This window comes from Parasteatoda tepidariorum, chromosome 4 (assembly GCF_982258835.1).
Source record: "Parasteatoda tepidariorum strain Cologne lab strain chromosome 4, Ptep-v5.0, whole genome shotgun sequence".
NCBI classification, from domain to species: Eukaryota; Metazoa; Arthropoda; class Arachnida; order Araneae; family Theridiidae; genus Parasteatoda; species Parasteatoda tepidariorum.
The window spans coordinates 46,345,699-46,417,787 of NC_141758.1; the positions used below are offsets into that span (position 1 = coordinate 46,345,699).

Consider the following 72,089-nt stretch of genomic DNA (forward strand, 5'->3'; position numbering starts at 1 on the left):
TGAATGACTCAGTTATATTTCAAAAGAAAAAAAAATTCATGGTAAGTTTTCAACTCAATTTAAATGTAAATTTAACTTTGCAATTATGTAGTGTGTTTTTTTAAATTTACAATTTCAGAATGTAAATAATAAGTTAAAACTGTGAAATTACAAATGGCTTAAATTACACATTTTATAAAATATGTTTTACAAACTAACAAATTCAATTGAGATTTTGATAAAATATGCTCATTTCTAAAAAAAATTATGAATACATTTTAAAAAGACTTGAAAGTTATTAATGATATAAAACTTGACAGAAAACACATTGTATGAAGAAAGGAAAAAAAATATAAATAAAATTTGTGTTAAAGTATTATTTCTTAAATAAATTTGAAATATTAAAAAAAAAAGTCAGCTAAACATGAGATATACTTTGAAGTAAGATGGAGAAAAATGGATGGTAGCAGAGTTCGCAAAATAATTTTATTTAGTATTTCTGTATTGCTAAGTAAATAATGCATGGAATCTCAAAAAACTATTGTTCAATGTTTTACTGTCTAACAGTAATACAAAAAAGTAATTAAAATTATCTTGTCCAATTATTCTACTACCATCGAAATCTTCATCTTGCTTACTCCAAAAATAAAAAGCAACGCAAGATAATATCGGAAAATTTATAATCTAATATTACATATCATCCAAACTAATGCAAAATAATATTAATCATATTAAAAAATATTAAAACTAATGCAAACGCAAGATAATATTAGTTTGCACAGAATCTAATATTTAATAATGCAGAGCAAACAGCGACCTCTTGTATCTTTCTAATATTAGAAGTTGTGCAAGATACTGTTAGATTTTACTGATTTTCTGACGTTATCTAATATTTGGTGCTACTTGGGATGCTACATATGTATATTTTCCACTGAATGAAAAAGCTAAGTTTTATATATTAAAATTATTGCCGCATTTATTTTAAAAGTAATTCTAAGCTGGTGGACTAAGGTTTCCACATCCCTTCATTTTTACGTACGAAAGGGACCCCTTCGGTTTGGTGCCTGTAGGGGTGACGCGTCAGTAATTAAGTGAGAGGTTGAAGTGATGAGTCTTACTTGCTGATATAAATATTCTTGAATGTATTTTCGTCAAAACTAACTGGATTCGTATAAGCGTATACTAATGCAAGGGAGACGTTGTGAAGAGAAGCGATCAAATTTTAAACATATCAATGATAACTTACAATTTTGACTTTAAATTTACTACATTTTACAAATTAGTTGGGTCAACATACTTTCATTTAAATACGGCCGAAAATAGCCTGCAATTTCTTCCCTCTGAAAGAGGAGGCAGTGTCTTAATTTTCAGAAATAATTTGTAAAAGAATTAATAAAGACAATAAATCGGTATGAAATCAAAGCGTACTGATTGTAACTCATGTGTATATATTAGAAATGAATTATTTTATTCCATGTCTGGAAACCATGACCTAGAGGAAAAAAGGGTATTTACAAGAACTCTTGTGGAAAAATCTAAGGAAAAAGCAATTAAAAAATATTTGATAAAAATTTGTCAGTTGTCTTTGATATAGATTTTTATTACATGCTAGCTGTACCCTGCATGCGTTGCAACGCTTTCAGTTTGAATTTTTAATTTTGTATTTAAGTGTTTAAATGAAATCTGCGATTATGATTTGAAATGAGAATTTTATTTAATGGTGAAGAAACCAGTGCTAGTCTCAACAGTTAATTCTCTAGGATATCGTTAGTGCATTTTCAAACAGACATGTATGGTGATGCACACGGACCGTGAAGCATATTTTGGATGATGATCTGAAAAATGTCTGGGTCAATAGCGACATCAGGTATTTCTGCTGATATGAGCTGATCAATTTGTCATGGTGTGATTTTTTCAATAAGCCAAATGGTGAAGAAATTCTCTTTTTTCGCCGTTCAATAGAATGCATCAAACACCATGTCTCTCCAAAAACATGACGCTTCGCAATAAAACCAAGTATAAAGCTTAATATTTGTTTTAACTCATGTGCGGTAATGCATCATAAAGATCCGATGCTGTTTGCCTAGGTTACAAAAGCTCCATAATTTAAGCTCAAGCAGGATTGCATGTGAATGTAGTAAATAACTCTGGCTGCCCATATGCGCACCGATACTTCTAGTACCGAATGATGTCATTTGGAAACACTAATATACCGACATATATTCAGCAAGAAAAGTTTCTATTGATTTGCTTGACCCGATAACAACGCTGATAATGTGTCGGCTGGTGACGTTAAATCTGGTAGTTTCACTTTGCCTCCAGAACAGCGAATTCCAGCTGTTTCCTTCTTAAATTTGAGAGCACTACAAAACATACATAATTGATCCCTTTTTCCGATGATGACGCTTTAGTGGAGACTATAGTTGGCTGTCGGATCATAGTGAAATGTACTGAGATTCAAATAAGAGTATTGGCAGCGTCTGAATAGCGAATTTTGTTCTTGATTGATTTTCATTCTTGCTTCCCGTAGCTCAGATGTTTCCGACGAACGGACTTAAGTAGTGCGTAGTTGATTCGTTAACAGTCTTCTTTTCAGTGGCTCAGACGTTTCTAAGGAACGGGATAAAGCATGGTGTTCTCGATTAGTTTCAAGTCTTTTTTCCCGTTGCGCCGATGTTTCTGAAACACGGATAGTTCTCTTTTTTCGTGCTTAAGATGTCGAGCTACTAAGAGCGATTCGTTTAGGCTGCATATTGTTGCAAATATTCTCTCTGAAACAAAAAGAAATGTAAAAGTTGACAGTGGTCGCAAATTCGCTAAATCGAAAATTCACATATTTATTTTAAATAATAAAAAAGCAATAAAAATGAAATAAATTAAATTAGAAATATAGTAATGATAAAATTTAAAGCTAAAATTTATTTTTTAAATGAAAGAAATAAAATGAATGTGAATTCGAAAACTTTGTAATAATAAACAATCTAATAGTTTTCAAATGACAACTGGCAGCAATGAAATCTTCAAAAACTAAATTTAATTGTGCTAATCTGAAATTGCATACTAAATATGAATATTTATTGAAAACGTGCAATTTGAATGAAATTTGCTTTTGCCTTTATTTTTATTAAAAAGTTCTCACAATACTAAGTCCGTGATACGGCCTATAATTACGAAATCTATTCTCGTTGATTTTACTTGCTTGTGCTCACCTGACATAAAGAACCGAATTACAATTAAATATTAAAGTATATGTAATTTACTTTTCTAAAAGAATAGAGATATAAGATAGAAAATATCACTGTTGCTATCTTCAAGATATTTGATAACTGATTCGTTTAAAGCAAAATTTAAAACAATGGCTAACTTTTAACCAATCAGAAAATTCCATTTCGATTTTTGCTGATACCGCTGGAACGGTTTGTCGCAGAATATTCTAATGTCGACAGAAACCTTCCTCGTGCTTTGAACTATCTGTATGCCAAGTTTCATAGCTTTCTGTCGGTTGGTTTAGGAGTCTATAGAGGACAAACAAACAAACACACATTCACTTTTATATATATAGATATATCAATTTATTTAGACACATCTATACATCTATACATCTATACATAATAATAAACGCGGCTGTGTGTGTGTGTGTGTGTGTGTCTGTAATCACAATATATCGCCCCAGAAGCCTCGCCCGGGCACGAAACTCGCCCCATAATTGTGTTTTGACATAATGAAGAAGTATTTTTTTTCTTTTTCAAAAATTTTGATTAGTTATTTAGTTATCAGTCATTTTGTAAGTCTATGCTTTTCGTCTGCTTTTTCGTCTTCAAAGAGCCATATTCAAAAAACTATTAAAAAATGCATATACTTTTCCCCACTCTTATAAATGTATGCTAATGCGAACCTCACAATTGAAATATTAATTTTCGACAACTTAAACCAATAATATACGAAGGAATTAATAATTTAATTGTAAAGTTCGCATTAGTTTACATTTATTAAAGTGGAGAAAAGTTTAACTTTTGTATTAAAAATGTGGCAACATATTCGATACGTAAATAGAACGCTTCGCTTTGATATATTTGTCACTGTTCATAATTGTTATAATAAGTTTTTCTTCTTCTTTCCACGCTCTATTTTTTTTTTCTTAAGCGAAGACGATAATTTTTATAGCGATATTGTAGTACTTTGTACAACTAAAAATTCTTTTCACAACACTTTAAAAATATTTACTTTATTTTCTTTATATATACAGAGAACAGTCGGCAAAGAATTCGATTAGGTTGAAAAACATTTCGCTAAAAAGGAACGAATTCCAAAAGAAAAAATAAACAACTTAAAGAATAAAAATGCTGATGCCAGCCAATTTTTTTGGAAGTTAACTTAGAAATAACAAACCAAACGATGTTAAATAACAAACCAAACGATGTTAACAAAATGACGTAGAAAGCGCAACTAGATCAAAATTATACAAGCACAACTAGATCAAATTATAATACCTGAGTGCTTGACGTAACAGATATAGAAATAGAATTTGATACCATAAAAAATTATATAGAAATAGAAATTGATACCATAAAAAATTTATTCGTTTTCGTGTTCTTTTCATGTATTTAGCATTTTAGTTTTTTTTTCTTAAGCGTTGTAGCTATATAATTTCAAACATCCTCAAGAGCTATAACACATCTGCAGCAGAACTGGATATGAAGACAAAATTGCTGGACAGGAACACTTTAATTGTCCACTAATCTTCAGATTTCCTGCTATGTTTTAAAAAACTTTATTTGTGAAAACCTTCAGCGTGGCGGACAGCTGGCCGCCTTAGGTGGCTAGTAATAAAATAAAAAAAAAAATAGTGTGTGTGTCTGCAACTGAATTGCTGGTACGCCTTTTGTTCTAAAAATATAACATTTAACATGAAGTGAAATTAGAACAATTTTAAAAAAATTTCTATTAAAATCCGATTAAAAAAATCCGATTTACGATTTTTTGATTATATTTTCAGTTCAGAGAAATTTAAAAAATGAAATTTTCTCAATGGTTCAGAGAAAGTCATTATTTTAAAGTAAAGTATAAACCATTCAGCTTTGTTAATTATTATTGCTACCAATTATTAATTGAAGTAAAATAATAAGATTTGTACAGAATGCAAAATTGATACAGATATTGCACTAATTCGTTTCAGAGTGCGTAACAAATCAACAATAGTACCTATACATCAATGCATCAATATTGTATATTCTGATAGGTGCTGGGAAATTAGGTTTTTATGGCTTCTCGAAGATATAAGTAGAGGAAAATTTTTAAGATATTCAAATCGGACTTTACTTTTAAGTTGTCAACCACGATTCACTACAAATTTGAGATAAAAAATTTTCTTAATTTTTTCCGCACATGCGCAGTATAAAACAACTACTTTAATTACTCTTATCTGGCTCAGTTTTTAATTTCTTTTTTAATTTTTAAAGTAATAATTTCGTAATCCGTTTAAAATTGATTCAAACGTTTCGTATAATTTTATTGAACATTTGTAAGTTATAGCAAAAACACAAGAGAAAAAATTAGTTTTTTATAAAAATGTTTGTGTATCTCTATAAATATTTAAGCAAGGTTTGCGAAGTTTCGTGCAATTATCGCATATAATATCCAAAATAATAGTTATAAGTTACAAATTTATTATAATAAAATAAAATTTCTTTCAAGCATTGCTTGAACCTTGGCCAAAGAATACCTAAGAAGGCCTTTCCATTTCCCTTCTAACCTTTAGTAAGAGTTCGTCCCGAATAGGGACGAAATATATAGCACCTCCAAAACCCGTTCCACTGTCTCCCCTACATATTTGGTGGGGGTGCGTATATTTTCTGGGGTGTTAAGTAATCCGAAACTAATCGACTAACCACTGTCACAGAAAAGGGGGAATAGCTTTCAAAAGATATCAGAAGAGACTCACTCTACATTATGCTTTTTCTCCTTCTAAGAAAGACTTAAAAAATATTTTTTTTAAACTCTAAAACGGCTTTATTTATTTTCAAAATGGTTTTATCATTTTATTTAACCTGCACTTTTTCTAATTACACATTGAATTGTTTATTATTTTGATTTAATTATTTAGAGAACTAATAATAACCAGAGTATTTAAATTTATAAAATTTTACTATGTAGTCATATGAAAGTAATTCATATAAAGTAACTACATTAAAAATAAATTTATATTTTCTCTACAAATCAAATAAAGTTTGTTAGATTTTTTTAAAAATTGATTTGCTAATTTGAAAAACTTCTTATGTTAAAGTAACACCTTGAGTTCAAGATTTTATTTTTTATTACTTTTTAAATTTTTTCTTTGAATTAACATTCAAATACAAATATTTTTCACAACCTTTTTTTTAATTTTAATTAATTTTTTTCAATTTTTTTTTAAAGACTGTTACACCGTTTTGAAACTAATTGAATTCTACCACTTTAAAAAACTATGTTGCCATTAAATCCATTGTTTAAGCTAATATGGTTACTTACTGTGTAAATTCGAGTTAGTTTTCGAGTTAGTAGTAGTTCGAGTTAGCTACTGTGTAAATTCGAGTTAGCTGTGTTAGTTGTCTTATATTTTAATTAACTATAACTACACTAATTAAAGTTTGCAGTGCAGAAATTCTTACTCTCCATGAATAGCAAAGGAGGGTCAGGGAAGAGAAATTAAAATATTACATTGATTACATACTTCTTTCCATCAATATAAAAGAGCGAAAAATTGTGAATAAAAATTACACTACACACTTTTAATATGAATTTGAAAAATTTCTCGTTATTAAATGCATAAGGTATTGCATAATTACTACTCTGAATATATATTTTTAGAATATTGCGAAAAAAAGTTTTAAAAAGTGTATTAATTAGGAATTACAGATTAATGTTAAAGCAATAAAAAAAGACTAATAGTTTCAAAATCTAGTGAATCAACTAAGGAATCGGGTCTGAAAACATCAAAACCAGTTTGACTGTCTAAAGTAACAAAGAGAAGCTTAACACTAAGTACTACAACTTATTTTTATTTTTTAATTTATCGTGATGAAATTTCGTGGTGTTTATAATAATCACATTTCTCATTCTTTCTATTTTATTTGGCAATCAAACTGGTTTCAATATTTTCAGTATTGCGTTCCTAAGCAGCGATTAATTATATTTTGATACCGTTTGTATTTTTCTCTCATGAATATCAATTATGTCCACTAATGTTCTTCTACTTCCTTTTTTTTTTAAAGAATTTTACAATACATGCGTATATTTTCATATTTTGCTTCATTTACTGTTTTAAATAAAAGTTTCATAATACTTTGTTCTTGTGTATTTACATTAAAGCCCTAAAAACAGGGATAAGGGCTTGTTCATGTTTGGATGACGTGTGGTCTTGTGTACTAGCTATTTTTTTCCCCTTACCATGGAAAAACAAACTATCCCAGCTATTGGAGTAATTAAAACTATTTATGGAATGGAAAAACTGCAACCTTTTAAATTTTTTTAATGTAAATGTTTTCTTAAATCTACAAATGAGTGCACGATGTATTTTTTTAAAAAAAAAAGGAAAACTGCAGTTTTGTGATGCCTTATAGTATATTGGAAGATCTTTACGTCATTGTCACGATTTTAATTAATCTCACTTTATTCAGAAGATAAATTTTTTAATTTTGAAATATCTTTAAAAAACTAGGAAAAAGGTTTAAAAAAAGGGGAGTAATGTATTTAAAAAACAAATTGCACTCTCAAAATAAATAAAAACAAGAAAATTATTACTACTAAATAAATAAAATGTATATAAAATGATCGAATTTTTAGTAAGCTATCGGTTTTTAAAACGCCCCCATATCAGTTCTTCAAAAGGACAGAGAAAGAAAAAGATTTTCAAAAAGAGTTGAACAGGGAGAAAGCAAGACGAATACGGAGAAGATTAGACCCCAATCGTCTCTTGGGGGTGGAAGTTGCCTTCCTCCCTTAAGGTAGAAAGTGACTTGAGTTTCAAAGGCAATATTACAAAAAGTAATAAAGATAAAAAAAAAATGACCTACATTTTCGTGGATAGGAAAGATTGAAAAAATTATTAGTATTTTTTTTTTTTTAAATTGATTACTCCGATTCTTAAACAAGAAAATTCGATTCAAAGTATGACAAGCCCGCCATAGACTTTACTTGTTAAAAGCAGAATTGAGGAGTCTGCTTGGTTCAACACTTTTCTCCCGGCAACCACGATCGGGGACCCGACTTTCTGATCATTTGAGCTCGCCCCGTGCTCTTTGTTCGCCAAGGCGCACTTCAGACGTCATCGAAGAAGGTTCTCTCGGAAACCTCTTTCCAGCTGGTGTCTACTGGCCCGGTAATCTCATTCTTGGATGGAATGGTGAATTTTTGAGAACTAAATACGATATTTCGCCGATGAATGTCTTAATTATTTTCTATTTCATAAGAGAAGATTTCGAAATTTCTAAAAGATAAACGTGCCCGAGCCATTTTCAAGACGATAATTAAGAAATGTTTTGTTTCATTAGTATGTGTGAACGAAAAGATACTTTCAGAGTTAACTAAGAAATTACGGCAAACTAAATATAATTATGCTCTCATTATATGATAATTGTTACTATTTCTATGTTATATTACCTGGGATATATTACTTGACCAATACCTTTTTTTGAAGTTCCAATCATATCTTTTTTTAATTTTCTTTCGATGAACTTTTATTTAACTTTATTCCGAACGATGGTTCCTTATACTATACAGATAGCAGCAAATTTAAAAGAATTTGTTACAGGCATGATGTATTATAAAGAATGATGGGAAAAGTAAATAGAATAAAAATGCTTCGAAATATATTTATGAAATATGTACTTGTTTTTTCTTTTACTCATTTTAACATTTTTTATTCTTATTCTTTCATTAAAATATATACTATAAAAGCTGTGCAAGTAGTTCCTTGAACTATAATTTTTAAGTATTTCAAACGTGAAAGGATTTTACAAATCACGAAGAAAAATTTTACGCAAATCTATAAAATAATTTCTTGTGAACATATTTATTTAACTATCAGTAAAAACAGTCACTTTAATAATGTAACAAATAAACCAAAGTAATAAGCAAGTATTCAACGTTCATCAATTAATTAAAAAAGATGATCATTCAACTATTAAGGAAATAAAATTTTTAATGAAAAGGCAGAAAATCAATACTTTGAATAATATACAATTACATACACTTTTAATATAAATTTTGATTTGTCGCATTCTTGAAATGAGCGCGCCTTTTCTCTTGTGTTGCCTTCTGCAAGAAGGACAGGGAGGAGGCGTTATTCATTATGATTATTATACTGCGCATGCTTGAAAACATACTTTGAAGGGTCATCCAGTTTCCTGAGGAATCACAGACATCCTGAAGCTATTATGCACTACAGTTTTATTGCACATGCCGTGAAATTAATCATTATACCGTGTTATTAACCATGGCTAATTTAAAAATTGCTCCACAGAACTTAAATTCTGTTCAGCCTTACTTAAAAATTGCTGAAGAACATGAAACTAGGGATCCTTCAATAACTTATTGGTGTAAGAGATAATTTTAATGTTGTAACGCCTTCCATCTTTTAATTATTTTAAACGAATTGGGGAAAAATTAAATTATAACTTATTAAATTTTTTTTTTACCAAGTACAAGTAGTTATATTTTTTTTGTGTGATGTATTTTATTATGTTAAAAAGTAAATGGATTATTTATGTTGACATAGCAACGTTCTTGGTAGCTAACACCTCTTATTAGAAGTTATAACTTTGTCTTGTTTTAATCACTGATTGTTCCAATCTTTGCATTAAACTATTATAGGTGCTTAAAAAATGTACGCATTTTCAAGTTATTTATTTTCATTTGAAAATCTTAGATAATAAACATTTCTTTTTTTTTCTTTTATCTTTCTACTTTGTATTATATTTTCTCTCTTTGCATTGGCATAGAGCTTGAATTGTCCGTAATCAACCTGATTGCTTGACAGCAAGTTTCCTGAAATCTTTTTATTTTTAATGTGTGTTAAAATGAACAGCTTTCAGTCGTAAATGGACAAAATATTTGAGCTAAATCTTTTTATTGCAAATAATATTTTGTAAGAATAAATGATTATGCTTTAAAATCAATATATATGGAAGAAGATATACATGGCATAACCTGCTAAGTTGATGGGGATTGTTCCACAATCTCTTGGAGCTTGCTTAATTTGATTTTCTGATGTTTTAATTTCTATTTTAATTCAGGTGATCAATGCGTAATTGTCTTGAAAACTGAACAAATATTTTCACGTAGATATGAAAACAGAAATCTTCTCAGTTAACAACATTAACAATTTATTCTTTTCTATAATTTGACCTCTATTGTCAAGCCCCAAATTGGCAATAATAATTGCATCTTCAAATTTATGAAACTGAATACAAGTGATAAATTATTGAAAGTTTTACTGTGATGATGTTTTATGATTCATCTTTTTATTTGATACAAAAAGAGGCAATTTATTTATTATTGAAAGAGATATTTCCATAATTGTACTTGTACGTGTCAACTGAAATTGCCGGCTCTCTGACATGGAATCAAATAAAAAGAATTAAAGTAGCTTGCCTTGGATTACAAGTTTTGATACTTGTCTCATCCAGTGATATTTTTTTACTTGGGACTGTGTCCTCTACATATTAAAGTCTTATTTGTTCTAAAAATATTTGCTTCATTAAAGTATAAATCAGAAAATTTACATTAGAGAAAAAAAGAATTTCAGATTCAAACCTTATATCAATGTTCAAACTAAGCATTTTTAGAGGGTCTACCGCGCCTGACCTTTGATCCCTTTAAATATGCCGTCTTTGCTCTTTTTGTAAAAATAAGCCATCACCCTTAAAAACACTGCCATTCTATTTTATTTTTTCAAAAAAATGGTGTTTTCTTAGTATCTGATTTTAATGAAAAGTCCATTTTTGATTTATCTAGTTATTGTTAATTATTTAATTCATAAATTTCATTACTTCATTTTAGTAAGATTTTTCTTATATTGTCTAGTTATGTACTTAAAATTTGCTTGATATTTGGCCCTAGAGATATTCATGTCTTTTATGTGGGGTATATAAGAATTTGGGGCATATTGATGGAGGGAGTATATAAATGAGTTTTTTTAGATATTTAAAATTTTACCATTATTCTTTTGAATAAATACTTTTTATTGAAAAATGCGCATTTAAATGTTTATTTTATCATAACTTTCAGTTTAAAATATAAAAAAAAAGCTTTCAAGTTGTTTATCAATTGATCTTTTTTTTTTGTTTACTTTTTTTTGAAGAAAATTTATATAAGAAGATTGCTTTTTAGATTGCCAAAAATCCGTTTTTGCAAAATAACGATTAAAGAATGATTTTAGCATGTTTTGATATTGGAATGACTCGGTCCTTGTAGATTTGATTTTAAAAAGTGGGTAATTTTATTATCAGTTATTTTATAAGGGACAGTTACTGTAATTATTTTCATGAAGGTACTAATATGAAAAACTACCCTTATTGATACATACGGATCAAAAAACAAATAGTCTATATATTATTTCCGTGGTGTTAGTCTTTTGCTTATTTGGCTGTTTTACTGTTAGTAAAAAAGAATTATTTTAGTTGATATTTCAATCTAGGTCGCTTTTATGCTGTTCAATGTAGCCTCAAGTTAAATGACATATCACCAGAAAATACTGCCTTTTTCTTGGACCTGATGGATTGGTTAGAAAAGGTTTATATTCTGTTATTTTATTCTTCTCATGAAATGGTAACATGTCTAGTGATCTGACCAATGATTTTATAATTATGAAAAGTTCAGTTTCTGAGCACGTAATCAATATGTAGGCCAGCTCTATGCATAGACTCATAACATCATTAGGATTTTTGACAGGCGATAAATTTAATAAATCACTCAAATGAGCGTTGATTGACATGTTTTTGTTCCCAAATCTATCCTTTAATAAATCTAGGGCTTTATCGTAATTCTCATCCGAAATTGCAAATCCGTTAATGCATGCAAGGGCATTTCCACATAAATACGATTTCAAAGAATTAAATTTATAAACTTTGCTTATGCATTATTATGAATACAACTTTCAAATAAATTGTAAAAATCTAACCGTCCTGCATAACTTCCCGCATATTTATTTATATTTAATTTAGGTAGATGCATTCGGAATTATTTTAATCATTTGTTTCAGAGGTACTTGAAACTGTATCAGCTGGAATAGAATTCATTTTCTTTATTTTTAAAGAAAATTCTGTTTTCCAAAAAATTTTATCAACTTCAGACAAAATATTCAGATGAAGTATAATTGTATATTCAGATGAAGATCTACAATTTCATCATTCATAAAACTCAATTTGCTTTCTTTTTCATTCAATTGTGCTAAAAAAGCTTCAAATTGTTCCAGTAATTCTGTTTCGTTATTAATCGATTCTTCAATTTTGTCAATGTTGTTCGTACAGCGGTAAGCTTCCTTTTTAATTTTGAAATATTTTCTGCCACATTTATTTCTATCCAGGTAATTCAGTTTCAATGTAAATAACAAAATTCTTACCTGGATATTTAATTCGCCGATAATGTCAAATCAATCAAATCAGTTTAAATTCAATTCAGTTTCCTTTGGCCGATTGAACCAAAAAATGGTACATGTGTTCAAGGAAAATCAGCATACAATGAAAAATATTTAAAAAATTATGCTCTTTAAGAGTGAAAGGCGATAATTTTTCGTTATATATTTTTTAATGAGCTCTCTAGTACGGTTTATATTTTATCTCTGTACAGTTGATTGCACACAATAATATTAATTTTCCTTTTTAACACTTTGCAATTTTATGATCTTTTTGAAAAGTACTTAATTCTTACAATTCTTAAAATTTTGGTATAATTTTCCTGACCGATTCTTGTTATATAAATGTTTAACAAAAAGTACAAATGTTTTTTATTTTTTATTTTAGGAAAAATACTTTAACTCTATGCCAAAGCTTATTAAATTTAAATAGTTTCATAAGAAATTATTAATTTTAAAATTTTCTGGTTACTGTGGGGACGTTTACTGTATAAATTTATTTTATGTAGTATTATTTATTGAAATACACCAGGGATGCAAAACCTATTGCTCACAGGTCTCAAAGCGCTTTAACAGCACCAGAATTGGTTTAAACATTAATTAAAACATGAAAGAGAAAAAAAATTCAGCTATGTTCTGATATAATAAGTTATTAACTAATTCCCCCATACTCAGATTATTAAACAGTAATCAATTATAATCGCTGTCATCTGATACTATGTTAGTAACAAATTTCGTTCCTTGATAAAATTTAACAACTGGGGTAAAGGAAAATTTCTAATTTCCTTTTGTATTTATTATCAGTCTAGATTTATTTACTTTAAATAGTTTTTCACTTATTAATTATAATTTTCTTTAATTGCGTTTCAGCAAAAATAATTGGCTATACATTATTTTATTTCATAATGTGTTCATATTGAATTCAAATGCACTCTTCATTTTTACAATTAATCATATTAATATTAGTCCTCAACACAGCACTATCTCGTTTTTGTTGCTTACCATTTAAAACTAGCTATGCATCTTTGCATTAGAAGAAGAAAATATTTTTGTCAACTTAATGTAGAGATCTGTGCTTATGAAGTTACCCAGGTTAGAATCTCAGCGGTGATTGATTGAAATGAATTCTGCTCCCAGCTCACATTGTCCACAGAGCTAATGTATAATATCCTCAGTTAGAATTCCTATGCCGTCCGGATAACTGTGGGAAGTTTTCTTCTCCATGTAACACAAATGAGAGTTATTTTCATCAAGAAGTAGTCCTCCTAGTTTTTATAGCCGTCGTTGAACAGCCGACCCCATTTTTGGGTTTATGACTACTAATGTTCAACTCCGTAGCCTTGTAATTTTGAATCCAGAAGACAAGGATAAAATCATGGATCGAGTAGTTGGTGAAATTTGCCTTCGTGGAGGACTTTTGATGGAATTAACCCGCACTTGCGTTCCATGCAGAGGAAGACCACGAAACTCTCACATTGTTAGCCTGACGGCAAGGGGACTCTAAACCATGATCCATGTACTACTGAGGATCAGCACTGTGGTCGGTGCAAGCCGGATGCGATATTCGTATCGACCAGCCATCTGCTGGGATTGAATCCTGGTTCACCTCATTGGAAAGCGAACGCTCTACCCCCTGAGCCATCGCGGCTAACGAAGCCCGGTTTGTCCCAATGATCTGAAAGGCCGGGATAGCCTGGTCGGTAGGGCGCAGGGCCCATATCCAAGAGGTCGTGGGTTCGATCCTCGCCGGCCGAAGACTCCCCGTGTAGTAAATGGTGACTGATGCATGTTAAATCTGTCGAGTCTCAAAGTCCTCCATGTTCACACAACAAATCAACACCTCTGGGGGTACTGATCCAGGAGTTTCCTTGTCTTCTGGATTGGTTCAAAATTACAAGGCTACGGAGTTGAACGTTAGTAGTCGTAAACCCATGAAATTGGGTTGGCTGTTCAACGACGGTTATAAAATATAAAATAAAATAAATAAATAAAATGCTTGATCTGAGGGCCGGAATAGCCTGGTTGATAGGACACTGGGCCCTTGTCCAAGAGCGCGTGGTTTCGATCCCTACCAGCCAGAGACTCCCCGTGTAGTAAGTGGTGACTGATGCACGTTAAAGCTGTCGAGTAACCAAGTCCCCCATTTCCTCTGGTGGGTACTGATCCAGGATTTTCCTTGTCTTCTGGATTGGTTCAAAATTACAAAGCTACGGAGTTGAGCATTTGTAGGCGTAAGCCAAAAAACTGGGTCGGCTGTTCGACGACGGTTATAAAATAAAATACTTGATCTGAGAGTTCCCTTGACTTCAGAGTTGGGTTAAAAATTACAAGGCTACGGAGTTGAACAATGATAGTCGTAAGCCCAGAATTAAGTTCAATGCCAGTTATTATATAAAAATTTCAAATTCTTTTTTTTAAAAATTGAATATAAACTTCTAGTTAGAAAAAAAGTACAATAAAAAACACAGAGATTCAATTGTCACAAACACATTACAGCCTTTATTACAAGAATTTGCAGATAATTATTATTATACAAACCAACGAAGTTAGTCTATCATCTGCATACAAATGTATGGAATGCCTTAACGCAAATTAACTTTGCATAACACAGATCAATTCACAAATTTTCCCAGATCAATAGATCAGCGTCATTCGAAAATAAAACAATTATGTTAAAATACTTTATAATTGAAAATAGACAACATACATGTTAAAATCAAATAATTGAAGGGTTTATCCCCCTTTTTATCACAACAAACATAAAAAACATATACTTGATCAGGAATACAACTTAAAATGTTATAAAACATGATTGGCATTGGGGGAATAATAATAATATTTTTTACATGAATATAGAGTCAAACTTCATTATATTGAACTTTACAGTAAACTTTAATTTTGACATTATTACTTCCGGACAATTTCAAATAAACGATTACTTTGAGAAATAATTTTGAGTTAATTGAAATTTTTATGAAAGAAACCGATCTTAATTTTTGTATGGATAACGTTTTCTGAAGCAGGGAATTAAATGGATAGCATATGCTTAGGCTCCTGTTTGTGCTGAAAACACTGTATATGAGCTATTATTTAATTTTCTATTAAAGCTTTCATAAACACCCAATAAACTAGAACTGTTAAAACAGATTTTACATAGAAAAATTGTTTTAAGATGTGTGTCATTGATAGTTTAAAAACTTTAAGGATATAATTTTTTGGTTTAAAAGAACAGCATAAAATGAATGGATAATAGTGGAATGTTTTTAAACTAAAGAATTGATATTTTTCAAACTTTACACATCGTTTCAAAATTGTTTTCTTAATACTAACAAAAACAATGACTCAGTAAATATTAATTTGTTTTCATGAATATATTCTAGCACAGTATCTTAAAAATTTTGATGCATATATTTTTAAGATTGGGTGGAATTAGCTTTCAGTCCAAAACTACAATGCTAGACAGTAAACAATACTCACAATAGGAATATACAATATTCATACTGTACAATATATACAGATCAATTCATTTCAGTGCTATTAAAATCATATAACTCTATAGAGATATTTCCTAGACAAGGGTTTCAAACAAGTGCAATTAAAAAAAAGAACAATATTTACACAAGTGATTACTACAATGATAATGAGGAATTAAGAAGAAATAATACCAGTTTTCAATGAAAATATGAAAAACACTGAAACAGCACTCAATGATTGACAATAAAATTTAACCTCAAAGATAAAAAAGCAGAATACATAGCTAAAATTTATGTTAAATAATTAAAAATAAAATTGAGTTAATAAATTAACTCTTTTTAACTGGGATAAATTTAATTTTATCCTAAACAAAGCAAAAGAGTTAAAAAATCCTTCACTTGAATATATGGGTTTAAAAACAAATGGAAATTAAGTCCAAGAATTACAATGATGACCATACATGATAACAGTGATGACCATTAAAAAAGGAATTTTCATTAGATTTAAATGTTTAAAATCAAATGTTTAAAATGTTTAAAATCATTAAAATTCAATCAATACATTCATAAAAATATTACTTATACATTTTTACAGTATATCACATAAACATTTTTACAGTATAAATTGATGCTTTCGAAACGGGAATATTTTGATAACCGTTTTCATGAAATTTTTTTCATTTCTGTTAAAGGATAATTTAGAACAGTCAATTTGTTCAGAGTCTGTTAATTCAGAATGAATTTTATTATTAAGTTTAGAGAATATGTCTGTAATAGTTTCAGTCAAGTCTCCTGAAAAGTTTGAATCTTTAAGCATGTCTTGTTTTTCTTTAAAAAAAATTATCCATCTATCGGCTTTTGCAATTTTCGTTTTGTGTTGAGGAATTTTCTTATCTATTTCGTCAAAAAATCTTCTTAAATTCAATTGGTTTAGGATCTTAGAATGTTCTTTAATTATTTCCTAGAAAAGAAATTAAAGAATTCATTAGAAATTTTTTTAATAATTTAATAAACTATTTTTTTCGCTTTTAATAAACTAATTTTAAATAATTTTTTCTAAGGAATTAATAAAAAAAATTAATTAAAACTAGTTTATTAAAAGTAAAGAACAAGAAAAATAATAATCATAATAAAATCAAATAACTAAAACAAAAACAGAAAAATAATCAAAATTACATCGCTGAATTATTCTACTACCATCCAAATCTTCCTCTTACTTACTCCAAAAAAAAGCAACTCGATATAGAATCAGAAAATACAAAATCTAATGTTATATAACGTTAAAACTAATGCAAACTAATATTACGGCGAACGCTAGATAATATTAGTTTGCATAGAATCTAATATATATATCTATGGTTCATAGTATATATATATATATATATATATATATATATATATATATATATATATATATATATATATATATATATATATATATATATATATATATATATATATATATATATATATATATATATATATATATATGTGTGTGTGTGTGTGTCTGTCTGTTTGTTCTTTATAGACTCCTGAACCATCCAGGTTTAACAATTTCTTTTAATAATGGGTAATATAATGAAGTATAGAGCTTTGCCTTTAGAAATTATCAAATTTAATTGTTCTAATGCTAAGCCTAATATTATGATATTTCAAAATATCTTATTGAGTATATAGTGCACCTTGGGACACTAGGTATCCATAATTAATCTTTATTAAAAATAGATTTTTAAGAAAAAGATATTTTGTGTGCAAAGTATTTTTTTAATTAATACAATCTGTGTTTATTAATAGTTATTATTTCTTATTTTAGGAGCTCATTAGACTTAGCTAATCACAAGAATTTGAAGCAAAAAGTATAAAAATAATGCAGCAATTTAAGCTAACAATGTTTAAAATAAGCTGCAAATTTTATCAGGGGAAATAACTTGTAAGAAAGCTGCTGAGTTCTACAATATTAGTAAGACTACCATGAACCAAAATTTTATTCCCCCCCCCCAAAAAAAAAGAGAGAGAGAGAGCAGCCAAATTCTAACTTTAAATATATTTTAAATATACAGAGTCGCAAAATATTCACTGATGAGGAAGAAACAAATTTGGTACACTATAAGTTACAATCATCATTAGAGCCCGGAAGTTTAGGAGAAATGCTATAAATGCCCTTTTCTCCCTTTTTTAAATGTTTTCTTCTGAAAATGCCTTTTTCTTTCCTTTTGTTCATAAATGCCTATTTCTGTCTAATTTAAAATTTTTCTGCAAAGCTTTTTGTGCTTTTGACCGAGCATAAACGCAAAATGAAGAAATTTTGAAATACAAAAATGGTTGACTGTCATCCGACGTATTGTAATGCATTTATAGAGATTAGGACTTTATTCTTTTCGGGACAACTCCCTGCCGCTGAGGCAGTGATCACCCCTCGTACAGTACAATGGCTATACATCTGAGCTGATAGGGTACTCGTGCTTGAGTGAGCAAGGCAGGTGAAAGACATTTTTCTATCCATGAGATTGACAGTGTTGATTGAATAGAGAATAGAATACAGAAATGAAGCTTTGCCTTTTTCAAAGATGGCCACAAGATAGGAGATTGTCACGTGCTTGCATGGCACCTTGCAATTCATTTTTTTTTTCGCCCAAAGGATAGTTTGGAAGACAAAGAGCTTGATGAGAACTCGTTCGCTCGGCAACTAGCGGGAGTGCGTGGGGAATGTAGGGAAAAAGAATATTTCCTTTCCGTCTCTTCGTGGCGTCACCTTCGCCCGATGCGCTTTGCAAGGAGAGAGAGAAAAGGAGAGAAAAGATTGGAGTTATTTTTACTAACAGTCAATAGGAGTTATTTTTACTTACAACCAATAGAATTTATTCTTACTTACGGCCCATATGGCCCCATATTACCTACACCATCGAATAACTCGTATGCTCTCTTATCTACAAAACGAATTCACCAAGCTGGTTGAGCACATTGTAGCCGGAGCACGAAATAGTTTTCTAGTACTAGTTATTTTAAAAATGCCTAAAGTAAAAGCCTGCACAAGCAAAAAACTGGGCAGTTTTGTGAAACAGTTTGGGTCGAATGTGTTTTCTGCTGATGGGAGCATTCTGTTTTGTAAGGCAAGCGAGAAGTCAGTAAATTTTGAGAAGAAGTATTTTATATCTCAGCACTTGGAGACATCTAAGCATAAAACAGCAATAGATAAAAAAGATGGGAAAACACCAACTCTGATTCCCACCTGTTTTCAATTATCTTCTCGCAGATAGGAATTTGCAATGGATTTATGCAGATCATTTGTAGATGCCGGCACTCCGACTCGACTCCACATACGACGTTTTTTGCAAAAATATACGAATTAAAGTGTGCCCTGTGAATCAACTTTAAGGAAAACTTATTTAGATGACTGTTACACCGAAGTTCTTAAAACTATTCAAAATGAAATCGGAACGAAAACCATATGGCTATCTATAGATTAAACGACAGATGTAACTGGACGATATGTTGCGAATGTTATTGTTGGTGTTATGAACCCATTTGAAAAACATAAAATCTTTTTGTTGACATCTGAACAGTTGCAAAAGACTAACAGTACTACAATTGCACAGTTGTTCACTAATGCGCTGGCTTTACTTTAGCCAAATGGCACTAAGCATGAAAGAGTGCTATTATTTCTTACAGATGCAGCCACCTACATGAAAAAAGCTGGAAATGCCTTAAAAGTTTTATTTCCTAATATGATCCATCTAACGTGCCTTGCTCATGCATTGCACAGGATAGCAGAGGAAGTAAGAGGTCTCTATCCTGAGGTAGACTCGCTTGTTTCTAGTGCGAAAAAAATATTTGTGAAAGCCCCTTCAAGAAAAAAATGCAATAAAAAATGCAAAAATAGGCAGGCAAAAAGGCATTTAAAAAGCTTGAAATAGGCACTTAAAAAAGGCACTTAAAATTGGAGCAAAATGGTAGTTGGTAATGCCTAGAAGCCCATATAGGTATCCAAGGTATAAAAAAAGTTGCTAGAAGTATCCGGTATACCTACATATTCATTTTACTCGACTGTCGTAGCAATAGTACAAAAGAAGTGGACATAATTGCACAAGAAAAAAAACCCTCAACTGCGTAAGTGTGAAATAAAAATTGAAAACTCATACTTACAATAATATTGTATGCAGATTTATTCTGATGATTGATTGTTGTTGCACATCACAACTAGATGCTTTTTCAAATTTTCAAAAGAGAAATTTTGTCTCCTGTCAGTCAATATAGTTTTAAATAAAGAGAAGGATCTTTCTACTTCGACAGAGGTTATGGGCGCGTACCTAAAACTACTTGCCATGGTAGGAGATATGGTAAGTTCAACTGTAGTATCACCAGAAAGTACTTTTTCAATGTCCTTGATGCATTCAAAGTCTGTATTTGCAGAGATGACGTTTTCACATTTCTTCCTTATTCTGTCACCAGCTGGTCCAGGCACAGATATTAGTTCTTCAATAGTATTGTCGAAAATCTTTAGTAACTCGAACAAAGACATATTTCTTTTTTCCATGTGTTCAATAGCTCCAGGGAGCTTCCCAAAATAAGTTGAAATGAAAGTCAGTTCATTTTTTATTTTAGAACTGCTAAGCAGACTTTTACTTTTTCTTATGGATATTGCCTCTTCATCAGAAAAGCTGGTAAGGACTCGAGTAACTTCCTCAAAATTTGTGCAGTAGTATGAGACTGCTGAAATCCATGTTCCCCATCTCGTAAGGATCGGTTTAGGAGGTAATTGAATGTCTGGTGCAATTTCTTTGAACACTTGAACTCTTGAAGGGGCTTTCACAAATACTTTTTTCGCACTAGAAACAAGCGAGTCTACCTCAGGATAGAGACCTCTTACTTCCTCTGCTATCCTGTGCAATGCATGAGCAAGGCACGTTAGATGGATCATATTAGGAAATAAAACTTTTAAGGCATTTCCAGCTTTTTTCATGTAGGTGGCTGCATCTGTAAGAAATAATAGCACTCTTTCATGCTTAGTGCCATTTGGCTAAAGTAAAGCCAGCGCATTAGTGAACAACTGTGCAATTGTAGTACTGTTAGTATTCTGCAACTGTTCAGATGTCAAAAAAAGATTTTATGTTTTTCAAATGGGTCCATAACACCAACAATAACATTCGCAACATATCATCCAGTTACATCAGTCGTTTCATCTACAGATAGCCATATGGTTTTCGTTCCGATTTCATTTTGAATAGTTTTAAGAACTTCGGTGTAACAGTCATCTAAATAAGTTTTCCTTAAAGTTGATTCACAGGGCACACTTTAATTCGTATATTTTTGCAAAAAAGCTCGTATATGGAGTCGAGTCGGAGTGCCGGCATCTACAAATGATCTGCATAAATCCATTGCAAATTCCAATTTGCGAGAAGATAATTGAAAACAGGTGGGAATCAGAGTCGGTGTTTTCCCATTTTTTTTATCTTTTGCTGTTTTATGCTTAGCTGTCTCCAAGTGCTGAGATATAAAATACTTCTTCTCAAAATTTACTGACTTCTCGTAGGCCTTACAAAATAGAATGCTCCAATCAGCAGAAAACACATCAGACCCAAACTCTTTCACAAAACTGTCCAGTTTTTTGCTTGTGCAGGCTTTTACTTTAGGCATTTTTAAAATAACTAGTACTAGAAAACTATTTCGTGCTCCGTCTACAATGTGCTCAACCAGCTTGGTGAATTCGTTTGTAGATAAGAGAGCATGCGATTTATTCGATGGTGTAAGTTATATGGGGCTATATGGGCCGTAAGTAAGAATAAATTCTATTGGTTGTAAGTAAAAATAACTCCTATTGACTGTAAATAAAAATAACTCCAATCTTTTCACTCCTTTTCTCTCTCTCCTTGCAAAGCGCATCGGGTGAAGGTGAGGCCACGTTTTCTGACGCCACGACGAAGGTGACGCCACGAAGAGACGGAGAGGAAATATTCTTTTTCCTACATTCCCCACGCACTCCCAATAGTTGCCGAGCGAACGAGTTCTCATCAAGCTCTTTGTCTTCCAAACTATCCCTCTGGGATAAAAAAAAAATGAATTGCAAGGTGCCATGCAAGCGCGTGACAATCTCCTTTCTTGTGGCCATCTTTGAAAAAGGCAAAGCTTCATTTCTGTATTCTATTCTCTATTCAATCAACACTGTCAATCTCATGGACAGAAAAATGTCTTTCACCTGCCTTGCTCACTCAAGCACGAGTACCCTATCAGCTCAGATGAATAGCCATTGTACTGTACGAGGGGTGATCACTGCCTCAACGGCAGGGAGTTGTCCCAAAAGGAATAAAGTCCTAATCTCTATAAATGCATTACAATACGTCGGATGACAGTCACCATTTCTGTATTTCAAAATTTCTTCATTTTGCGTTTATGCTCGGTCAAAAGCACGAAAAGCTTTGCAGAAAAATTTTAAATTAGATAGAAATAGGCATTTATGAACAAAAGGAAAGAAAAAGGTATTTTCAGAAGAAAACATTTAAAAAAAGGGAGAAAAGGGCATTTATGGCATTTTGCCTGAACTTCCGGGCTCTAGTTATCAGTTTTGAGAAGAGTGAATCAATCTGCAACATTTATTTATCCCAAAAAAGAAGCCAAATCATACATAGATTCAAATGACATTTCGTTATAACTTAAGCAGAGCAAAGCTTTGAACGTTCTTTAGGTTTGGTATTTGATTCTTAACAATTGGATTTGCATACTAGAAGTTAACACTAACAAAATAAAACTTTATTAACAAAATTAAAAAAAAAGTAAATTTATTTAGTTATACTATTTTTAGAAAATTTCTACTTAACTTTTCACATCTTTTTAACTGTCCCAAGGTGCCCCACTAGGAGGTACACCTTGGAACAAATAAAAAGGTAACTAAACATTTTTAAAAATTTTTTCTTTGACAGATACAAAATCAAAACCTAGTTAAAAATGTTTTCAAATGTTACAAGAATACCAGGTAAAATTTTGAAAATAATTGATCAGAATAAAAGAAAAAAATTAAAGAAAAAAAAAAAGAGTCCCAAGGTGAGCCACTCTCCCCTATCTAATACTAGGGTCACAAAAAAATTAACCAAAGATTTTAAACACTAAACTTACTATTTCTTTATTTAGTTTGACTATTTTTTCATTCAAATTGTTCACCCTCATTTCATAGTCATGAGCTTTTCTTTTTAGACAATTAATTTCAATCACACGCTTTTCGAGCTTAGTTACTTTATCTGATAGATGTGTGCTTTCTTCTGAAATTATTTTTTCTTTTTCTTTACATAATTTCAATTCTTCTTTTAACTTTGTGATGGCATCATTTTTTTTCACCAATGATATTTCTTTTCCATTAACAGTAGTTATGAGGTTAGCAGTTGTCTGAGCGAATTCCCGAATACTTTTCATTAGTCTTGTGTTCAGATCTCTTAGATTCTTGTTGCTATCATTCAATGCCTCGTTTGTGCTTGAAAGTTCCTTCACTGTTTTTTCAAGAGAAACAATTTTATTGTTTAAAATATCTTTCTCTGCTTTCGAAAGAAACACCTGCTGACTTTCTGATGTCATCTTTTTTCTTATAGAGGCTCTATAAAAGTAATTAAGTTAAATTAATAATGAAACAAAAAAAGACAAAGTAGTAATGTAATACAAACTACCAAAAAGACAACAATATGATAATAATAAAGTCAACAATAAAAGACAACAAAGCTTAGCCAAAAAATATATAAGTGAAAAGAAGTCTAGTTTCTCCGATACGTAGCAGGGGCCGGTCCTTCTGTATGACAAGAAAAGTGCCAAAGGTTTTGAGCCGGCGCAAGAGCACATCTTTCATCCATCATAGCGTCTCTAAACTTATTTAACAATAACTATTTCGCCATCTTTAAAGCGACTGTCACGATAACTATTTAAATTATACACCTATGTTAAAATAATAAATTATATTTATTTTTTAATGAATTCTTTTCAAGTAAATATTTTCTTTGTTTAATATGTAAACTTTTTTCAAAACCATTTCTTAAGTCTGTAAAGAACAAAAGCTGACGAGCCACTCTTCATTAGCTGTTTGCATGAGTGGGGAAAGACAAGGAGAGGAAGGGGGTAAGGACGGAGAAACCCCTTTAAGGAGACAGGTTGTTTTCGCAGCAATACTTCACCACCTCGAGGGAGGTAACCGTTGCCACCGGAACAGGTTTACATGGGGTAATTTATGTACTTACAAAAAATAAATAAATAAATAAAATAAAGAACATTTTAGTAAACATTCCAAGCTAGCCTGTTAGCGTACAATTAGTTTGCTAGTAAAGCGTTTTCTTGGTTTTCATTTGTGTGTAATGGAAATTCTAATTATTTTCATTCAAAAAGTTTTTCAAAGTACGATTTTACTCCTCTATTTCAATAACAAGGTACTTTGATATCTGGGTCGTGTTATAAGTTAAAAATATAAGAAAAGTATTTCACAACATCCACTAAGATAACAAATTGTCTGTCAAGGATGATAAAAAAATTAATGGTTAAAAAAATAATTCATTGCGATAATGAACATACAGCTGTAATGTTATTATTGTTCAGTTATCTAAAAGACTTTTTCGTGGTTTTCCTTTGCATTTAACGCAACATTTGATTTGTCTAAATTTTAATTTAATTTTAAATAATATATAGGTTACTACAAAAGCTTTTATAAACATGATTTTACTCTGATATTTAAATTGCAAGTTACTTTGATATCTGGGTCGTGTTAAAAGTTAAAAATATAAGAAAAGTATTTTACAACATCCACTAAGATGACAATTTGTCTGTCAAGGATGATAAGAAAATTAATGGTTAAAAGAATAATTCATTGCGATAATGAACATACAGCTGTAATGTTATTATTGTTCAGTTATCTAAAAGATTTTTTCGTGGTTTTCCTTTGCATTTAACGCAACATTTGATTTGTCTAAATTTTAATTTAATTTTAAATACAATATAAGTTACTACAAAAGCTTTTATAAACATGATTTTACTCTGATATTTAAATTGCAAGGTACTTTGATTTCTGGGTCGTGTTAAAAGTAAAAAGTGTTTCACAACATCAACTAATATGACAATTAGTCTCTCAAGGATGATAAAAAAAATTAATTGTTGAAAAAATAATTCATTGCAATAATGAACATTTAGCTAGAATCCGTTCAGCAATCTAAAAGATTTTTTTGCGGTTTTTCCTTGCATGTAACGCAAAATTTGATTATTTCTATTTAGTCTTAATTGAAATAAGTTATTTTCATAACTTTAATGATTATGATTGTACTCCAAGTAACTTATGAGTAATTTTGATTTCTGGGTTGAATTAAAAATAATAAGGACGTTTCCTTATATTCACAAAGATGTTAAGCCATCTATCAAGGATGGGAAGAAAAAAAATTATTGATTATTTAAAAATAACTTCTTTTAGATAATGAACATTTAGCTGGAATACCTATTACCGATAAAAACAATCTGAAAAACGCATTTGTAGTTTTCTTTAGCATGTAACGCAAAATTTCATAATTTAATTTTATTTAAAATAGGTTATTTTTATAACTTTCATAAGTATATAATTGTAATTCGATACTTAAATTGTAACTTATTTTGTTTTACTGGTTGAGTTAAAAAGAAGAGCTTTTCGTTTATATTCAGCAAGTTGATACCTTATCTGTTTCATAATTTTATACCCGTCGTCGAACAGCCGACCTAATTATGTGCTTACGCCTACTCATGTTTAACTCCGTAAATTCAATTTTAAATCATATCCAAAAGACAGGGAGAGTCCTTTATAAAGTATTGAGAGACATTTGCCTCCATATTGGACTTCTTGATGGAACTAGCCCGCATTTACGTTACATTTTGAGGAAAACATCCCACGGTTAGCCTGACTTCAAGGAGACTCCTGATCTTCTGAACCACAACGGCTAGGCCTGATTAATAATAAAAAATGGCTGCTTATAAAAAAATAATTTCATTGAGATAAAGATGAACATTTAGTTGAAATCCTATTACCGCCAAGCAATCTGAAAAACATTTTCTAGGTTTTCCTTTGCGTGTAACGCAAAATTTTATTACTTTAATTTCAACTTAATCTTGGTTAAAATAAATTATTTTTATAACTTTTATAAACATTGTTTTACGCCGATATTTAAATTGCACGTTACTTTGATTTTTGGAATGAGTTAAAAATTACAAAAAATATGAAGAGCATCTCGCTATATTCACCGAAATAATTGACTGTCTGTCAAAGACGCTAAAAAAATTATTTATTATATAAAAAAAATTCATTACGATTACTGAGCATTTCGCTGGAACTCCTTAAGCGTCAAGCAATCTGAAAGATATTTTCGTGGTTTCCCTTTACGTGTAACGCAAAATATTATTGTTTTCTTAAGAAAAACATTCATAAAGGCAGCAATGTTTAAATATTTACATAAATTATGAATTATTTTATCTATATTCCTTGTAAATCAAAACAAAATGAAGAGCATTTGATTGTGGGCAATTAATTAGCTAGGTACATAGTCTTACGCGGACATTAAGTAATGAATTGGGAGATTTCGATACTGATATATTTATATATATATATATATATATATATATATATATATATATATTATAATAATTTGAATAATTATTTGTGCAAAGGCATTAATAAAGATCGGAAATTAATAGATAATACAATCGAGTTCATAATAAATACTACGAATAATTATTTTCATGAAAAAGATTTTTATTTTTAATTCTCATCGGAAAATTTAACAAATTTACGGTTGCATGGCTTTAAAAAAATGTGTCATTGATGTGCATTTTTAATTATTACGATTTTAAAACAATAATAGTAAACTTATAAAATTCAAAGGATTTTAGTTTCGAACTCCTTCTGTTAAATCATATTTTTAAATATAAAAAAAATGCTAATATAAGCATCTATACTTCAGTTGTAATAGAACCAGACGCTTCAAACTAATAACTATGGTTGGATAAGTAAATATCCTTCCTTCGGTTTTAATTAATCTAAGTTCTGAAAACCAAAACTAAACAAAACCGAAACTATAGTATATAATTGCTCGTAATCTGAATGATCTCTGCTTTTAAAGCTTCAATAAACAAACAAATAAATTATGAGTAATGAATAGACATCTTTAAGCAATATACAAAATAATATACTGGTTTACGGAAATGAAAAAGTTTTAGAATTTAAATTAAATTGCTTTTTAATAATCAACACTGATTACGCGCAATGCAAAGGTACGGCGGGGATGTCAGAAAATAATCACTACGACGACGTTAACGCCACTTTTTGTGCGTAAAACCGGTCTGTCAAAAGCGTGTTGCTTTTCTAAAACCCCCCCGGGAAAGTTAAATGTCCTTATCCCCTATATTAGTCCCTGATTCTTTCGAACCGGGAGTTTCACGTTAGGTCAGAGTCAACCGTGAAGAACGTTTGATCACGAGTCGAAAAGCGTATTCTTTGTTAATTTTTGACCGTCAGTTTCGTAACGGCCGGTTTCTACTCGCTGTTAACGACATTGAACATCTCGCTGAACGAAAATAAGGCGTGAAGTGACTTTTGCAATAACTACTACAAAGAATTTAATTTTAATGATAGGTTTCCTAATTTTTTAATATTTATTTGTTAGGTTTTTTTTAATGTATTTCTACAGTAAAATATACAAATTAAGTTGGATAATAATTTTTATTCATAAAATTTATAGGCAAATTTTTTGTTAAATTTTCAAATTATGTCATCAGTAGGGGAGAGTGGGGTCAATTGTAACATTTTTTACTTAACTATTTTTAACTAACAAAAAATCCAATATATTATTAGTATTAATTGACAGACGAGTAAAGTAAACTATCCTCTACTAGAAAAAAAAATAAATACCTGATTTTAAATATTATTATATTAGTTATTAACAATTTTTGACAGTCGTGCAGTTGTTACAATTGTCCCCACTTACGGGGTCAATTGTAACAGTTCATAAATTCAACTAAAACATAGTTAATTATACATATTATCATAGTTGTGATATATTTTTTTATTGATCAAAATAGTAGTGATATTTTAGGAGTAAAAATAATAATGAGCAGAAACCTAAAGGGTTACACCTTTAACTTTAAGGGGTTAAAAATTTTAATTTATGCTGTGAATGGTGACAAATAAAATAATGCACATGCAACATAATATAAATGATATAGGAAACTATTGGTGGTTCTTAAAGAGTTAAGTAATGGTTTGTAAACATAAGATTATTTATTTTCAGCTGTTACATTCGTCCCTTTACTTATTGTTACAATCGTCCCCAAGACGCCATTTCAGCTTCATTTGTTAAAAACAATGCTAGTTAATTAGCAAAACTAATTTTTTTTTATTGAAATGTTAATTAAAATGTCCACTTACATATTCGGTTACTAATTTTTATTTGTTTAAACAAAATTACTTTGTTACAATATAATATTCTAATACCAAAAAAAGTACTTGAGTGGCGTGAAAATATCTTTTGTGATGTAACTCTTTCAAAAGTACATAAAAGTGGTTGCCATCAGGGGTGTGCATGTAGATTTATTAAATACACCTTGTGCGCCACCTAGAAACCAAATCTAGAACCCGACACTCGAAATTGTTGCTCTGTTACAATCGTACCCTGTTACAATTGACCCCACTCTCCCCTAAGGTACATATAAAACTACAACTACTCAATATAATTGACTGAAAAAAATTCTGCACACAATATATAGCCTAGAGTATACAGTATACCTAAAATTAGACTAAAATGCCATATTTTTTGCAGAATAAAAAATTGACTGTTTCAAAATTCCAATTTTTGCTGATTTTCAGCAATTAAATTTTACTCCTGATTTCAAAATGTTTAAATTTTTAACTAAATTTGAGGTTTACTGTATGAAACAATCAATGATGTATAAGCCTACTAAGTTTTATCTTTTTAAATTGCATAGAACAAGAGATATATGTACCTAAGTAACAAAAAATAATGTTTTGAAAAAAAAAAAAACAGATTTAAAGGTAAAAAAAACATATAGTTAAAAATAATACATAAATTTAAAACTCTCCAGCACCATAACTTGTTTTACTTTCTTCAGCCTCACATTTCCTTTTTTTTTTTTAATTGTTTAGCCTTTTTAGCCTCTTTGGAAGCTAATTTTGTGGCCAAATTGGCCTCGTTTACTCTCTGTACGTCGATCGCTTTCATAGACTTTAGCATAAAATAACCAGGATCAATGCCTAAATGATTCATAACATCCATTCTTTTTCCAGCCCCTCCATTGAAACAAATTACAGAATCCATTACCCCAATATTAAGGGTTTTTAATCCATGAAAGGATGTTTTTGGAAGTCGATCCCATACACAGCTGTTGAATGACTCATTAGGATTCTGTGTTTTTCCATGAGTGCATTTCACGAGAACCTTAGGGTCACTCATTCCTCTAAAAACAGGTTTGATAGCCAATAATACAGCTTCAGGCAAAGAATTTTTATGTGTATATGGTTCATTACTGTGCTTTGATTTATTAAATTTGCACCATGTATCGGGATCATTTGGGCACAGGCCATGTTGCGGGTTTTCATCTGTGGACAATTTATGAAAATAAATTGCCCATACAGCTTGCGACATATCTGGCACAGGCTTATTCACATTCCTCCTGATAGCAAGGCCATAGTATGACTGAATAAGGTTAATTTCCTTATCTGTCAGACGACCACGGCCAGAAATCCCTTTCCCGTCTGACAAATTTTGCTTTTTTAAGGAATCTCGCTATTTACGCAGCCTTGCGCCCATCCTCTTTTGCACATGTCCTATGCATTCAAGTTTATCGATGTGCACATCACCATATACTTTGTCTGCTACCACTTGATCATAGGCCTTGCAATCACCATCCCCCAGGTAATCCAAGTAACGAACAGAACGTTCAGTTTCCGATCGCCGACACAATTTTTTCACTCCTGCCACTTCCATACCTCCACTGGTACCTGTGTAGTTTTTATCACAATCGTGAGAGCCAGATGATGTTGTACATTTAACACAATGTTTTGATAAACACTCAAAATCCAGCACTTTCCCATTTTCAAGAGAGGTGTAAACTACTATTGCATTTAAAGATGTATGACCTCTCTTTTGCCGTCAAATGCTGCTGCGATGTCACGACTTCCTGAGAGAGACACTGTTTCTTCTGTTGCATTTTTCATTGAAGAGGTAGCAACAACATTCAAACTGGAAAAGAGGTTGACTTCAAATTGTTGTGGAGGGGGAGGTAAGTTCAAAATTCCAGTCAACACATTCCCAGCTTTCTTTCCTTTACCAATGCATCTCATTCCATAAACAAATCTACAGTTGATATCGTAGAAATGCTTTGACTTATTTGATGTCATTGTGAATGTGCAATTATTGCATTTATTGCACTTAATAACCAAAGGGACAGACAAACCCTCATGCCCAGTAGCTCCTATTTCAGCTGTCATACAATCAACTGTGTCACAATGCACACATTTTGTGCACTGCTTAATTAAGTCACTTAATAGTTTTACATCCACAATAATGTTACCACTTTTTCCATCAAATATATTTAATTGGACTCAAATTCAGAAATTTTACGGCTAGAAGAACTTTGGCCGCTAAAAATATCTTTAACAGGCGTAAAGTTGTCAACTTTTTTTGACACAACAGTGTGCTGATTTGCCTGGAATTGTTTTCTTCTAAAAGATTCTCTTCGAGGCATTTCAAACAAAACAAATAACGAAATAAAAACAAAATAAAAAACAAGAACTAATAAAAGCAATAAATTAAAAATCAAAAAGAGAAGTTACGAACTCTTGATTCCATTTCTGCAAAAGATAAATAAGTTAGATTTCGTCACTAACGATCCACAAAAGAGCTTCTTTCTTTGCTTCGTTTCTAGGTGCAAGGCAGATTGTAAAAAAAACATAAAAAAACAGTAGAAATCTAAAGTAAACAGAAAACGAAACTTTGAAATGTGGGCGTGGCACTTTTGTTTACTTTTGTTTTTATGCTCTTAAAGCACTTTAAATTTATGAAAATTAGTAAACCTATATATTTTCTTAATCAGAAAAGTATAGGTTAATAGATGATGTCAAATTCTAAAAATCAAATTTTTGAAAGAATTTTACTTCACTGTCCCCTTAACTTGCAACCCGGTGGTAGATTTATAACCTTATTAACAGTGTTTGTTTTCTATTTTCGTTGCTATTTTTAAAACAATTTTTCTATTGAAAGAAGAAGAAAAAAAAAAAAGATTGCATTGAGTAATTAAATTTGAATCCCTCTTTTACTGACAAATGAAAAGGATGTTAAGTTTCGTTTTCCTAACTGACTTGTACTGTCGAGCAAAAGGATCCGAGTTTTATTATTATAAAATTAGGTATTTTATTATTACGGATATCATAAAGCCGCATGCAAATGTAAGTGAAATTTAATTAAAAATACTTTTATTTCACACAATTATTTTATACTTTTATTTTACACAATGATCAAGAGGATTATGCTAACATCATTCTCATTCTTATTCGCATTTTTAATCTTTTTTTTTTCCTTCATAACATATTACCAATAATTAAACTATTGAGAAAATTTTTCTTTTTTTTTTTAAAATTTTAAATGAAATTGTAAAAAAATAAACTTCTGAACTCAGATAAGCATAAATCAACACAGTCATATTATTCAGAGGTTATAAATGACTATTATTGTGTTGCCATCTGCCGATGATAGAATCACCGTCGGGGATATGGTGAATATAATAAAATTTTTTTTAAAGGAAAATGTCATAATCCAAAACTTTTAAAAAAATCATGCCTTTAAAAAATTAATTATTTAAATAAATGTAAATGGAAATATGTCAGTTGTATATATGCGTATACCGAGTTGTTGTGTATACCGGACAGTGGAACTTAACCTAAAAAAAACATCAGTGTAGGGTATACCGGACAAATGTAAATGTATGGCCCGATACTCCAAACACTGATGTTTCTTCTGATCTATCGTCAGTAAGTATAAAAATATCGAATAAATGTAATTATATCCACAAATAAATTCATATCAAATCGAATGTAACAAATATTTCGGACATTCACCAAAGCGACTATGTGATTGTTGACATTCACCGGTGAAAGAAAGTCAGAAGTAAGGGTTTTTAGCAAATATTTCGGACATACACCAAACGACTAGGTATATATATATATATATATATATATATATATATATATATATATATATATATATATATATATATTTCCATTAAAAATGCCTACGCGCTTTTATAATTATTTTCAAAAATCGAAAATAAAAAAGTAACTGCAAGTAAACAGTAGAAAGTGCTACTTTTTAATCCTTAGATACGATCTTCAGATGATAAATATAGCAGAGAAATAAGTACTAAAAATAAGTATTAAGACTTAAAATCGAGGCAGGATTGGAATGATGATTATTTAGCTTTAAATTGTGTGTCTCAAATTTTGTAAAAATTTAGTTTCCTTAGTATCCAATAATCAGACAATAAAAAAGCAATTAAAAGGACATAACAGTAAAGAGAATTAGGTAAAATTCAAGTATCCGTTTTTGATTCAAAACCATGATACTTGTCAAACAAATTTTTTTTCCTACTTCACACGATTGTTGGATGTTAAATACATTTGCATTCTCTTGCCAAGCGTTCTATTTTTATTTATATTTATTGCCTTGGTCGCATTTTCCTCTCCCATGAGAAATTATAAAATTTTGATCCACCGAAAGCGTTTTGGAATACGATGCATTCTTTCACACATAGATGGCAGCTTCAGAAAGTTGCTAAACTATCTTTAATTTTCAGTTAATTTTTTTTCTACGGTTCTAGAACCATGCTAGTCGTTAAAGGTTAAAAAACTGCATAGTTAAGATATCAGGAGGAGCGTAGATTCTTAAACTTAATACTTTCTTACATGATATTTCGTTAAAAAATTAACTAAAATTCCATGTTGTTAAAAAATTAATTAAAATTCCAGAATAAATTTGTCTTTTTTGTTTATTGTCTGGCACCGAAGAAATTTTATTATATTAAGATACGAAAAATATCTACGAAAGTAACAAGGATTTAAAAAACCCTCATTACGAATGAAGAATATCAATTAAGCTAAATAAAGTGGAAACAGTCAAGATGACCTCCTTGTTAACCGACCATTTGTCTTAGTTGACCTCTATTACAAGAACTGAATTCATGTTATATGTTAAATAAAAGCAAAAACTTTGTGACCAGACTACCGGTCTATCTTGTATGTTGACCACTGAAATACATCACTTTTATTCAATACTACTAATAATAATATTGAATAATAATAAAATTTTCAGATAATTTCCTACACCATTATTTAAATTTTATATAAATATTAGTGTAATATGAAAATAAAATAAAATATCTTTATTTGTTCACCATAAGAGATACTTATGGGACTTTCTGGAACAAAAAGGTTTGTAAGTACTATAACAATATAAATTTTAAAACCGTGAAATAATTAAATTTTTTTTTCTGCATATATGTTCTAGAGCAGGGGTCGGCAACCTGTTTGTCCTTAAGGGCGCAATACTAAATTTGAAAATCACCGAGGGCGCATATTTTACAGATAATCATGCACAATCCTAAACTCAACTGACTACTTGCTGTATATCGCCGTTTGACAAGAGTTACGTAAATCGCTCTGGCTATCATACATTTACATTAGTCCAGCGAGGGCGCATTAAAAATTGATCGGGGGCGCCGCGTTGCCTACCCCTGTTCTAGAGAGTTGATATTTGGAAAAAAAATACCTTTTATTCTTGGCAAATGTATGAACATTTAATTCCTTAATATCAGTTAAATTCTTCAAACTAAATTACATTTTCGTAACAATTTGTAATTCCATTTTTAAATAATTCCATTCTTTAGATATATCAGGTTTTTTTTTAAACAAAATTTTAAAATCACGTTTAAAAAAACCTATTTTCATTCATTTTTATTTGGCAATATTTCAATTTTTAAATTTCGCATATTGGAATAACATTATTTCCACGATAACACTAAATTGAGTGCCAAATGTAGAGCCAACTACTCAACATCAAAGTTATTTACTGTAACGCCATACATAACTCTAGTATCTAGTGCTTCACTACAATGTTTTTTTTATACTACTAGGTGTAAAGAAGCCATCAATAATTTTGCTATTCAATAACCCTAAAATTTATAATTACAGCAAGTTTAGATGTATGTGCTCCAGGGGAAAAAAACGGACCATCCTGAATAACTTTTGATCTAGTGATCGGATCTTAATGTTCTAGGTCTCAATCTTAATGCTTTGAGGGAATGACCTCAATTATGCTAATTAATTAATGCAGACTATAACTTAAGTTACGAAATCAGACGTATTTTCTCTGAATAAACATAAATTTTTTCGAACGGATTCGGATTTCCCTATATTTGAAAAACTTTTTCGGAGAACTGAAAAATTGTGGCACAATTATTATAAAATTAGTTTACTTTCATGCAAATTTTTTTTTGGTGAATGCTGATTAGTTTTTTCCTTTTATTTAATTATTATTTACTTAATTAATTTTTTATTTAATTATTATTAAATTGAATATATTTTGAATTTTAAGGTATATAATTTTCGACAAATTTACAGGGCAAAATACAAAGTTTGATTTAAATCGGTCGAATAGTTTCTGAGAAATCAAATTTTAAAGAAGTCGTATATTTAAAATTCGATTGCTTAGGAATTATTCAACCGATTTCGATGAAGTTTTATAATTTGTTATGTAAAATGACATACTTTAAAATGATGTAAAGAGTTTGCAGCCCTTACAATTCAAAATTTCTCTAGTTACAAAATTTCTCAAGTTATGGCGACATACGCAAAAGACGAAGTACGCAATCTCTCCAATGCGTAATAAATAATTTCATAATGTATAATTTCTATTCGCTTCTGCTCTAATAAGCCTAGCATGAAATTGTCTAATTATTCTCTCTGTACCACGAGTATGTTTAATTTGCAAACTAAATTTATTTTAAGACCTAGTGTATGTGTGCAGCATAAATTACTGATTCTTACTTAATATTGTCTTAACTTTACTGGTTCTTATAAGTAACATATATTGCAATAATTATAAAGAACTGTCCTTGTGATTTGGTGTAATAAAAAGCTTAGATAAACATTATTTTGGAATAAAAAAGTTGCCACCAATTTTGGTGTTCAGATGCACGAAAATTTATTTTAGTGTACAAAAAATATTCTACATATTCGCGATTTTTCTTTGTAAAAACAGAGATTTTTAAATTTTTTTATAAATCTAGCAGTAATTTCCAAAATGCAAAATGACAGCTATTTAATTCTTAAATCGTTTAAATTTGTTGCATATTTATGTGGAATAAGTGAATATATCCTACAATACATTTTAACTATACGAACTACTTAATAAATATAAGCAGAAAATCAAAAATATGAATGCAAAATTAACAATTTGTATGTCCTCATTACATTTGCAAATAATTTTGATAACTCTAACTTTTATTTTATGAATAATTTTAAATTCTTAATTCATCTTTAGATTTATTGATTAAATCTAAAAAATCATACCATTTTTGGCATTTCAAATGATTTTAAGTGGAATCTTTTAGATTTTTTTATCAATTCGAAAAAGAAAAAAAAAAACATTTAACGCAGCAATTAAAAAGATACAAAAACTTATTCGAGTAGTTTTATTTTGTTTGAACATTAGATTAATTCCGCTTAGAATGATAAAGAATTGTTGAGTTACAAGTTTTCAAACTGAAAAAAACTATTTATTCAGTTTAATTTTTTTATAAACTAAAACGAAAGGAATGAATTAAAAGAAAAGCTTATTACATTAAAAAAAAAAAGAATTCGTCGTAGCAGACAGATTTTCAGACGATAAATTATTCAGCTTGAATCGTTTTTTCTTCGAATACACCATTAAAATAAGTTGCGTTATCAACGTTTTTTCTTTTCGTGCAAAAAGAAACAACGTACAAAGTTTAATTCAATTCTTTATTTCCAAATTTAATATAATATAATTTGAATAAAACAGCAAATTTACTTTCTTAATAGTAGATTATCCAATTTTATTGTAAACTTGTTTATCTTTAGGATTTAAGAGGGCTATTCAAAAGTAATTTGCATTTAAAAATGTATTTTTTTTATTCCTGATTTCGCGCTTAGAAATGAAATTTATGCTAGTCATTTAGAGGATAACACACAAATAAAAAGTATTTTCCCCCGGTACTTTACTATTCTAAAATAAAAGTAATTTGATGAAACTGATAAGGGGACAATTTATAATTAAGTAGCCAATTTAAGAATTACAGTTTAAGGTAAGTGAATTTGTATGTTTTTGTTTGTTACAAGATAATTACTAAAAACTATTATAATTTAATTCTTTTTATTTAACTACATTGTTTATGAAGAATTTAATTTTAATGTTAAATTTAGTAAAAAACGTACTTAAATACTAATTTTCAACATTTCAAATGATAGGAACTTTGAACAAAAATGATGATAAATTTGATTTGAATTACACTCTGCAACAAAAAAATCGACGCACCAAGAACGCACTAAGACGTGCAAAATCGACGCTCGATCAGGCTGGAATGATGCCGACTGGGGACGTATAGTCTTTAGCGACGAATCCCGCTTCCAACTGTGTCTTGACGATCATCGAAGACGTGTTTGGAGACGCACAGGGCAGAGGGGGATCCTGCCCTCACTATTGCACGCCACACCGACCCTCATCAAGGCATTATGGTCTGGGGTGCCATTTCCTTTGACAGCCGGATCCCTTTGGTCGTCATTAGAGGTACACTTACTGCACAGCGGTACGTCGACGACATCCTAAGACCTGTTTTGCTACTGTTCCTTTTGCAGCCCCATGGGCTGGTTTTTCAGCAGGACAATGCCAGACCACATGCGGCACTATGAACTGTCTGCAAGCTTGTCAAACTCTTCCTTGGCCTGCCAGATCACCAGATCTCTCTCCCATCGAGCATGTCTGGGATATGATGGGAAGCGATTGCATCTGGCACGGAATGTTGATGACCTCGTTCGACAATTGGATCGAATTTGGCAGGAAATACCGCAAGAGACCATCCGAGAGCTTTATCGGTCTATGCCACGCCGCGTGGCAGCTTGTATCCAGGCTAGAGGCGGGTCAACACCGTATTGAACTTGTTACTGTAACTCTGCAATAAATTATTCAATTGTTCTGAAATTTTAATCATTTATTATTCTGTGTATTGTCTTCCTATCCACCAATTTTCGTTTTAATTGGATATTTCCTTCTTGGTGCGTCGATTTTTTTGTTATAGAGTGTATTTTGTACTTCAAACATTACATTTCAGTTCACTTCAAGATATTAAATATTATTCTTTATTTTTATTGGTATTCTGTATTATCCGACCTTAATACATACACTAAAAAAACCATGTCGTAATATTTCTCCAAATTTTATGTTGAACAACCTAGAGAATTATATGAAGAAAACATTATATTAAGGGAACTGCAAATCGGTGTTTCAGAACCAATTTAAATGATATAAATATATCCAAGCACTTGATATGGAAAAAACTTACATCGAGATCACGCGCATTCACACCATTTGTGAATTATATTCGACTCCGGAAGCTCCAATGTTAACTCACTTTGGAAATCGAGGGTACATTGTTAATAAATTACGAGTTAGAGTGAGTTTGTTGTTATCTTCCATGCTACTATAAATCAATGGAAACAAAAGTTCACAGTTAAAATATGTATGTTTGTTTTTAGTTGTCTAATTAGGTTTAATTGTCAAATCTCTGTAAGCTGTATTAAATAAGTTTATAATGTATAATTTCTGTATTATTTTTAATGTATAAAAACATACTTATTGTTTCACTAAATTAATGATCATCCTTGTTTCTTGGTGTAGTGGAATACTTAGTAGAACACCGCTTTATGTAAAGTAGTTGCCATAATTTCTGGTGTTAATGTACGCTAAAATTTTTTTACAGTGTATATTTTTTAAAAATCAGTGTATATTTTTTTATCTAATGAGTTTGAAATCATAGCCTCAAAAAATAGGGATATGAAACAAATTTTATTTTTTGACAAGCTAATAATGCGTCTTTCTTTCAACAAGAGACAGTAAAAAATAATGAAAGGAAACAGATTTTTTAATACTTCAATTGAATTTAAAATCAAAACCCTTAAAATTAAAACTGAATCGAAATAGACTCTACACTTTTGAGGGTTCTTAATGCTTTTACTGCTGATGAAATCGAATTCGGAATTCTTCTGCGGGTTCTTCGAATTCAAAACCCGCAGAAGTAGTGGAGTGAAATAAAATTTCGGCTAATGATTTTTAAGCAAGACTCTAGAATAGAAAAATTATAATTCTTCTCTTCGTATAAGGAATTATAGTTAACAATCATTATCAACAAGTAACGTAACAGGAGATATACAAGTAAACCACCTTGACATTTGACTATGAACAGCAGATACTATTGAAAGTGTGTTCTTTAAATGAAAACTTATCTATTTCTTTTTTAAATTTGAAACAGTTTAATTCTTCTTAAGAACTTGAATCTAGGTCCTTAAAAATTTTCAGACTATGCAATACAAGGTATATGATAATTTAAGTAGTAAGAAATTTTCATAGAAAATGAATGAATTCATTAAGTATACAGTATAGGACTATACATGGAATAGTACATTGAGAAAATGTTTGGCTGACATATACGCACTCTTTTGTATACACCATTAACCATTCTACATAAAAATTGCTGGTCTTCGTTGATCGAGTGCTTTCTTCGTCTAATGCGTTGGTAGTTGTTAACTGGTTGGACTATACCTTAGACTTATTTTTTAAGAAAAGAATCTACAGCTTTTAATTCCATGATCTCACAAAATGGAAAATTACAGGAAATGATGCAATGTTGTTCAACCAATAAAGCACGTTGTTGGGGATAGTTTTATGTTAGCACTGTGGTCAATGTGAATCGGGTTGCAGTTACCAGCAATCGCTGTGATTTGGACCTGGGGCACTTCATTTGGATGCGAGAGCTTTAAGCCTGAGACTCAACGGCTTTATAGATCACGCATGAATCAAATTAAAGAATGCAAAACTTCCTCAATGCAATATTTTTTTGTTCCGAAAATACAAAAAAAAAAGCTTCAAAAACAGTCTAACATTCATGCCAAAGGTCTATTTTCTTAGACCAAATTTTGCGAATCCTCCAAAATTGCCTACTTTGAAATATTGGTTTACATTTATACTAAAACCACACTTACGGTTTTTTCCTTCTGAACAACGCTGCTTAGTTCAGAAACTTTCATCACTCTATCTTACACATCCCTCAAACTTAGTGGTCGGCGATACAAAGAAACAAATAAATACTGGAATTCAATCTTCGTCGAGTCCGATCGTCTGTTGAAGTTTTCAGAAGAAAGAAAAAGGGCGGGAAAAGTACGACTAGATAAAATTCTAAGATTAGAAGCATTCATCACATTTTCCCTCTTTCCTGCTGGAAACCTCTTAGAAGTATTTGATTCTAAAAGAATATGCCTCTGAAAAATTTCATTGGATATCGATGAAGAATAATTTTTTTTTATGTTTATGGATCGTAAAAAGATCTTATTTCATAAAAGGGAGTATAAGTATTAAAATGGTTAGTAAATATTTTTTATTAATATCTTTTAAATTTCGAAAAATCAACTTGGAATCTTCAAAAGTCAAATAACTATTTATTTTGTATGAAATCATTATTTAAAATCATATTAACTAAATAAATAGTTCTTATAGTTGAAAAAGATAGTTTTATAATTGAAAAGATTTGCAGGTATCGCCCTAACATATAATATATTTTACATAACCCTGTAGTTCATTTACGGATCGATAGGTGGCGTTTCTAAAATTGACCTTACTAATTTTTTTTTGCTCAGGAAATAAATGAGAAAATTATTTAAAAATTGTTTATGGATCGTTTACATTTTATTTTTATTAAATTTATTATTTTACTTATTGAAAATTATATTTCTTAAAAAATATTCTTCACTAATTAATTAACTCATTTAAGATTAGGCCATCCAACCATTAAGATTCAGTCTTTGTGCGTGAAAATCCTATCAATAGATCAAAACCTATTTGAGACCTTCCTTTTTTTGCTCGCGGTAAATAAATGTGTCTTAATTTCAAATTGTCCCCCTCGAAGCTGTAGTAAGTTAAGCAAAGATAGACACAACTGTTCCGAATTTTCTACAACTGGACTAACTTACATCAATTAAAGTGAGAAAATGTGTCTCAAAAGAATAATATTCTATCTTGTTTACACATTTATTTCTTATTTTTTTTGCTTAGTTTGTGCGAGAACAGCATATATCAAACTAAGGTAAATAAACGTGTCTCAAAAAACAAAGTCATTCCAACATGTCCAATATATACTAATATTCCAAACATTTTGTGACGTAGTGAAATTGTAAAAATTTAATATCCTAAATTTAATATTTAATTACAATTTAATATTTACCACAACTTTTATCACAATTAAAACAAATACCAGTTTTGTAGTGCGCTTCTTTTTTTCATAAAAAAAAAAAAAACTGACAGATTTTGTCACGTAAAAGAGCTGTTTGAACACTTCCCTGACTTCGTATATCACTAAAAATTTACTCAAATATATACAGAGAAAACGAAACAATTAAGAGGGTCCTTCCATCACCGGCTCTCAATCGGTCCCTTCCAAGCTGCAGCACGTTTGACCCACCTGCTCCATATGTGCTACAGAAATAGTAACCCATATGAGACTAAGATGAGTTAAATATGTTTCCAAGGAAAATATGCCATCTGAGTTACCTACCTATTCTTCATTTCTCGCCTGATATGTGCTGGAACAGCAAATGTCAGACTAAGATTAGTTAAATGTATTTCCAAGAAAAGTATGCCATCTGAGTAACCTACCTATTCCTCATTTTTCGCCTGATTTGTGCTGGAACAGTAAATGTCAGACTAAGATGAGTTAAATGTGTTTCCAAGAAAAGTATGCCATCTGAGTAACCTACCTATTCCTCATTTTTCGCCTGATATGCGCTGGAACAACAAATGTCAGACTAAGATAAATAAATGTCTCAAAAAAAAAATACTTATCTTGTATCTCGTCAAGCTGCAACAAGAACAGCACAGATAATGTAAATAAATTTGTCCAAAAAGAAAATATTTAATCTGATTTGCAGAGTGGCGTTTATCAGTGTTACAGCTATTTCACGTAAATCCTCTTCACTTCAATAAAAACTATCGCTAAATTTCTTACTAAAACATTAATCAGCTGCCAGAAAACATTAAAATTTTCTTTCATTGCTGATTGGTGAATAACTTAGTAATTTTCACTTAATTCGAAATCTCGCCAAGCGTGAAATGATCGAGAATTCGAGGATTAAAAACAAAATCAAGGTCTCCCCCGCGTCTTATACGCGTGGATATTTATTTAAATTTTAATCAAGCGCCTAGTTTCTTCCGTGTCAGTAATCTCTTGCATGAAACTTTGAATAATTCGGCAGAAGAAATCGAAGGATTCATTATAAGCCAGAATAAAATGACTCAAGATTTCTTTGTTAACATTTCATCGGCAGAAAATTGTGAAAGATCGAGATTTTACTTGAAAAGAAATGGAAAATTCTACACATTCAAATTAAGTTCTGAAGTGAAAGGTATCGTGCTTACATAAAATTTATTATTTTTTTAAACCCTTGATAATAGAATGTGTTAAAATTATAATATTGTTTACGTACATGTAAAAAAATAGCTTTTCAGCAATTGCAGAGTTGTAAGATTTCGGTAGTTTTCAAGGACCGTGGAACCGGGGGAACAGAGGGGGCTTTAACTCACATTTTATAAGCGAAGGAACACGGCCCCTTTTTAGATTACAAGATTTCAGTCACTATTTGTGCAATTAAATTTACAATTAAAGAAACTAGATAATTTTTTGTGTCTGGATTTTCAATAAAAGTGCCTATTTTAAGCGAAATTTAACATTTCCTTGGTGGAAACTGCTACCAAATCATCTATTACTCATTTTTCCACAGAGGAAATATACGTCCCTCTTGCTGACTGAAGGGGAAAATTAATATTTTTTTTCAAAATCTCTAGAGAAATGAAAAAAAAACAAACAAAAAAACAAAAAAAAAACAGCGAAACAGAATAAAAAAAAAATACAGTTAAATGATATATAGATATATATTAACATACGTTACGGTCGAAGCCCGAAGTCCGGCCACTTCGCACTTTGGCCAGACCCCTCGGCCGAAGTGCGATGTAATTGAAATGATCAGGGAATATTCTACTTTGGCCGGACATTTCGCGAAGTGGTCTCGATGTTCTGGCCAAAACGCGATGTGCTCATTCAAGATAAATAAATTTCAAATTTTTTAATATTTGTTTTATTAAAAAGTTAATTTGCCAACATTGTCCCTTTTGTTTTCATTTTTAATTTAAAAATATAAATCTTCCAATTTAAAAATATAAAAAAATAGACAAGTTTTTAAATTAAAATTTAAAAAATCTAAATTTTTTACTTAGTCTCAAATGGCCACATCCCACCTCACTTAGCTGCGGTTACCGCAGCTAGTAATTTTTAAAGAATGAAGTTATGGTTATACAGAGCCAATAATACGTGCCAATAATTTTTTCTCTCAACTTTGGCTGATCCTCCCATGCCACTTCGCGATCTGGCCGAATTCGGGCTTTGGCCGTAACTTTTATATATATATATATATATATATATATATATATATATATATATATATATATATATATATATATATATATATATATACTAACACTATTGTATTAATATATTTTGCTTTGGCTATATTGATACAATATCAGAAAGCACTCTTTTTTGTGGATATAATCGTGTGGGCTGATAAAAAGATTATATCTTTTATTTTCCGGTTTTTTTAAAAATAAATTTCATCCTTTTTTTCTTCTTCTCCCCATTATTATTTCCCCCCTTTTTTCATATGTCTATAATTTTTCTTTGTTTTTCTTCATTTTTGTTTCTCTGTTTCTTTGTTTTATCTTCATTGAACTTTTATATGTATATATATATATATATATATATATTTACTATTGATTTACTACTAAAGTATTGATTTTTACTAAGGTTACATATTTTTTTACTTGAAGTAAGAAGAACAGAGGGAGTTAAGCAAAAGTTTGCACATTTTAATTTAACCGTTTAACCGCTAGACTCTTGTTTTGCAGTAATGAGAAAAATGCCTTTATAAAAAATGAGGTAACAAGTTTGCATCACAGTGCAATGGATTCCCGGGCACTGTGATATTGCAGGAAATGAGAGGGCTGATGTTTTGGCATAGAGAGGTACAAGAATTCTCCAGGCTCTTAGTAGCCCAACCCTCTTCTCAACTTTAAAAAGGATTATTAGAACAAAAATCAACGGGGATTTCCATCATCAATTGTCAGAAAGGGTAAAAATCAAAGTGTGGAGAGATTTTCGACCGAACACCATTGCAAACTGGCAGCGCCGCGAAGCGGCGGCTCAGTTTCGACTATATTCCGGACATGACTGCCTAGCCGCGCACCTGTTTCGTTTAGGGCTGGCACCTGAGCCCTATTGTTCTCTGTGCATGAGCCAAGCTGTTTTGTTTGGCAGCCACATCCTGTGCTGCAGGGTCCTCCGCGGGTCATCGTCTGCCAAGCATCGTCTCCAGAGTGTAATATTCACCAAAAAATGTTGATGGCGAAAGCTTGGTGCTTTAGCACGAGCGAAGCTTATCAACTGGCTTATCAATTGCAATAGAAATGTACTGCAACTAACTGAATGAAATGATTCAAAAACTTAAAAACGAAAAATAGACGAGATTGGTTCACAGATAGACCATAAGCATGGTATTGCAAAAATACACACTGCACACATTACTATGGCAAAACTGCAGGAACTTTTCATCATTCTTGATACTCAAGTGACCTGAACAACATTTTAATGGGAAATTAAATTTCATTCCAAAAATGCTGTGAAACTTACCCTCCCAGAAATTCATTGACTTTCGTCAGTATGGGTTTTATAGCACTTACTTGAAAACCTGCCTATTCACATAGTAAACGTGTAGAGAAAATTTGATTTTAATGTATGAAATGGTGCTTTATATTTGTAAGCTATCAAGTAACTTAGTTTTTTTTTCCTATAAATTTCATACTTAATGACCTAATACGATAAAACTAAAGATATTGATTTTTTTTTATTTTTTTAGCTAAGAATGATTTACACATCTTATCAACATTTGAACGTAAAGTGAAAATAAGGTAGTATACTAAAACACATAATCAAAGTATTTATCTTTCCTCGAATTGAATATTCGATAAAGAAAAAAAGCTTTCGCGATCACCAAATTTCCAATTTTCGTATCCAATAACTTTTTTTCCTAAATTGATAAGGTATGGGTTTTCTCTCAAATGGGAATAAAGTTAGACAATCTTATAGTTTTTTTCACTGAAATATTTCTACACAAATCTTCTGAATTAAACATCATTATCAGTGGAAATTTCCGAAGGATAATGTTTTTTCATATAATGGCAAATCATAAATGTTTTCACACCACAATTTCATTTTCTGGTTTCTGGAAACTTAAGTTACAGAAATGGAAATGCTTATTCTTTACTTGATTTGCTGCGCTTTCTTCTCTTGGTGTGCTGCTGTACCACTACAGCAACAACAGTCAAACGCAGTCTGTACTCCAAGTAATGCTCTGTTTGGTGAAATGTTCCACCTATCAGCGCAACCACTGGTCAATGCTGAAACTTTTTCGAACAACGCCACATCTAACGACGAACTTATTGAAGTTCGGGAAAGCTGCCAATTTTCCAGTCAACAATTGTCCAACGATGGATGTGAAGTTGCTGTTGAAATTGATTTTGATCAAAATCGAATTCCTCAAACTTTACTTCAAGCCTGCTGTGTAAGAGCCAACGAGAATATTGATGGATCGAGAAGGCGACATACTCACTGCGAAGAAGTTCGGTATGAAATTCCTGTTTTGAAAAAGTCATGTGGTTCTGGTGAATATCAAACAATGCTGGAGAATATTGCAGTTGCTTGCATTCGAACAGTTCCAGCTCCCAGAATAGCAGTTAAACCTGGTAATAATATATCTGTAAAAGGACCCTCTTAGTTACTTTGATATCTTGGGATATCCTATGATTGTTTTTATCTAACTTATTTGACATATGTTATTACTATTTATGGATTTCGTATTAATCGCAAAAACATTGTTTTTTTTAATATAGTATTCCACATTTATTTTAGCTTTTTAAATGGATTTTTATCTTTATTTATTATTAAAATTGGTTTTTATCTTTATTTATTTATAATTTTAACTCATTTTGTTTGCTTGAAATATTTAATATTTTATGGATTTTAATTTCCTTGTGATGATGTATAGTTTCAACTACTGTTTGAATGAAATAAATAAATTGAAAATGAACATTTATTTGTGGTTACTTCTTCTGATTTTGTTATCAGCCGATATGTATATAATGTATATAAAGTGTATTTCTATATGTATATAAAGTGTATTACATGATTTTATAGAGTATGTGGTGCGAGCTATTAGCATGAAATTCGAAATTTTAAGACTTCTCAAATAAAAATTAATAAATAAATGAAAATTAAGTATCAGAATTCTCAAACAGAAATTTAGTTCACTGCAACTGTAACTGAATCTAATAATTCAAATAAGATTGAAAGTTTTGGTAATTAATATATCTTAAGAAAATTTTGTAGGGTTCCTTTAAATAGATATAAAATATATGCAACAGTAACTGAAACTAATAACTCAAATAAGATTGAAAGTTTCGGTAATAAATATTTAAGAAAATTTCGTAGAGTTCCTTTAAACAGATATAAAATATATGCAACTGTAACTGAAACTAATAACTCAAATAAGATTGAAAGTTTCGGTAATAAATATTTAAAAATTTTTTGTCGGGTTCCTTCAAATAGATATAAAATATGTGCAACTGTAACTGAATCTAATAATTCAAATAAGATTGAAAGTTTTGGTAATTAAGATATCTTAAGAAAATTTTGTAGGGTTCCTTAAAATAGATATAAAATATATGCAACTGTAACTGAAACTAATAACTCAAATAAGATTGAAAGTTTCGGTAATAAATATTTAAGAAAATCTCGTAGGGTTCCTTTAAATAGATATAAAATATAGGCAACAGTAACTGAATCTAATAACTCAAATAAGATTGAAAGCTTTGGTAATTAAAATATCTTAAGGAAATTTCGTAGGGTTCCTTTAAGTAGATATAAAATATAGGCAACAGTAACTGAATCTAATAACTCAAATAAGATTGAAAGCTTTGGTAATTAAAATATCTTAAGGAAATTTCGTAGGGTTCCTTTAAGTAGATATAAAATATGTGCAACTGTAACTGAAACTAATAACTCAAATAAGATTGAAAGTTTCGGTAATAAATGTATCTTAAGAAAATTTTGTAGGGTTCCTTTAAATATATATAAAATATAGGCAACTGTAACTGAAACTAATAATTCAAATAAGATTGAAAGTTTCGGTAATAAATATTTAAGAAAATTTTGTAGGGTTCCTTGAAATAAATATAAAATATATGCAACAGTAACTGAATCTAATAACTCAAATAAGATTGAAAGTTTCGGAAATAAATATATCTTAAGAAAGTTTTGTAGGGTTCCTTTAAATATATTGCTTCATTATAAAATGTTATTGTAACTATTATCTAGATTGATTTTACTAACTATACAGAAGATCTATGAATATTTTAAGACCTTTAAATTTTGTCCCAAGTTTAAAACACTGTGCCCCTATTTTGTTTCTATTAAATTTATTGTAAAGCTAATTATTTTTTAAATGGACTTTCAAACAGAACTTTGCAAATGTCGATATATGAATGATATAATACTATAATAATTTGCATTTAAAAGTAAATGTATATTAAATTATTTAAAATTTTGTCTTTAAATGATTGATTAAATTTTTAATTATAAGACAAGAGAAAAATCGCAAGCAAGCTAAATATATTTAGATATAAAACTATTTTACATTTGAGACATACACTTTTTAAAAGCAGATAGATTGTAAATTATTATAGAATTTTGAGTGTCATCGAAAAAAACAAGGCTCTCACATTTAGTCCACTTTCAGAACAAAAATATTTTGAACATAATATAAAAAAAATGGCTTTTGAACATAAATATTTTTATGATTGCTAATCCTTAAACTGAAGAAGAATTTATATACATTTGTGCAGAAATTGTTTTGTAAATTGTTGCAGTTCTGTATCAAGTTTTATTGAGAAAATATGTGCCAAACTTTTAAAGTTGCTAGTGAGATTTTAAATTTTTTTCCCTAACTGGGCCCACAAAATCTATATTTTTAGGTCATAAATGTTTCCTCATGAGACATTTTTAAAAACTGCGTTTTTGAACAGATAACAGCATAATATCGTGTTTTTGTAGAGGCTTGTTTTTTTGTTTTCTTAAATTTTTAACGTCTTTAAAAATAATATCATAAATTTGCGTTGCAAAACCAGTACTTTTAAAGCATGAATAAATTTTAAAAGCTCTAATTCATGAGATAGGGCCATAAAAATTACATATGAGCCATACATTACCTCACATTACTCGGTTTTATAGAAATATTAGAATTTTTGACGTTACATTGGACTCTATAAAAAAGTAATTTTACAAATTTTTACTGCAAAATCTAAATCTCAGGAAAAATACTTTTTATGAGCATTAAACTTGAAAGAAGGTGTCATAAGCCTTGCATTTGAAGTGTACATGTTTTGTTTTACAAATGGTAGTAGAATTTAAAGTTTTATTAATTAAAACCTGGTTTAATTACTATTTTCCTTGTAATGTTAGCAAACATTAATATCATAAATTTGCTCCCGATTATTGTATGAGTGTCAGTTTATAAAATAATCATATATAAATAGGATTTATAATAATCTTATATAGTTAACATCCTAGTAAAAGCTTTTATAAATGACTGTAGAAGGAAAGAGTTATTGAAAGATTAGAGATATTTAGCATAGAGTTTAACGTAAGTAAATCGTTAGTAACATTGTAACATTGTGTTAGTAACAATCCAATTAGTAACATTGTGATTTGTAGGGGAATGTTCACGCATGCGCGTTGAAATTCAAATAGTGTTAACGTTACAGTAAGGGGAAACCATTATTCTTTGAAAAATTTCTCTATTATGTGGCTAACATAAAAATTTTAAATTTAATTTCACAAATCTGTTCCAAGAAATATAAATTCAAAAAGCATAAATATTTTTCATACTCGTCATTATTTAAAAATTTCCTACAAACTTTACATTTTAGCTGTTTTTTTTTTCTTCAAGAAATAATAATAGAATGACCACTTTTAAAGAGGAAAACGTTGTTAAATTTTAAACGCTACAAAAGGCAATTTAAAGATTAATTTCTCGAAATTAAAATTTGCATCAAATCTTAATTTTAAGGAGGAATATTCAGTTTTCAAAGAATGAAACTTACAATTTTCTTCTTCTTTTCTAGTGCTACAAGCACACTGTGGACCTTGGATTTCTGATATACTATTTCATACTTTCTGCTCTTGGCCTTGAATTTCCGGTTAGTAATTTTCATTATAGTTAGATCTTTTGTTATATCATCTCCTCATCGCCTTTGAGACCATGACAGCTTAGTGGTTAGAGAATCGAACTCCAGTCCGGAGGTTATGGGGTTCGATCCACGATTTCGCTAAAGCACACCGAGTACATGCAATATACGCCCTCGCAAAACCTGTTTAATCGACCTGTGGTCAGTCACTGAGCTGTACCAAAGGTTCAGGGATCGGGAGAGAATTTCCTTCCCCTTCAGATGTATGTCTAAATTGAGGAAGAGGTGAGTGAGTAGTTCTGTCATCTATTGGTGAGGTTCTGAGCCAAGACGTTCTTTCACTCTAGCGATGTTTTCTTGTCAAACGAAAGAATTAATTTTCAAGGCCAGTGGCTGGTGATCGTGACTTGATTTGTCCAAGTGTCATCAGAAACCAATACTACCGTTTTTTGAATAATCTATGTTTTTAAGACACTATTGTAACGCGTCTCAAAACTGAAAATGTGGCCTTCCATTTTGCAACTGTGCGATTAATGGTTCACAAAAGATAACTTCACTGGTGAAACCGAAACAACGGGAATCTTTTAGAAGGTTTATGTTTAAACATTTCGTTAAAATTAAATAAATTAATTAAAATTTATTTGTTGGTATAATAATAAAGATTTATTTGATGGTATAAAAATTAAAATAGAATAACAATAAAAATAGAATAATACAAATAAAATAATAATAAAAATAAAATAATAATAAAAATAAAATAATAATAAAAATAAAATAACAATAAAAATAAAATAATATAACACATAGGACAAACTGCATTGCTTAAAATGGGAAATTGATATCTTATTTATTATTTCGATTATTCAAACTGTTCTAATTTTTGCAGTAGAAATTTTTGATCTATCAAAAATATTTCTCATATTTCAAAAATAAAACGTATATTGAATATTTATTAAAGAATAAAAATATTTTGCATAAATATTCAATGTAAATTTGAGATAAAGATATGTTTATCTCTGCTGTCACTTTCTGAATCTTGCTTATGTTATTTGCTTGTATATAAATCTTTTATTTGCTTAAATAAATAAATTATTTGGAAACATTTCAATGTTTTTCGAATTTTCATGCATAATCTAGATTTTAATTCCCTCATATTTCATACATGACTTTTGATATATGCTGCGAATAAATTATGCATATTTCAGTATCTGATATACATCGCTTGTTGTTTAAACATAGTTTTTAAATATATTAAAAGGCAGTTATTTATGTTTAAACGGTTTGGAGGATTTGCTTTGAAATCTATTTTTAAATTTATGACATGATTTTAAATCAGTTTTATTTAGGAAGATGTTTTTTTTTGTTGCTTTTCGTGATGTTTTAACTATACATAATTTATTGAAACTAATATGTTATTGAAAAGGAATCGTTTTCGAATAATGTCAGAAAGTAAAAATGTTTTTGCTATTTGTAAACTTGGTCAAAAAATATGAGTAATCAGTTATGAATTAAATTAAAAATTAACGGTGGATAATTTTAGCAGAAAAGAAAATAACTTTAAAAGCAAAATCAATACATTGATTTTTGTCGTAAGTGCAGAATTATTGATGTTTCAGAAATGTCTCTTTTAATTATTTGACAAATTATCTTTTAATTAAACAAATAAATGTATGATTCTTGTCGAAAGTACATAATTATTAATGTTTCAGAAATTAGACCAATTTTCAATGAAGAAATTTGGAAATAAATTTAAGAAATTATATTTTTTCTGCGATTTTTCTTAATTACTTTTTAAACTGTCGATACGTTGCAACAATTCTGTAACCATTATCGAAACATTTTATTAACATTTCTAACTGAGCAAAGAAAGTGTAGTCAATTTATTAAAAAAATTGCGAATAAAGTTTCTAAAATTGTCATGATACCAAATTTTAACGATGTATTTTTTTTTCAAAAAATGCTTAATTAAAATTTTAATTTTACATTTAGTAAGCAGGAGTATTAAAATTACAAATTTAATGAAAAGCTTGAAATTTTATAAAATATTTTTCATAATAGGGGCAAATTTGAGCTTAAAAACTGCAAATTTTTCATGTCACGCTAACATCTTTACAGCAAATTGTAATGCATTAATTTAAAAATAGTTATTTTTCTAGATCAATAATGTTATTACCTGTTTTTTGAATTAAAATGCTAGAAAAATGTCCCAAAGACTATCGTAGAGAAAAACTAATATTCGAAAGTAAAATTTTATCAAAATATTAAATTCACACTTAGACCTTAACTTTTAGTTAAAACGTAGCTAAAATTATACGAAATTTACATGCAAAATTTGATAGAATTATATAAGTAACTTTTTTTTTGTAATGTGTCTTAATGTAAAGAAATTTTTTTAAAATCAGCGTTCTTCAAAAATTACTTATTCGAAAATAACATCTGAACATGAATTTTATTTAATTTAAAAATTATTCAAATCAAAATTTGTCTTAAAAATTATTTTTATCAAAATTATTATACAAAAAAAAGAAGGTAAAAATACTCAAAGCATAGCTAAAAACATTTTCGTTTCGTTTCCGGTAGTTTACTTCCGGTTTTGGTTTTTCGGTATACGAAAAAATAACTGTAACTTCATTTCTTAAGAATCTGAGACAGTTAATTCCGAGAACTAATGATTTAAAGTTCAGACCGTCGCCAATAGCCCATTATGCAGCTCTACTGCGAAGTAAATAAAAGTACCAGAGCCATAACAAATCTGAATAACAATGAGAAAAAATGAAATTAAAAAATTTAATTAAAACTCAGACCGTCGCTAATAGCCCATTGTGCAGCTCTACTGCTACGTAAATAAAAGTACCAGAGCCATAACAAATCCGAATAATAATGAGAGAAAGGAAATTAAAAAATTTAATTAAAACTCAGACCGTCGCTACTAGCCCATTGTACAGCTCTACTGCTACGTAAATAAAAGTACCAGAGCCATAACAAATCCGAATAATAATGAGAAAAAGGAAATTAAAAAATTTAATTAAAACTCAGACCGTCGCTACTAGCCCATTGTACAGCTCTACTGCTACGTAAATAAAAGTACCAGAGCCATAACAAATCCGAATAATAATGAGAAAAATGAAATAAAAAAATTTAATTAAAACTCAGACCGTCGCTACTAGCCCATTGTACAGCTCTACTGCTACGTAAATAAAAGTACCAGAGCCATAACAAATCCGAATAATAATGAGAAAAATGAAATAAAAAAATTTAATTAAAACTCAGACCGTCGCTACTAGCCCATTGTACAGCTCTACTGCTACGTAAATAAAAGTACCAGAGCCACAACAAATCCGAATAATAATGAGAAAAATAAAATAAAAAAATTTAACTAAAACTCAGACCGTCGCTACTAGCCCATTGTACAGCTCTACTGCTATGTAAATAAAAGTACCAGAGCCATAACAAATCCGAATAATAATGAGAAAAAGGAAATTAAAAAATTTAATTAAAACTCAGACCGTCGCTACTAGCCCATTGTACAGCTCTACTGCTACGTAAATAAAAATACCAGAGCCATAACAAATCCGAATAATAATGAGAAAAAGGAAATTAAAAAATTTAATTAAAACTCAGACCGTCGCTACTAGCCCATTGTACAGCTCTACTGCTACGTAAATAAAAGTACCAGAGCCATAACAAATCCGAATAATAATGAGAAAAATGAAATAAAAAAATTTAATTAAAACTCAGACCGTCGCTACTAGCCCATTGTACAGCTCTACTGCTACGTAAATAAAAGTACCAGAGCCATAACAAATCCGAATAATAATGAGAAAAATGAAATAAAAAAATTTAATTAAAACTCAGACCGTCGCTACTAGCCCATTGTACAGCTCTACTGCTACGTAAATAAAAGTACCAGAGCCATAACAAATCCGAATAATAATGAGAAAAATGAAATAAAAAAATTTAACTAAAACTCAGACCGTCGCTACTAGCCCATTGTACAGCTCTACTGCTATGTAAATAAAAGTACCAGAGCCATAACAAATCCGAATAATAATGAGAAAAAGGAAATTAAAAAATTTAATTAAAACTCAGACCGTCGCTACTAGCCCATTGTACAGCTCTACTGCTACGTAAATAAAAGTACCAGAGCCATAACAAATCCGAATAATAATGAGAAAAAGGAAATTAAAAAATTTAATTAAAACTCAGACCGTCGCTACTAGCCCATTGTACAGCTCTACTGCTACGTAAATAAAAGTACCAGAGCCATAACAAATCCGAATAATAATGAGAAAAATGAAATAAAAAAATTTAATTAAAACTCAGACCGTCGCTACTAGCCCATTGTACAGCTCTACTGCTACGTAAATAAAAGTACCAGAGCCATAACAAATCCGAATAATAATGAGAAAAATGAAATAAAAAAATTTAATTAAAACTCAGACCGTCGCTACTAGCCCATTGTACAGCTCTACTGCTACGTAAATAAAAGTACCAGAGCCATAACAAATCCGAATAATAATGAGAAAAATGAAATAAAAAAATTTAACTAAAACTCAGACCGTCGCTACTAGCCCATTGTACAGCTCTACTGCTATGTAAATAAAAGTACCAGAGCCATAACAAATCCGAATAATAATGAGAAAAAGGAAATTAAAAAATTTAATTAAAACTCAGACCGTCGCTACTAGCCCATTGTACAGCTCTACTGCTACGTAAATAAAAGTACCAGAGCCATAACAAATCCGAATAATAATGAGAAAAAGGAAATTAAAAAATTTAATTAAAACTCAGACCGTCGCTACTAGCCCATTGTACAGCTCTACTGCTACGTAAATAAAAGTACCAGAGCCATAACAAATCCGAATAATAATGAGAAAAATGAAATAAAAAAATTTAATTAAAACTCAGACCGTCGCTACTAGCCCATTGTACAGCTCTACTGCTACGTAAATAAAAGTACCTGAGCCATAACAAATCCGAATAATAATGAGAAAAATGAAATAAAAAAATTTAATTAAAACTCAGACCGTCGCTACTAGCCCATTGTACAGCTCTACTGCTACGTAAATAAAAGTACCAGAGCCATAACAAATCCGAATAATAATGAGAAAAATGAAATAAAAAAATTTAACTAAAACTCAGACCGTCGCTACTAGCCCATTGTACAGCTCTACTGCTATGAAAATAAAAGTACCAGAGCCATAACAAATCCGAATAATAATGAGAAAAAGGAAATTAAAAAATTTAATTAAAACTCAGACCGTCGCTACTAGCCCATTGTACAGCTCTACTGCTACGTAAATAAAAGTACCAGAGCCATAACAAATCCGAATAATAATGAGAAAAAGGAAATTAAAAAATTTAATTAAAACTCAGACCGTCGCTACTAGCCCATTGTACAGCTCTACTGCTACGTAAATAAAAGTACCAGAGCCATAACAAATCCAAATAATAATGAGAAAAATGAAATAAAAAAATTTAATTAAAACTCAGACCGTCGCTACTAGCCCATTGTACAGCTCTACTGCTACGTAAATAAAAGTACCAGAGCCATAACAAATCCGAATAATAATGAGAAAAATGAAATAAAAAAATTTAACTAAAACTCAGACCGTCGCTACTAGCCCATTGTACAGCTCTACTGCTACGTAAATAAAAGTACCAGAGCCATAACAAATCCGAATAATAATGAGAAAAATGAAATAAAAAAATTTAACTAAAACTCAGATAGTCGCTACTGGCCCATTGTACAGCTCTACTGCTATGTAAATAAAAGTACCAGAGCCATAACAAATCCGAATAATAATGAGAAAAAGGAAATTAAAAAATTTAATTAAAACTCAGACCGTCGCTACTAGCCCATTGTACAGCTCTACTGCTACGTAAATAAAAGTACCAGAGCCATAACAAATCCGAATAATAATGAGAAAAAGGAAATTAAAAAATTTAATTAAAACTCAGACCGTCGCTACTAGCCCATTGTACAGCTCTACTGCTACGTAAATAAAAGTACCAGAGCCATAACAAATCCAAATAATAATGAGAAAAATGAAATAAAAAAATTTAATTAAAACTCAGACCGTCGCTACTAGCCCATTGTACAGCTCTACTGCTACGTAAATAAAAGTACCAGAGCCATAACAAATCCGAATAATAATGAGAAAAATGAAATAAAAAAATTTAACTAAAACTCAGACCGTCGCTACTAGCCCATTGTACAGCTCTACTGCTACGTAAATAAAAGTACCAGAGCCATAACAAATCCGAATAATAATGAGAAAAAGGAAATTAAAAAATTTAATTAAAACTCAGACCGTCGCTACTAGCCCATTGTACAGCTCTACTGCTACGTAAATAAAAGTACCAGAGCCATAACAAATCCGAATAATAATGAGAAAAATGAAATAAAAAAATTTAATTAAAACTCAGACCGTCGCTACTAGCCCATTGTACAGCTCTACTGCTACGTAAATAAAAGTACCAGAGCCATAACAAATCCGAATAATAATGAGAAAAATGAAATAAAAAAATTTAATTAAAACTCAGACCGTCGCTACTAGCCCATTGTACAGCTCTACTGCTACGTAAATAAAAGTACCAGAGCCATAACAAATCCGAATAATAATGAGAAAAATGAAATAAAAAAATTTAATTAAAACTCAGACCGTCGCTACTAGCCCATTGTACAGCTCTACTGCTACGTAAATAAAAGTACCAGAGCCATAACAAATCCGAATAATAATGAGAAAAAGGAAATTAAAAAATTTAATTAAAACTCAGACCGTCGCTACTAGCCCATTGTACAGCTCTACTGCTACGTAAATAAAAGTACCAGAGCCATAACAAATCCGAATAATAATGAGAAAAAGGAAATTAAAAAATTTTATTAAAACTCAGACCGTCGCTACTAGCCCATTGTACAGCTCTACTGCTACGTAAATAAAAGTACCAGAGCCATAACAAATCCGAATAATAATGAGAAAAATGAAATAAAAAAATTTAACTAAAACTCAGACCGTCGCTACTAGCCCATTGTACAGCTCTACTGCTATGTAAATAAAAGTACCAGAGCCATAACAAATATGAACAATAATGAGAAAAACTAAAATTAAAAAATTTCGTAGACATTTATGTTCTGTCCAATTTCTCCCCAGTTGGATAATTTAAGAGAAATTTACGGTAAAGAGTTTGATTTTAAATATACCATAATATCGTTATCTATCGCAATCGTAAATTTGCCAAAACTTTAATAAAATGTTAAAAAGCTGCAATTTAAATGTAACGTTGAACTATGTAACTTTGATCTGTACATAGTTGAATCATAGAACGTTGAACCATAAAATCGGTACCTTAAACCAATGATATGCAAATTTGCAGAAATTTGAATAAGACGTTAAATTGAACATGTTTTGATTCATGCTGAACAATAGTACAGCTTGTTCAATTGAAAGAAGGATTATTTCAAGCTTAATATGTTTTAAATTTACACCATATTAATGTAGCAGCAATTTTGAACAAAATGATGGTTCAAGATGAACCGGAATTTCTAAAATTATTATGAAGCAGCAAAAGGATATTGCCAAAAATACAAATTTCTCAAATTAGTCTTATTTTGCTTTGATACGATGTTTGCCTAATATTTAACTAAAGTAAGTATATCTTTACAACGCTCCAGCTTACAATCTTCATGGCAGCAACTCTATTTAAAATATTGTCCAGCTTTGATACGATGCTTGCCTGATATTTAACTGAAGTAAGTATATCCGTATATGGAAGTGAGTGCTGGACCCTAAACAAAACAGAGGAGGAAAAACTGCTAATTTTTGAAAGAAAAATTTTGAGGAAAATCTTTTGATCTCTTCAAGAAAATAACGTAAGGCGAATTCTTTACAACCACGAAATTTACAAAAAATATGACAAATTCGGTGGGACCGACATTGTGAGAACTATTAAAGCATCACGCATTAGGTAGCTGGGCCACCTCTTCAGAAATTCTGATGCCGTCCCTGCCAAAAAAGTGACTTTTTCCACAACTGAAGGGACGAGACGTAGGGGACGACCACCTACAAGATGAACGACATTGAAAAGGACCTCAAGCTATTGGGAGTCAACCGATGGCGGGTCGTCGACCGGACAGGACCAGATGGAGGAAAATCTGCGAGTCAGCCTTGGCCTGTGAAAGGCTCTTGCGCTTATGAAGAAGAAGAAGAAGTATATCCTTACAACGCTCCTGCTTACAATCTTCATCCTAGCAACTCCATTTGAAATATTATCCAGCATAATTGTAAATGGTTATCATACCTATTACATAACGCATGAAACAATAAATTGCTTTGATTTAAATTTTTTTTTTATTCCATCTCGATTTTAAGATTTCCATAAATGGAAGGAAAATTCGAGCAGCTAAATTGCCTAGTTTAAAACAATAAACTACGTAACCTAAAAAGGTTAACTTAACAATTTATTTTCTCATGGCAATAATATTTTCTTTACACATCACTGCAATTTCGATTTCCTGAAGTTCCAGAATTCAAAATCGATACAACTTTCTTTGCAATGGAAATTACTATATCTTATGTTTGAATGTTCTTTTTTGCTTTTAACATGCATGACTGGTTAAAATCTCAGAATTTAGAAAATATTTGAAACTTCAAACTGAAAATTACACCTAAAAAAAGATTAGCAGAGATTTTTGAGAAAACAAGTTATTTAAAAACTTTCAATTAGCTTGTTTACGTTTTTAGTTGGTTTATTTAAGCAAATAGTTCATTATAGATATTCAAACTTTCAAATTTTTTGAGAGTACAGTAGGGATATTTTTTTCATGTTTTAATTTAATTTTTGAATTAAATTTGAGCTGGCTATTTTTTATGTAAGCGCTATGCAGCTTGCTTATATGAATTATTGCAAAAAGTTGGTTGTGAATGTAAGGAACTTGCGTTTACGAAAATAAGCTCTCTTTTGCTTTTTTCGGTTGATTCCATTATTTTTAAAAATTGAAATTGTGAAATAACAGATAAAAAGATAGAATAACACAACTTTTGTCTCAACTAAAAAATATTGTAAAATTACTGGAAATGCCCGATATGTTTTAATATTAATAAGACTGCCAACTTATTTCTGTTAACTTTTACTCGTAAATTGCTCTAGAATTTTAAAAATTGTATTGCTAATTCTTTATCGAATATGAAAAAACAAATATTGATACACTCTTGAGAGTGTTTTAAGACTTCAAATCATACTAGTTCAAAATCGATCACACTCAAGTCCACATTTAGTTAGCATAACAATTAAAATCCAAATACAATAAATCGTCAAATTTAACGGCATAATATTCATACTGCCATGACTAAACAGAATCTAACATCATATTTAACTCTGAACATAAATTTTAAAAACATATTGCATGGTAAGCACACGATATTTTATTATTAAATATGTCAAAATGTAGGACGTACCAAACTTGCATTTCCTATATTTTGTATCTTAACATTACTGTTCAAGGCATAATTTCAAATAAACTGATTTTCCTTTAAAAAACATCAACTTTAAAAACATACTGGACTAGAAACACAAGGTAGTTTAATATTTATTATGTCAAAATATCAGACGTACTCACCGGACTTGTTTCTCTTACAATCTTATTTAGTTGATACAATTTGAATCACCATAAAAGTTTTTATTGTTTTTGTAGTCTTTGCATGTTGAGTTTATTAGTTTTTTAATGTTTCAAGCTCAGTATTCAACATGACTTAAATGACAAGAAAGCACAATAGAAGTAATAGCAGACGAAAAGTAAAAATAAAACCAAATGATACGCAGCACAAATATAACTATAGATGAAATGCAGAAAGAAAATATTGTGTTTACACTTTTCACTTGTTTATTTCTTTCTTTATTGGTATAACATACATTTGCAGGTTTGTGTGCTCATTTACAGCTTATAAACCTTTATCAAATAGAAGAACAGATAGCACAATACAGAGAAGAACATCACAAAGAATACATATAGGGTTACTGTGGGATTCGAACCCGCCACTTCCTTAAACATATCCGCCTTAGTAAGATTTTTTACATCAATGTTGGTATTACTCTCCATTTCTTTGTAAACTGGCATTAAGGAACTTAATTCTGCCAAGATAGATAGGGATGTTTTACAGCTATTCGCCAATAATCCATTGTGCTGTTCTAGCACGATTTAAATGAAAGTACCAAGTACAATCGAACTGAGCCTTCCCTGGATATGCTTTGAGTAAAGGAATAAATTTTGTCAAGAGATAAGATGTAATTCTTTAATGATTCAGAGACTTGAATTTGGAATTATTGAGACATTCCAATTCAAATATTTAGCCTATCTTCATCTATTATATCATATCTCTCCATCTTGTTTCTCTGAGTTATTACAAAGCTCACACTATTACAATTAATCGCTTACATGTAAGGGCTGATTTCGGTCAACCCAGCGTCTATTTCTTAGTTTCATTCGTATGAAATTCTATGGCAAAGCAGAGTTTATAAAGGACTTGATCGTAAGACACAGTTCCTCTTAAGACACAGTAAGACATAGAACAGTGAAGTCAACGATCATTGGCAGCGGTCAGTCAGTGTGCGAATGACCTCTTAGGAGCTTAAACCTGTGGTCTTCTCTGTCACAATCCAAAATATCAGCATCTTGGTTCATTCATTTATTACTAAATATGCTTTTGGGATAATCATAAAGCATGGTTTATAAACCCTTGTAAATGTCAAGAACAATGCAATAGTTAGAAAAAATATATCACAAAGATTACGGACGGATTTGAACCTGCTACTTTTGTGTTTGGCACTTCAGTTCATGTACTCCTTTATTAAATACATTCATAAACTTTCTGCTTCATAAATTATGTATTTTATATCTAATTTATGAAAGATGGCTCACTCACTTTGATAGTCCGAAAACCTACGTAATTAGAATTTTACGATACGCGTCGAGTACTTTACAATAGAACAGTTTAATGATCGACATCACGCAATCTCGGCCCCTTCGCTGACTGGTCAAATTGGTCACCCACTCGCTCACTGCCAGCTGCCAGTGATGCTTTGTTTCGATGATCTACTGGGAATCGTGTTTTACAATCAGTTCACTATGGGAGTTACGTCCCGCAGTGGACTGATCGTTAAGACACGGTTCCCAGCAGATTACCGAAGTCAAGCATCACTGGCTGCGGTCAGTGTGCGGGTGGGTGACCACTTGGATCAGCCTGCGTAGGGACCGAGGGTGTGCGGTATTGGTCCTCGTTAAACTGTTCTACCGTAAAGTGCTCGACTTCACGTGCAGGTCGTCGGGCTACCGAAGCGGGGGTGCCATCCCCTCCGCAGAGGATCAAAATTGTGATGGCATGTCTTCGGATCATCCTCAGGGATGTTTCCCAGACCGTCGCCAATAGCCCATTGTGCAGCTCTAGTGCGACGTAAATAAAGAACAACTATGGGAGTTACTCACATACATGTGGGGACTTGTATTCTAAATACAAAGAACGAACAATATACGGTTGCTATGGTGAAGGAGAACGGACAGTACAGATTAAAGATGACTACCACAAAGATACATTTGCTGTTACTTCAGGATTCGAACATGCCACAGCCATACTTCAGAGCATTTGGTATTAGGTGGATGTCCCTCAGCCACGGACTCGGCTTATTGCAATGGTTGGTACTTTATTTACGTCGCACTAGAGCTGCACAATGGGCTATTGGCGACGGTCAAGGAAACATTCCTGAGGATGATCCCAAGACATGCCATCTCAATTTTGATACTCAGCGATGGGGATGGCTCTCCTGTTTTTGCAGCCTGAAGACCTGATCACGAAGTCCAGCCCTTTACGAGTAGAACAGCTTAGCGAGGACCGATACCGTGCAACTTGGATCCTTACGCAGGCTGATCAAAGTGATCACCCACCCGTTTACTGATCGCAGCCAGTGATGCTTCACTTCGGTGTTCTACTGGGAACCGTGTCCTTACGACCAGTCCATTGAGGGACCGGCTTATTGCAAAGAACTTCTTTTTAGCGTGTAGTTGATAAACGTTGGTGGGGATAAACAAGATTTGCTCATGCGATCCATAGTGCTTAAACAGTGTTTACCTACTCAACCAGCTTATAACGTGATTCATTGTATATGTACAGTCCGCAAAGAAAAAAAGATATCACCCTGAATAACTTTCGTTCTAATGATCGGATTTTCACGAACTAAGTGTTAATCTTAATGGTTCTTGGGGGTGACCTCAAATATGCTAATTAATTAGTGCTAACTATTAATTAAGTTACGAAATCAGACACAAAAACGTACTTTCTCTGAATAAACATATATTTTTTCTTACATATTTGGATTCTTAACCTTCAAAATATAGGGGGTAGCTGCAATCTGGGAAATATGGTCCCCATAGTTTGGTCAGGAGAGCGATCCAAAGTTCGTACCCCTTAATGTTAATTTCACTTTTTACGTTTTTAGTCATATTTTAAAAACTAATAAAGCAATTCGAAGAAAATTTCACCTAGTCATAAAACTCATTTACCCAAAGATAATTTCACGAAAAATATAATTTTTAATAATTGTTAATTATTTTTTATTATTTAATTAAATTAAGGATGAAAAATTTTTTAATTATAAGGTATGAATTTTTTTATACCATATTAATCTACATATATTTCATTGAAAAATCTAAAGTTTCAACTGTTTTTATTTATTAGAAGCTGAGAAAAATTAAAATTAATTATTTCTAAAAAAATAATTTGGCGACAATGAAGAACTGATTAAATGAGGCGATTAATATTAAAATGTGATAAACTTGCGAGGAAATTGACTTCGCGCGCTTAGCATAAAATTTCATTCATATTTTTTTCGCTAATAATCGTTTGCTTATCTTTTCATTTTTATTTTTTAAGCTATAAAATACGATGTTTCTTTTTTAGTCGTCTAAAATTCTATTTGCAATTTAGTAAAGAAATTTGAAAAAACATTTTATTGAATAAAATACATTTTATTCAGAGAATGTGGAGTTTTATAAAAGCGTGCTTCTGATAGAATATGATTATACAACAGATTGTGCTTCTTTAATGTGATTATTTTTTATTTTTTAGTTTTTTTTTCTCAATAACTGATAAAATTTCAATAATATACATACGAATGAATAAATTTGGAATAAAATATTCATCAATTTCTCGAATATATATTTTATAAATATTAATAAAAATACGTAGTCAACATTTTTAAGCATCTCTCACAACATCGCAAATTTCTCAAAATCTTATAGGGTAAACTAACCAGTGATGGAATACTTAAGCTTAGCTTGTCTTTAAAAAAAATCATAAAAATTTCAAAATTTGTAATTTTAGCTAAATGACGTATTTGTTATTAAATGCATGTCGACATATTTGTTATTAAATGCAAATTATGTAAAAAATGTTTTAGATAACTTACATAATATTGTTTTAAGCTTTAGGTGGTTTAAATAATAAGTAGTAAGATAACCAAGTAAAGGAACAGTTCTTAAATTGAATAAACACTAAATTTTCCAGTGAATGAACACTTAATTTTGAGAATGTTTGATGCTCGTTAGGAATACTTAGGCCACACAGATATCTGTCGCCCTGTAGATGCCTGAATTGACGGATGTTAACACAGGCGGGCATTAGGAAAAAAAAATCTTTTAAGTTTTCGTGCCCCCATTTCAGTATCTTAAGGGCCTTACGAGCTCTGTTTAAAAAGAGAGTATCATATCAGATATATATATATATATATATATATATATATATATATATATATATATATATATATATATATATATATATATATATATATATATATATATATATATATATATATATATATATATATATATATATATAAATATATATATATATATATATATATATAAGAAAACAAAAATAATCATAGTAGCAGTATTTGGTGGTAAATGTAACTTATCGTATTTGAAGAATATGCTGTGCGACATTTTATTGTGAATTTGCGAACGTAAGTTTCAGAATGTATCGAAACATGTGGATGCTATTTGCTAATCATCTTTATCCAAAGAAAACCATGTAACGTAAATATCTAGCAAAATGAAGCAGTTTTTTAAACAATAAATCATACAATATGCAACATATTATTTCAATATCTTATTCTTAAACATAAAATATTTCAATGTTTTTAAAATGTCACTAAACATTCAGCAATTCAGAGTTATAGAAAAAAGAAATATCGTAAATTATAGAAAACCTTGTGAATGTGCATTAGAATTACTATACAATCTACATTTTATTTTTCAAGCACTTTTTTTTTCTTCAAACTTTCATGCCTAGAAGACTCGATTAAAGCTGTAAAAATCATTATCCCTAAAATTTTGTATATAGCTAATTTTGTATATAGCTAAAATTTTGTATAAGTTATGTTAATTTGATTTTAGTATGATATCCTCGAATAAACATAGCAAAAATAGCATAATCTAAATAATATCAGATAAAAAGTTCATGTATTTAAATTCTAAAAACTTATAAATCGATTCAAATTTTCTTTTCAAAGGAGAATAAATATTTTTTTTTTTTTTTTTTTTTTGCTTTTTGGACATAAATGAACTTAAAAATTGTTTATTGCCTAGAAACTACGAGATGTTTTCTATTAACTATTAATTAAACCTCTCAGAGCAATCACAAAACATTATTTCAATTTATTTACAGTCAGAAATTGGTTGCCTAGCAACCTAGTAAAATTAAGCGTTTCTCCTTTGAATCAGTTAATGGGTTATCTTAAAATATTTATTTGCGCAGGCGACTTTTTTGGCGGTTTTCTGGACTATCGCCAAATATATAAGCCTTTATTGCAACCCAATTTACGACCAATTTGTTTTAAAATTTTGTCTACCCCCCCTAATTCAAGTGTCTAGATTCCAAATATGTAAAAAAAAATATATGTTTATTCAGAGAAAATACGCTTTTGTGTCTGATTTCGTAACTTAATTAATAGTTAGCACTAATTAATTAGCATATTTGAGGTCACCCCCAGGAACCATTAAGATTGACACTTAGTTCGTGAAAATCTGATCATTAGAACGAAAGTTATTCAGGGTGATATCTTTTTTTTTTTGCGGACTGTACATGAAATATTATTTTATTTGGGACTTCGGATCTGTTGTTATTTTGATGATGATTATTACTTAGATGTCTCCCAATCGGTAAAATATCTTTTTTATTACAATCTAATTTTATTTTTGACTAAAAAAAATGCTTTTGAGAAAGTTTTAAAACTAGTGTTTAAATTATATACAGCTTACAAAATGTTTATGTCATAAAATAGGTTTTAGTTAAAAAGTGTTCAGCTAAAAATAGTTATATTGCAAATTGAGAAAAAGAATCCTATTTTGTCTTAGACAAACGATATTTAAGCAGTGTATTACTAAAATCTTTTTCTGATTTCCACTTTCTGAACATTTTAGTTTTCTTTAGCAAATGATAATTAAACAGTGTCTAAGTCTTTTTCCGCTTTTTGTTGTTGTTGTTACTTTACGTTGCACTAGAGCTGCAAAATGGGCTATTGGCGACGGTCTGGGAAACATCCTGGAGGATGATCCGAAGACATGCCATCACAATTTTGATCCTCTGCGGAAGGGATGGCACCCCCGCTTCGGTAGCCCGACAACCTGCGCGCGAAGTCGAGCACTTTACGGTAGCACAGTTTAACGAGGACCAATACCGCACACCCTCGGTCCCTACGCAGACTGATCCAAGTGGTCACCCACCCGCACACTGACCGTAGCCAGTGATGCTTGACTTCGGTGATCTGCTGGGAACCGTGTCTTAACGATCAGTCCACTGCGGGACTTCCGCTTTTTGAGCATTTAATTTTGAGAAAAGTAGTGAGAAACGTTGTTTTAAATATTATTTATCATGTTCATTGAACATCTTATTATTTTTATTTATACATTTAATTATATTCTTTTAAATATGCTCAAAATGTCTCTACGAACTTTCCTCATCTGGCTAAATGATTTCAGAATAATATTTTTCATATTTCAGGATCTATTTTGGGTATAGTGTAGGATCTATTTTTGATACAATTTAGGATCTATTTAAGGTATAGTTTAGGATCTATTTCACGCATAGTTAAGGATCTATTTTAAGTATAATTTAGGAATACGAAATTCACTTCGAAAGTAGTTCCATAAGATGATTTTGCAGCTGAGATACAATTACATAGTAAAATTTTATGCACATTTTTTTATAGTTTTAAATATAACGATTTCGCTTCTGTAATTCATTAAAACTTTTTGCTAAGCCGATTGTCACTAGAAAAAAAGAGGAAGACCAACATTTAAGTGGTCTGACTTATTGGAAAATGACTTCAAAACTATAAGATTGTTAAACTGGAAATTATTAGCCAAGAAAAGAACAGATTGAGATAAAATTCCGTTAAAGACCAGGGCCCACACAGGGCTGTCATGTCAGTGAGGAAAGAAGGATAAATGACAAGATATTTTAGACATAGGTACATACTTAAATATATATACGTCACGTGCTGGGCGAAGCAGTAGATTTTCTAAAAGTGGAGCATATTTTATTTATAATTCTCTTACATCCATTTTCAGATTTTTCGGATGTAAAAAAATCAGTGTCTTACATTGATTTTAATTAATTTACTCTGCATTTTAATTTGGTTTTGTAATAAAATAAACATTACCGAGGACATGTTAATCGAACAAATGAAAGAGGACAGAAGCAATTTAGGAACGAAATTTGAGAGAGCTCATTTACTTTCTCTGTATACTAAATAACTAAACGAAACTTTAATTTGCTTCCCAGAAACTGTTTAACTAACCCCAGAACATCAATCTCTGCCATAAGACACGAGTAACATAGTTAAATGTACTTGTGTGTGCTCTTTGTCCCTAAACTGTGTGTGTGACAACTTAAATTTTCTCAAAAATACCTGGAATTCTCGAAAGGCAAATCCCATTATCGATTCGTTCTGACTCAATAAGGTTAGATGCTGTAACTGAGGTGATGACTTGAATAAAATGGGTATTAAAAAGAAAATTACTATTTCGCTATAGACACATATTTAGTTCATTATTGGTACACTGAAAATAGCTTAATTTGCTATCAGTTCGTAAAAATTAATTATTGGTAGGTAATGAATAAATAATTTACAATAACGACAAATTAAATGAGATGATTTTATTATTGGTATGCAATAAATGAAATCTTTGAAATTGGTGAGTGATTAAAGAAATTTATATATGCAATTGTTACTTAGAAACTAAATTAGTTTGCTATTGACACATAAGAAGTGTCTTGTGGCTGCTATTTGTAATTAAACTGTTTGTGCGACAGCTTAAATTTTCTCAAAAATGCTTGGAATTCTTGAAGTGTAAATCCCTTAATCGATTCGCTTTAACTCAATAAGGTTTGATGCTGAAACTGAAGGGATGAATTGTGCAAAATGAGTATTGATTGAAAATTGCAAATTCGTAATCGGTGCATAATTTATTCAGTATTGGTACATTGAAAATTACTTAATTTGCAATTAGATTGAAAATATTAAATAATTATTGGTGGATAAGGATTATGAAAAGATGCAAAATAAATATTAACTGCAAGAAGATGTGGATTAATGAATGAACAAAACAGCATATATGGCAACGTTACTTTTAAAAAGTAACGAGTAAAAGTACAAGTATTTTTAAAAAAAGTAACGAGTAAAAAGTAAAAAGTTCTTATTTTAAAAAGTAACGAGTAAAAAGTACAAGTAAAAGTACAAGTACTAAACAAAAAAAGTAACGATTTAAAAGTACATTTCTAGGAAATCGAAAATTCAAAGTTACCTGAAATTTCATTGAATAATATTCTTATGTTCTTTAATGTTTTTGCAAAATTGTTGTTATTTATTTAATTATTTTTAATTTTGAAAGTTATGGATATTAATTTATTTTTAAATTCGCAAGAATATTATAATATAATTTTATAATGTAATCGTATAATATAATTTTAAAATCAAATATAATTTTAATATCAAATTTTTTATGGATTTGCACGAAAAAGAAATTTTATTTATTGACTTTAATTTTTAGTTTATTATTTTTATTTAATTAAATTACCATTGATTTAAAATTGTTTTTCTCTTTAGAAACGCGTTTTAAAAATACAAACATAAGCAAAGCAAACAGATAGCTTTGTGATCTTTGAGCTAGTAAAAAATAATTGAATGTGTAGTATAAGTTGAAACAGAAGTTATTTAAACACGAAGTTAGCTGTGATTGCATATATATTGCATTCACAGCTTTTTTTTTTTTTTTTTTTTTTAAGAAAGCTTACCGAGTTTTAGAAAAAAGTAACGATTTCATTCGATATTTCCGTTACAAATACTTTTACTTTTTCCCTAAAAAAGTAACGAAAGTACAAGTAAAAGTACTAAATTTAAAAAGTAACGAAGTACAAGTAAAAGTACGTACTTTTTACTTGTACCGGCGGTACAAGTAACGAAAGTAAAAGTACTGCCATGTATGCAAAACAGAGATAATTTAGAAAAATTAATCAATAAGCGCGAAATTTGTATTGATTACTTTAATTGTTAATTGTAATAACTGAATAAAATTTTGTAATTCTAGCTCATATATTTATAGAGACAAGTACAGTTTTATAAAAAATTAATTTGTTTGTCATACTTTTTTTGGTCTCGCAGTGGACTGATCGTTAAGACACGGTTCCCAGCAGATCGCCGAAGTCAAGCATCACTGGCTGCTGTCAGTGTGAGGGTGGGTGACCACTTGGATTAGTCTGCGTAGGGATCGAGGGTGTGCGGTATTAATCCTCGTTAAACTGTTCTACCGTAAAGTGCTAGACTTCGCGTGCAGGTCGTCGGGCTTCCGAAGCAGGGGTGCCATCTCCTCTGCAGAGGATCAAAATTGTTATGTCATGTCTTCCGATCATCCTCAGATATGTTTCCCAGACCGTCGCCCAAAGCCTATTGTGCAGCTCTAGTGCAACGTAAATGAACTACAACTACAACAACCTACTTTTTTTTGCTGTAACTGCTGAAATATTCAGTAAAATTAAACAAAATTTTTCAAGCTCTTTAAAATTAAATGCGAAAATTTTATTTTAAAATTTGAAAAAAAAAGCTCGCTTAAAACTACGCAAGACATGAGTATTTAAAGTAGTACTTTTGTACTGCTCATGCACGAAAAAAACTAATTTTTTTCATAATTTTGTAGTGAGTCGTATTTTGGCAACTAATGAAAAAAGTCTTATTTCAATATTTCAAAAACATTAAAAGTTTGGAGCAAACTTTTCTATGTACTTTTGTACTTTTCAAAATAAAGCTCAAAACCGTCAGGGATTTAAAAAATTTTTTATTTTGTTCTTGCTGTTAGGTTATAAGGTAGCGTCATTTGTAATACTACAAAATAAAATTTGCGGAAAACTCTGGAATGTAAATTAATAATCGATTAACTTTTTCATTAAATGAAATTAATATTTTAATATACATGTTTGTGATTTTTTAAAAAAAATGATTAACGTAAAAAGGTTTAAATAAATATTTGACACGTTTATCGACCAAGAGATTCTCCGTACTTTTAAAACTAGTATAGATTTATTATATTTAAATATATTAAATTCCTCTTAAATTTATTGCAAATACTATAATCCCACGTTTTATCGATAAAAAAATTCATTAATTTTTATCCAACTAAAAAAGGCTTAATGTTATTAGAAAAAAGAAAAGGAGAATTGATCGCTAACCAACTATTTGTGCTCATTTAAACCGAAAATTTAGGATCTTACAATAAATTCTGTGAATTAGTATTTACTTAGAAGCAGGAGAGAGGAACGAAAAGTCGTCGATTCAGGATATTTTCATTTTCCGATAGGGTGGTTTTAAGTTTATCTCAAAATAGAGAAAGATCGAGTCAATTAAATATTTCTTTCCTGAGACTTGAAAAGTAGAAGGGGGAGATAGTAGTGACTTATGATTTCCTTACTTTTGACGTATGTAATAAATTTTGCCATAAATTATGGCAAGGAGCGGTGTAAATGATAATATAGTGGATGATATGGAATAACAAAACTGAAAGTTTAAGTTTTAGGCAATTTGGTGATTTTATTTTGGCGGTAAATATTAAATACGGAAAACATCTCACAAGAAAACACATTTTATTGCAAGTGTAGATAGGTTAGAATAATAAACACTATCTCATATTTTAAGAGCATATACAGAAAAAGAAAACACATTTGCTCCGTAGCTTTACAAAACTTAAAATTTAAATTAAGCAATAGTCAAAACAGCGCAACCACTATTCGAATAAATCTTTTCAAAGTTGAATCATAATATAAGTATCCTGAAACATATCATTTTGAAACTTCGATATGAACTTATGAAAGTGAAAACTGAACGTTATGTTGATTCAATTTCAATTATAATATGGGGCAATCAAGTTTCAGAAGCATTATGACTGAATACGCTTGAAAAAAATTTAATTATCATGTATCGGCACGTATTGAACCATAAGTTGTAAACAAGTTGAAAGTTTACAATGCTGAAAAAATGCCGGTAAAGAAATCGTAACTTGCTGAAAAAAGAAATTGTAACTGTAGTGCATATTTAAAAAAAACGTACAAGTTTAATTAAGAGAAAAGCTATAACAAAGTAACTACTACCAGAAAAGTTCACCATTCGACCATAATATCAGTAATTTGAACAATAAAATTGCGCAAATTCATTATGAACTTAATGAAGTGTTAATTGGACAATGTTTTGATTCAAGTTCAATAATATTATGGGGCAATCAGGTTTAAGAAGTGTTAAAATATGACTAAACACGCTCCAAATTGAAAAAAAAATTATTACTGTGCATCGGCTTATGTTGAATCATAAGTTGTAAACAAGTTGAAAGTTTTACATACTGAAAAAGGAAACAAAAACAAGCGAAATGAACTTTTTCTAACAAAAAAGATAACTAATTAAGTTGTTTTTTTTCCTTTTAAGAAGATGTTTTACAGCAGGACAAGCGCTCATGGCAAATTCTGTTTCACTTATATTTGTATTTTAAAATGTGGAAAAAAAATGAGTTTTGGTCAATCAAGGATAAATAATATTATGGGACAATCACGTTTAAAAAAGTATTAAAATATGACTAAACATGCTCCTATGTGAAAAAAAATGATTACTGTGTATCGGCTTATGTTGAATCGTAAGTTATGAACAAGTTTAAGGCTTTACATGCTGAAAAACGGAACAAAAATAAACTTTCTATCAAAGATGACTAATTAAGTTGGTTTTTTCCCCTTTAAGAAGGTGTTTTACGGCAGGACTAACACTCATGGCAAATTCTATTTCACTTATGTTTGTATTTAAAAATATAGAGAAAAAGGTGAGTTCTGGTCAATAAAGAATAAACCATTAAGTATCAAATGAGAAAATTTCTTTCAAAATATCAAAAAGTTAAAAAAATGGCAGAATTACCTTCCCACTGACTGATCCTTCTTCATTTTCTTGCAAATTGATATTTTTAAAAACTTTTTTCGGCATCCGAAATTTCACGGTTGCCATTTGTCGTGAGATAGGGATATACTGGACATTTGCTTTTTTTGTTTGGATATGCTAGACTTTTTGTTTCAAGCATGCCTGTGGTGCTATCATCTATGGGTGAAAAAAAATCGTATTCCAATAGTCCATGGTCACCAAATGGAGAGTGTAAAATACTGGAAACTCTTCATATGCTGAAAAAAGGGAAGAAATATTATGGTATCAATGCTGCTATTCGAATCACCGTTCATGGTGAGATTGGCCGAATAGTCCTCTTGGTTATTAAATGCATTCGGCTGGAAGAAACAAAGTGGAATCATAAAATGGGCCTAAGTGCGGCGGATAAAATATGTCGGTTGTTTAATCGTATTAGAATAACACAGTAAATAAACGTTTTTCTCACATTAAGCAGTTTAAATATGTTTTTTATGGCTATTTGAGTGTTTTGGTTGAATGTGATAAAATAAAATTGAGTAAATTGTTATTTAACCATTTTTTTTTGCAAAATTTCGTAAATTTCTAAGATTAACAGAAAAGCATTTCTTTTCTTCAAAAGAAGAAAATTTATATATTTTATGGTTATATTTGATTCCTTAGTCAAGTTTCTTGTCAAGATTCGAGGGTAATAATGGATTAATAGAACTAAAAACTAAAATGTACCGCGTTCTCATATACCTGTCTGTAATTGTATTGTGTGTGAACTATTTCAATTTGTAAAAAGCAAGAGTTTACAGAAGTTTCTTTAACCGATTGAATATAGTTAAGTAATTCGGCATTTAAAACTATTTGACTCCTAATACAAAGCAAGCTCAATTCATATTTCGTGTGAGTTCAACAAATCAATGAAACTAGCTTCAACGAAAACTTAAAAGCATTCTTTTGCCAATAATAATTTTATTTCTGAGCATAACTTTTATGAAAATTCGTTCTGAGTTTCATTCAGTTTTGGTATTCCTTGACTCTTGAAAAATTTACCTTTTTACGTATAACATAAGGATTAGATTACACTGAAGCATGCTATTGATTCTTGGCAGTACCTCATTGTATTTTTTCTAATTCCTCGAAGGTATATGTAATAGAAGATTAACGTTAAACATTTTAAAATGTGACTCGTTGTATTCTTATTATTAAAATAACTTTTTAAGGAAAGGCACCGTTATTGTTCTATAATTAATTCGTTATATTTTTAAATCATTAAATCTATAAATATACCATATTTTTTATTATTTATTTTAACAAATTTTCGATTTTTTTTCTATCACCTATAGAGAGCAGTGACGGCTCAGAAGATAAAGCATTCGCCTCTTTAAAGGGTGACCTAGGTTCGAATTCCAGTGATGGCTGATTAATACGAGTTCTTCTCCCAGCTCGTACAAATCACATAGCTGATATAAAATGTCCTTAGTGGTTGATGATCACGGATCAGAATCCCCTTGCCATCGGGCTAACTGGGGGAGATTTTCGTGGTTTTTTCTCTTTGTAAAAAGCCAGTCACGAAGGCTATAATTTTTTTCCAATGCTTGATTCAAGAGTTCTCTTATCTTTCTGGGTAAAAATTCCAAATCTACGGAGTTAAGCATTGAAAGTCGTAAACTTTGAATAGAATTGGCTGCTCAACGCCGGTTATAAAATAAAATAAAATCATCCGTAGATCCAAAAAAAAGCAGAAATTTATATGCGATTACTTTTTTTTAAATTCGTAAAGCAAAACAATATGTTCATTATCCTTTGACACACACAATTAAAATCTGCAGAATTCAAATGAATCCAATACATTTAATTTTTAATCTTTTA

General features: G+C 30.3%; 1 protein-coding gene and 1 long non-coding RNA gene across 2 annotated transcripts; one reads left to right on the forward strand and one right to left on the reverse strand.

Moving 5' to 3' along the window:
• The first annotated feature begins 9,255 nt into the window (after positions 1 to 9,255).
• On the forward strand, positions 9,256 to 12,033 carry LOC147810941 (vacuolar protein sorting-associated protein VTA1 homolog). The gene is made up of 2 exons (XM_087160369.1): positions 9,256 to 9,554; positions 11,654 to 12,033. The coding sequence occupies exons 1-2, from the start codon at positions 9,452 to 9,454 to the stop codon at positions 11,803 to 11,805; spliced, it is 255 nt and encodes an 84-aa protein (XP_087016495.1). The 5' UTR covers positions 9,256 to 9,451; the 3' UTR covers positions 11,806 to 12,033.
• A 3,027-nt stretch (positions 12,034 to 15,060) lies between these two features.
• Positions 15,061 to 59,290, reverse strand: LOC107455048 (uncharacterized). Its single transcript, XR_011636993.2, has 3 exons — positions 58,357 to 59,290; positions 23,170 to 23,641; positions 15,061 to 17,023 (listed from the first exon to the last, which is right to left on the reverse strand). It is a non-coding gene; the product is annotated as an uncharacterized LOC107455048 (long non-coding RNA).
• Positions 59,291 to 72,089: the final 12,799 nt, after the last annotated feature.

Excerpts from the sequence above, each read along its gene's own strand:
- LOC147810941 (XM_087160369.1), top strand. The coding sequence starts at position 9,452 with ATGGCTAATTTAAAAATTGCTCCACAGAACTTAAATTCTGTTCAGCCT. Across the intron at positions 9,555-11,653 it reads TCCTTCAATAACTTATTGGT|GTCGCTTTTATGCTGTTCAA; the intron begins GTAAGAGATAAT and ends ATTTCAATCTAG.